This window comes from Agelaius phoeniceus, chromosome 1 (assembly GCF_051311805.1).
Source record: "Agelaius phoeniceus isolate bAgePho1 chromosome 1, bAgePho1.hap1, whole genome shotgun sequence".
NCBI lineage: Eukaryota > Metazoa > Chordata > Aves > Passeriformes > Icteridae > Agelaius > Agelaius phoeniceus.
Genome location: NC_135265.1, coordinates 16,743,028 through 16,803,975, shown reverse-complemented (window position 1 = coordinate 16,803,975; position 60,948 = coordinate 16,743,028). Strand labels below are relative to the sequence as shown.

The following is a 60,948-nucleotide window of genomic DNA, read 5'->3' as shown; positions in this document are numbered from 1 at the left end:
TCTTTTTAGGCTAATTTTCTATGACATATGTTGTTAACCTTGTTGTCAAGAAATGTGATCTCACTTGACACTTTGAAGCTTTTCTACAGCCTTCAGAAGAAATCAACTGTGGATTTATAAGGAAGACTTTAACCAGAAAGGATAAACTCATTTGGTGGGTAAGATTTTAAGACTTCAGTGGTGGACACTCACTTAGCTGATAGGCTTACAAATTTTACAGTGAATCCAGAAGCCAAAGGTAGGTGGCTGTTTCCTCCCAGTGGGATGAGGAAATGGGAGACTCAGGAGGTAGAACAATAAGAAATGCAGAGGTTAAGGAGTGGGAAGAAGCTCTACTGCCAGTAAAAAAGGAAATTACCACTCTGGGTGACATTGATCATGCCATGTTTTACAGGCTGCAGATGGGTAATTTTGTGTACCTGGAGTTAAAAAGAAGTGAATAGCAACCAGGTAAAAAGGTGCCAAGTTCAATAGCCTTGTGTTGCCTGCAGCCACTGTCCAGGAAGGGTTGGTGTGGGATGAGCCTTCAGCTGAGTAGCTGCATGAGGATGTTAAGAGGGTGCCAAGAGGTCAAGCACAATGAAGCTTGGCTCTGCAACCTAGTAGATAGGGTGCTCATTTGGGACGTGAAAATGACTAATTCTGCTTCTGAATCAAGACTAAGGGTTTTATCTGAAACAGCTACTGCCTGCACTAGCAAAATAATTCAGTGTAGATGGTTCAAAGTCTTCCTGGTGATTCTCTAGTGATTAGGTGTGTAGATGACAGACAACCTCATTATGGTGAGCAATTTATTAGCTCTGGCTAAAGGCTGAAAAATGTCTCGCCATTTTCAGTCCCCACAAAGCTAAATGAAATGAATGCCATCAGTGCTATATTTTGAAATAATCTACATGTGTTGGTTGTGCTCTGGGCCTGTTAGACCAGATTGAATTCACAGGAGTGCCTAGTGTGTCTCTGGAATCTCATAGGCTTGAATAGGATGCTTACTTTTTCAGTGCACAGAACTATTGGGTGTGAACAGGATGGCAACAACAGGAGTTTGGGGTTCTAAGTTGAAGATAGAGGCATCTTATCAGTTCACATTCTGGTCTTCGGGGTGAGCAAGTTTGGGGGTCTTTTTTTCTGGTTTGGTTTTATTTTTAATTAAATTTGTCTGTTAAGTCACAAACACTCACTGAAATCCTGAGGTAGTTCTTGAAATCTTTATTTGGATATAGTCCATATTGCCTTCCTGTTGGCAGTGGTAGATGAACATGTTTTGTAAGACGTTTTTAATCAAAGAACAAAAATAATCTTTGTTGGAGTGCAGCATGGAGTACAGAAAATAAAAGGTACTATTGCATGCTGGCATCTACACCACAGTTTCCCTTATTCAGTAATTTTTTTCTACTTCCATTACTAATGTGGTTTGGAACCTCACTTCAACTTTCCAGTTTTCACAGAACTCTATTTTAAGTTCCTGCTTGAACAGGGGAGTTGAATCACATGATCTCTGTAGGTCCCTTCTAACACAAACCATTCCATGATTCTATGAAAACTTGCATTTCCCACAACTTTTGTTGGCATGCCAATTAGTCATGCCTGCAGGGAAGCAAGCACACAGGTGGACAGAAGAGTCACCAATAGTCTTTCTCCTGGGCTGTTGTTCACCTGTTGTTCCCTATGTTGGTGATTGTCCTGTAAAAATTATTAATAAATACTGCACCTGTACTCTGAACTGCAAAAGTCTGAGGTGGATCTAAGTTTACTTTGCTAGGAGCCTACAACACATATTACATCTTAGGAATATTTTTGTTAGTGAGAAGCTCTGTTTCTTAGTCTCTCCGCTTAGTCCCAGAGGTATCTCTGCAGTGCAGTGCTTATCTGCATGACCAGGTGTATGTTGACTGCTTTTCTTCACCATCAGTATGAATGTGTTTAATTTCTGTATCTGAGATCCTGCAGGGATTTTTAAATTCCTTTGTCTTTAGCAAGGATTATTTAATTCCTTTGAATTTACTTATCTCTCTGTTGGCTAACTTTAGCCATTTGCACTTCGTGACCTGGTATATGTTTGGGAGGTGTGCAGGTCTTGTGTGTCAATGTATGCGAAGTTTATTAAAATAGTTAAATATATTATTGCTGCCTACAAGAGTGACAAAACAACCTGTACATTTGGCCAGCTAGAGGCTCCCTTCAGTAATTCCTATGTATATTTAAACAGAGTTCTATGGTTGTTTCACCACTTGCATAAGACCCTTGTGAATTGCCCAAAGATGCAATTTCTGTGAAAACTTGTTTGCTGTCTGTAATCCTGTAACAGCCTGCCAATCTGCAAAGGCTGATACATATTCTCTAGTTGAGGGCTGCTAACAGGATTATAGGGACTGGGAAGAAAAACAGCTTTTCTTAAAGGAACAGTTTTGAGTTGATTGAGCTGTTATTTGAGGCCTCAGGCTGCAATTTATCAGCTGTCAAATAGAGAGCTTCTGCCTTACTTATAATTGTTTTGGTTGCAGGCTAGATTAAAATGTACAACATTTATTTTTCCATTAAAATTCTTAATTTAATAACTGGAGAAAAGTAGAGATTATCTGCTCTTGAATATTAAGGGAAGTCAGTGAGGCATGCAGGGGTGGCAATGGTAAGGTGCATGGCTTAGACACTTTGAGCTTAGATCAAAGGGTCCAGGGCATTCCTGGTGTCAGGGACACCCAAGGCAGGGCAGGGAGCTCCTGCCTGCAGCCAGCAGCTCTCCTGAGAGAGGCTTCTGCAGTTCAGGCCTTGCCAGGAGCAACTGTGGGAGACTGAAATGGCCCTGGGGACCAAGGTGACCATGATGGGCAGATGGGGATTGAGGCGGCAAACAGGGCTTGAGAGAGTACAGCTGTTTGCACAAAGGGCATGTGAGAAGGGCTGTGCACCTTGCCTGTGGGCCCACAGCCCAGGGAAGTGCTCTAATGTGCCATGATTGTGGGCACATGCCTCAGATATAAACCCACTGATTCTACAGAGAAAGCCTCTGAGATGTTTGAGGCTTCCTTGCAGAGATGGGACTGTTAAGGAAGGAGATTTCAGTAGAAGCAGTAGGATGAAATGAGTGCCCACACTCTTCTGGAGAAAAGGGAAATATCTGCAGAAGATGTGCACAGGGTGTTGCATCAGCTGGCTGAGTTGCAGGAAACAGTTAAAAGGCTGTGCAGTACTAGAGAGGCTGAGATGGAGATAGATAAGTGGTTTCAGAACCATACACCTGTAGCAGACAACACAGAGAATGTGACATCTTTGACCCTTGTGACCCACAAAAGCCTGACCCTGCTTCATTCCCCACCCTCCAGCACAGCAACCAAAATCAGATATGAAGCTTTAACTGCTTCATGTAGACAGCCATGAACAAGGTCTGTGAGGGGAAACTATGCCAGCAGCAGGCAGTGGATGCCACAGAAGGAAATGACAAATGCTTGTAGCAGGTGACGCACTGTTAAGGGGTATTGAGGCACCCATCTGCTGGTCTGAGAACAGGATATTCTTTGATGACAGTGGCCTGTTTGGGAGGGATGGAATCGACCTCTCTGGAAGCAGAAGGGTGATCTTCAGTAGCACGCTGGACAACTTAGTGAGCTTGGCTTTAAACAGGAGGACTCTGGGGGTGGGGTCCAAAGTGGCAACACTTACGCCATTGCAACCAACTGTGGAATATGTCCGGCCAACAGAGTAGTGACAAATTTTCCTTATTTGCCTGGCCAGAAGGCAGCTACCTGACACATCAAGTGTGTGTTGATCAATGCACACTGTCTGAGGAACAAACAGCAGGAACTGGAACTTCATGCATCAGTGAGAATGTTAAAATATCACAGGAACAACTGAGCCATGGTGGGACAGCTCACATTACGCTGGATGGCAACAGACTGTTTCGTAAAGACAGGCAGGGATGAAGAGGAAAATGAGTCATGCTGTATGATAAGGAAAACCAGAATATGTAGAGGTCAACTACAGCAATTGAGATCCTAGTTGGACTGAAGATGAACATTTTTCACAACAGGAACAAGAAGTCATTGGAATAATCTCACCAGGGAAGTGGAATTCCCCAATTTTGACACTTTTAAGATTCAGCTGGAGAAGGTGGTGGCCATCTGGTGCTTTTTCTAAAAAAGATTGTAGCAGGTGATCCTTGAGGTCCCTTCTATGATACTATGAAAATGCTTGTTTGTATTTACTATAAAGGCTACACATGGCTCAATGCTAGTTCTACCCTTTTTTTTGTTTTTTTTTTTTTTGGCGGGGGGGGGTGTGTACCTATTTCTGAGCAGTTATGTTCCATCTTTTATAAAAAATAACATCTTAAACATCTAAATCTAAGCCCTGATACCAGATGCAGTTACTCAATAGTAGAATTTTCAGGGGAACTTTTTGAGAGACCTGAATGCAGTGTCATGTAGAAGAATAGAGAAAGTGGGGATTTGACAGGATGTGGTATTTCCTTCTGAGAAGCTGCAATTCTGAAAAGGAAACTGAGAGTCCTGTTAGATAATAATCTTATCTCACATCTGAGATTAAGTGTATAGAAAAAAGAATTAATGTCATCCCTGCATACACAAAAAAGGAATATTGAATAGGTATAGGGAAATTGTTCTACTGCATTTGCCAGTGAAAGTGGTTTTATATAACTTTAACTCTCTCAATTGATCTGATTTTCCCACTGCAGGTCTTTCTCTGTTGTCTTTGGAGAAGAAAGCTAGATGGTTACCATAGACTATGTGCATAACATTTGCATAGCTCAGGTTAAATGGGGGGAACCCTATCCCTTTCCCAGCAATGTTCAGAGTTTATACAAGGCATGCAGATTCCAGATTCCACTTCCAGAAAGTTAAGAGAAATCCTCTTGTGCTCCATCCTTTCCTTATCATTCAAATTTTAGGAAAATTTTACAAACATCTTCATACTGTGATGTCATGTCTTCTCTTCTACTTGTTGATTATCAGGAAAGTAGTTGCTTCCGTCCATGCTCAAACTATTAGCAATGGCACCAGACTATCCACAGCTGGTCTGAATGATGCAGGGCCTGGATATTTTTCAGGCTTTCAGCAAATGCATGCAGACAGTTTTGCATCATTTACTGTCATATAAAAAGCTTTTTTTTTGGAATCATACATTAGATTACTATTAAAGTGGGAAAAAAATGCAAGAAAAAAATGTAGAGGCCAGAAGCCGCTCTTCCTTTTACTTCTGTTCCTCCTGAGTAGCCCCATAGTGCAGAGCCAATAAAAAGAACTAGGGGTTGTCACACATATTACTCTTTGTGGTGGAGTCTTTTTTCACCCTATGGATTAGTTTAGCCCCTGGCATAGCAGAACCCTGCTGTGCTTGGTGTTATTAAAACTTCTATGACAACAACAACAACAGTGATAATAAGTGTACTGGAAAACTTCATACCTGTATAATTAAAAAGTTAAAAACTGCTCCCTTATTCAATGACACATTAATTAATTATTATTAATTATAATTATATATAAAGCTAATTTTTGAGATTTGACTGATTGGAAATTATTTTGCCCAAGAGCCAGTGCCTTTTCTTACTAGGTTTTCATGACAATGAAAAATGACATATTTGTGTCACAACCTCCTATCTTGTCAGAGCACTGCTTCAGTGAAGAAATAACATCTAGTGATTTGTGTAGTAATCCTTCTTGTGTCCTGGTGGAAACAGGGAACCCACATGTATTTTAGTCTTAATATCTACTTGGAATTAAAAAGCATTCAAAATTTTTTTTCTGTGTTGTTTTTGAAAGACATGCAGTCCCACAGATACTTCACTCATGCATGTTTTCCCACCAGAAGACAGTACAAAACTTGATTGAAATAATAAAGACTAGGAAAATAAATAGCTGTTTTCCTGTATTTGAATGTCAGCTGGATGTAATTGTTTGGGAAAATACACATTTTTTTTTTTTTCTTTTTGGAATTATCAGACATAGTTCTGGACAGAAGAAACCAAAGGTTTCATTCAGAGGTGAACACTGTAATGGCATGGGAAACAAAACAAATGTAGTGCCTCCCATTTGACAGGTCTTCGTTTCCCTTTTCAACTTTTTACTTTTAAATTTAGATGAAATACATGACAAATCAACATGCAACTTGGTGACAAACCAACATGCAATTCAGTTATAAATAGGCTGCCTACGTTAGTAACCGACTCAGTCCATTATTGCTACATTTGCTTCCATACTTAGTTCCTACTTCTCTTTCTGTCATTGCTCAAAAGGATTGGGCAAGCACTTGGGTTTATTAATATATTCCAACTATGATGAGACTAGTGCAAGTCATTAGCACTCAAGCAACATGCTGCTAAACTGTAAACAAAAATGTTCAGAACCAATGACGTGAACAGTTCTTTCTTAGTCCTTCACTGGTGTTCACATTGTTCATATTGTGTTTTGATCACTGGGGTTCAGATTGGTTTACCTTGCATTGAAATTAATGACCACAGGTGTGCAGGATTCATTTTAATATTCTACTAATTCCTAACCAATACCTCAAAATATGGCTTAGCAACAATTGCTTTCAGGTGCTGATTGTGAAACTGTAACAGAGGTTCCAGGGAATTCCTAGTTCACTTGATGAATCCACATTCTGTTCTGCCAGGGAATGTTAGTGGTACCAGCACTAACAAGAGTGCTCTTTAGAGAAGTGTAAACTATGGAGATTCTCAAGTCACTTTCAGACTAGCCATCTTGTTAATAAGCCTCATAATGACATCAAGGAAGTATGTTAATTAAGTTTAAAAATCATTAAATAACTCCCCAAAACCTCAGAATTGAGAAAGGTGAGTGACTGAGATATTCGGTTGTGAAATGGAGAGCAGAAACTTAAAACTTTTCGGAGCAGGTTATGAAGCTTCTTGGTGGCAGAATGAAACAGAATAAACTGTTTATTCTGTCTATAAACAGAATAAACTGTTTATTCACAGCTCAATGCTTTTTTTACTTTCTTTGTGGAAAGACTTGGGTCCCACCATCAAGGAAAACTTAAATCATAAGGGAAGGTAATCCTGTGTTTCCATTACAAAGTCAGAAGAGGAGAAAGATGAGTTTAGGTGGTTGGGATGAATTCAGATGAGGGAGAGTGAAAAGGGATCTAGCAGTGACTACCGGACTTGATCCCTTCAGACATTATTTCTGGATATTCCAATGTTGTTTGCCTTTTAAGCAGATGGCAGTTTTTAGAAAGAAAGTTCAATACTGCCTTTAATGTTGTGGGAGACTCAGAAATACTTTGGGACTTTTTATCTTTTGACAAGGCTTTTGGGCTTCTACATTTAAATGGTTGTGCTCAGTAAAAGAGAGCAGCTGTGGAATCAAACATGAGACTCAGGTTTTAAATTTGTAGAGAGTTTATTTTTCATTTTCACAAATGATGCCTCCAACAAAGAGATAGGGCTTTAAAACTAGTTCATATTTATTAATCTTAAGAGTAAACCAAATTGAGTTCTTACTTTAAAAACAGAGAATTTTAAATCATAGTCTTAGGATCATAGACTTTATGAACTATTTCATGGCAAGATATCTCAAATTAACTGTTTTGCTAACTGTAAAAATTTAGATAAGATAGAGGTTTTACTACTGCTTGGTGTGAAGACTTATGACATCAAGAATTTACTACTTCAGGGAATTACTTTTGAACTTTAGTCGGGTTTACTGAGTAATCACATGACTCATTTTCATTTTTCCTTTGAAAGGCGTGAACATTTTCGCATGGCTGTTTAAAAGAGAAACCACACAGAATCCTATATAAACGGCTTCCACAGTTTCAGGCTATTGCTCCACCCCACTGGGATGATATAAGGTAAGAGTTACATAGCTCTAAAGATGCTAAAGATATGTTTTATGTTATGATTGGAAGGTTCTTAATTTTATATTACTTGCTATTTAAGTAATAATTTAGAAAAAAATACTTAAAGGTACTTTTGTGATAAAATATTTTATTGGAATTTGCAGCTTTAGTTTAGCAGTTACCTTAAAATATGAAATCATAGAATCATAGAATTCATAGACAATTTGGAAACAATGTAAAGGAAACAATGCTTGTGTCAATTTTGAATTTACATTATTAGTAAAAAAGAATTTACTCCTAGAAAGCCAGATTCTCATATCCATATTTTTGCTAGGTGGCTTTTTAACTTTTTCTGCCTTTTCCATTCTTAATGGAACCTAGAAGTAAATTTTTCAAAGTAGGAATCTGAGCAGTTATTCCTAATTTCACCTTTCAAAGCAAACCCCCAAGAAATATTAACTCTGAGTGATGTGTGGGGCTGTGAAACAGCCACATCTCTGCTTCACTGCTGTCAGTCAGTGACTGAGAAAGGCTCTTTGGGACCTGCTGTGCTATCCCTGGGATGGAAAGCTCTCCCCACTGCCAAGAATCTCCCACAAAACCTTTCCAGAGGAGTCTTCTCCTCTTTGTGGGTGGAAGGAAGTCCAAGAGGACTGTAGGGCTTAGAGCTGGGCTTCCTAGTGAGTTCTAATTAGTTCAGTTGAATTAATTCTCACCTGACAAGTTCCTTTCTCAGAATCAAGGAAAAAGAAATCATCAGTCAGTTCTATCCTGGGGTATTTAATTTTACCCAAAAGAGCATTCTTGTCTATGCCATCTAATTTGTTGAAAAGATTCACCTTTTGTTAGCAGAGGTTAAACAGTAAAGAGGAAGTGTGTGTGCATGAGAGAGTTTGGGGAATTAAGTGGGGAATTCCCTCTGGAAGTAGAGACAAGAGGAAGAAGGTAGTACAGAGCTCTTGTGGGCAGTGTCATTTGTCATCACAACCAGCAGTAGATCATTCCAGATTAAGTAAGTTTTGACCAAGTTTGTGTGTTTGTGGGAAGTTCGCATTTTAACCCAATATTTATTCAATGGTAAATGCATAATTGTTGGACTGGACTGACAATGCTTCTGTCTTGTGCAGCCCAGGAGATGGAGATCGAGACTGCAGATGAAGTTGCTATTGTTGGAATAGGATGCAACTTTCCTGGAGGTAACTTTGGGGTAAAAGCAAAGCAGGCTGTGAGTGAACATTGAAAAGCAGAGACTTTTATTAATGTTGGAATGGAGGAAACCAACAGTTGCTGGTTTGTCCCTTGGTTGAATTTTTGCTCTGCTGCTTGTGTGATCTTTTTGAAAGGTGGTGCTGTGGCGGAAACGGATTAGTTTAAATTTGTCTGCTGACAGACAGACAAACAGAAAGACAAAAGAAGCTGCAGTGCTGGCTGTGGGCAGGGCATTGAGCTGCATATGAAACTCATACAAATGAGCAGGATGGGTCAGGGATGATTTGAACTTTCTTTGTGTTCACTGGCTGGGTGGCTGTGCATTGTTACAGGACTCTGCATCCATAGGAACAGGGCAGATGAAGGGCTGGACATTCTTATCAGCCATGCCTGTAATAGGAACAGATTGGGTTTTCATAAAAGAATGCTTCTTGCTTTATTACAGTAGATGGTAGGGAATGGGGAGAGAAGGTGGTTAAGGATTTTGTGGGGTTCCTTTGCTTTTAGACAAGCAGTGAGGGGATCAGTCATACTTTTTCATTTTCCTCTCACCAAAGAATGATCACTTCTTTCTGTGGCAAGTCAGCTTGAGCAGCCTAGATTTACAGGTGGGAGGTCCTTGTTCCTAATTGTGCATTTCTGAGTCTGCATGGGGAGGGGGAGCACATCATTTAATCTGTTTTAAAAACTTTGTACAACAGGAGATGGAATTGACAATTTCTGGAAAGTCCTGGTGGAAGGCAAAAACTGCACCGTAGAAATCCCCCCCGAGAGGTTTAACACCAAGGAGTGGTATGATGCAGATGGTAACAAGCCAGGAAAAATATGTACAACACGAGCTGCTCTTCTGGATGAGTGAGTCTGTTAGCCTGCTGCACCACTGACTTTTGTTGTACTTAGACTATGGGTACAGCTGCTCAGGGGCTGTGATAGGGTGAAGAATAGCAAATTACAGTAAGGTCAAAGTAAGTGTCTTTTATTTGGATTGCACATTCACCTAAAATCCTCAGGGTGTAGAGCTTCATTCAAAGGAGAAGTTGACATGCACAGAAGAAATCTTATTGTCTCCTGAAATTTCTACTTGGCAGGGTTGAACCATAAGACCCAGAATTACTTTAGCGCTTAGTCCCATGTTAGATATGGAATCCTGCTCTGAAATCAAGAAATGATAGAAGGCCATTTAGATCTGATCTTGGGATACAAGATTATTATTAGATTTGGTCTTTTGTAAGCATGGGCCTATTTTGAAGATGCTTTCAAATATAAATATACACAAAGTATTTATGAATGTATTGTTAGAGAAGCATGGGTATCTGTTGAAAACAGATCTGAGCTGATCCTCTACTTTTTGGTTTTAAATTTAGAGCATTGGTCTGTATTTGCTGATAATGATCTGAAATAAAACCCAAGAAAACAAACCTAGAAAACCAGGTTTTGTGGGGGATTCTTTGCAGTGAGGAGAGATTCTCATTTTGTTTATAACTTGTTGAAGCTATGACCACATTACTGCAGAGGGAGTCTCATTCTGCACATTTCATCGTTTGAGGAATCCAGTTGGTAGTAGTGCAATAACCATGAGAATAAAAATGGGTAGGAGTGGGCTCTTAACTCTGAAATGCAGAAGCATTGATAAAATGACATATACATGAAACATCTTTGGCTTATAAACATTTTCTTCTGAATTTCATAAATGGGAGCTGTGGCCTAAACACCAGTTACTGCTCAGCTTTTCATGAAGTTGCAAAAGATGTTTACTGTGAGTGTAGAAGTAAATGGACCTTATATACATCTGTCATAGTTTATTCTGGTCTGTGTATTTCAGATTTAATTCATTTGACAACCACCTGTTTGGGATTAATAATATGGAGGCAGAACGCATGGATCCGCAACAGAAATTACTGATGGAGTGCACATACAAAGCCCTGGAGGATGCAGGAGTCCCTGTGGAATCTATCAGTGGCTCCAAAACAGGTGTTTTTATTGGTAAGATGAAAATTTCATGTCAAAGAAAGTGTGTTTGAAGCTCCCAAAGATTGGAGCAATCCTTCATAACCTTTCAGTATGTTATCTAGCACTGGATCTAGACTGGAGATCTAAGGCTACTGTGCTATGGCACTAGTGGTTACTTTTGGTAAGAATTACCAGGCTACTCTAGAAGTTCATGGTACAATTCCTGTATCTCTTTTTGCTGCTCTGCTCCCTGTGATCAGGCACTGAAGGGAAGCAGGAAACTGCATCTGCAACCCAAGCCTTCTTAGGAAAGATACTCCCAAGCCAGGCTGTGATGTTCCACCCTTAAGGGGAACACCCTAGATGTGTAATTGCTTGGGTCTGCAAAAAATCACAAAGTTTTCTTAGTAAATTACACACTTGGCATAAAAATTGGAATGTTAGTCCCTGACCTGCTACATCAGCACATGGCAGTGGGATGTGGATAAAGAGGTGGGGTGGAAGGAAAAGACAAAGGAAGAGATGAGTTAAAGAAGAGGAGAGAGAAAGAGGGAAAGAAAGAGAGAAAAAGAGAGAATGAAAGCGGGGAAAAGACAGAAAAAGAGGAAAAAGAGAGAGAAAAAGAGAGAGAAAGAGAGAAAAAGAGAGAGAGAAAAAGAGAGAGAAAGAGAGAAAAAGAGAGAGAAAAAAAGAGATCACCAGTCCTTCTTCCAGTGTTGGTCTGGCAAATGAGATGTCCAGGGTCTTGGAGGACCCCCCAGATTTGTTCAGGGTACCTTTTTATAGATATGCTTCTGTGCACTGAAGGCAGGTTTCTCTCTTTCTATGCAAATTCTCATGTCCAGTTCCTTCTTTCAGACCTTTTTGGAAATGCATCAGAGGCTTTGGGATTCTTGGGTGGTCTCAATGCCCCCCCCCCCCCCCCCCCCTCCCCAGATTGACCTTGGGTCAATATTTCATTCCTGTTTCTGTGCTGGTGCTGCCCATTGTTTGTTGATGGGGGTAGAGTGGTAGGAAAGTGCCCAGCAGAAAAGGACCTGGTGGTGCTGGTGGTCAGCAGCTGAACATGAGCCAGTGCCCGGGTGGCCAAGAAAGGCCAGTGGCATCCTGACCTGTGTCAGCAATAGTGTCACCACAGGAGCAGGGCAGTGATTCTTCCAACTGTGTATGGCACTGGTGAGGCCACATGGTCAAGTTCTGTGTCCACTTTGGGGCCCCTCAATTCAGGAAGGAGATTGAGGTGCTGGAGTGAGTCCAGAGAAAGGCATCAGAGCTGGGGAAGGGTGTGGAGCACAAGTGCTGTGAGGAACAGCTGAGGGAGCTGGGGGTGTATAGCCTGAGAAGAGAAGGCTCAGGGGTGATTTTACTCCCCCCTACAACTGCCTGAAAGGAGGGTGAAGTGATGTGGGGATGAACCTCTTTCACAGGCAGCTGGAGACAGGATGAAGGGACGTGGATTCAGGCTGTGCCAGGGGATTTACAGGCTGTACATTAGGGAGAAATTCTTCACAGAAAGGGGTGATTTGATATGGGAATCCCTTGCCCAGAGAGCGGATGGAGTTACCATCCCTGGAAGTGTTTGAGGAAAGACTGGATGTGGCACTTCATGCCATTGTCTAGTCAACAATGTGTTATTTGGGCACAGGGTGGACTCAATGATGTCAGTGGTCTTTCCCAATCCAGCTGATTCTGTGATTCTGTGATTGTGTCTCTGTGGAGCAGAACAAGGATGTTTATCCCAGAGAAGTGCTGCCCTACCTCCCCATGGTCCTGTCTCATTTAGGTTTTTTTAATAATTCTTGATTATTGCTGACAATCCTTGGTTGGCTCCCTGGCTATCTGGCAATCGGTGTTTGACGTGTACACATTAGCTCCTTATCTTCTGAGCTTCTACACAGGCCTACACTTTCCCCCCAGTATGATGTTTTCCAGTATAATTTTGGTTGAGGTGTTCTGGGGATTAATATCCTTTTAAAGCAGCAGAAATCCTCCTGTGGACATTAGAATGGTACCAAGGTGCACTTGTCCAACTGCCTTTGTCAGTACCCAAAAAGTTACGGACAAGATGATACCAGATGCTGTTGAAAGATATTTAAAGGACCATAGTAGAGTACCAGCACATTATTGCTGGTGTAATCTGTGTCTCTTTAAAAAGGAGTTTTCTGGGCGAGTTTGCTTGATGCACCTATAGGGGAAATGTTTTAGATTACTTTAGTCTGAGAGATGCTCTTCTTCCATTGAGGGCACTATTCCTTACTCTCTAAATAGAGCTACTGCACTTTCCACATGTGCTCATGGACTTGGGGATCCACCATATTTCAAACGTTGCATTCCCAGAAAGAGGACACAACTGGTCTCACAGGCCCTGCTCTTCTTTACTATTTCCTACTGCTTGCAAGTGTGGAAAAAAAGATAAATACAAAGTATTGGATGTAGTTTGTGCTGTGACCTTTAACTTGGTACATGTGAGGAAATGAAGCGAATGTCTTGTACATTTATGTCTGAACTATCCTCTTTTTAACTTGTTGATAAATATTCTCATAGCTAAACTAAAACAACCTGAGTCTCAAAAGTGTATCTCAGTCTCAAAGTGAGCTACAGACATCTAAACAGACTCCAGAGAACTTAGCTGCATCATACAGTGAGCTGAGCCATCAGAAAGGGCATTTCCTGGGCAGGTAGGAATTTCCAGTGTAAGCTATGTTTGTGTATGCTGAGTCTAGGGGAAATTGCTGTGACTTCCCCCTTTGACTTGTGTTGGAGCAAAGCTTCATGACAGGAGCCCTGATGCCATATGGTTTCATCTTAACACTTACCACTTAACCACACCACCAGCTTTTGAGCTGTACATGCCTATTGTTGGCTTGGGTTAACTTGACATGTATCTGATGTTTTCCAGGTCTCATGAATCGAGACTATGAAATCATAACCAGCAGAGCTGTGAGTGAAATAAATCATTATGATGGTACTGGAACAGCAATGAGCATTGCTGCCAACAGGGTCTCTTTCACATTTAATCTGACTGGACCGTCTCTGACTGTCGACACTGCGTGTTCATCTTTTCTTTTTGCTCTGCACTATGCCTTGCAAGCCATTAAATCAGGTAATGGGACTGAAGAGGTGCTGGATGATGAAATCAGACTTCCTACTGTTTCTGTCTATCACCAGGGCCGTCTCAACATAAATGTGTTTCTGTTTGACTCCAGGAGACTGTGAGGCAGCAATCTGTGGTGGGGTGAACTGCATCATCGACCCCCGCACCTTTGTATCTCTCACTAAAGCCAAAATGATCTCTCCAGAGGGCATAAGCAAACCCTTCTCCAAAAAAGCAGATGGCTATGGAAGGGGAGAAGGCTGTGGTGTTGTTTTCCTCAAACCACTGAAAAAGGTAAGATTGCTTGTGAAGCAGTCTGAATAAAGACTGCTTGCTTGCCTGAATTTTGTGTCTTCAGCTCTAATAATGACTATTCCAGAGAAGTTTTTCCAATCTAAGTTTAAGATTAACTTTCCCTAACATAGGGAAAGGAACTCACATTTAAAAGTTAGCATAATATTCTGGTTGTTCTTGGCTTTGTTGTGTTATTTTGTTCTCTTCTCTAGAGAAAAAGCATGAGTTTATTAAAGACAATTTAACTTTTTCATGGAACAGGCAAAGGAAGACTACAGCAAAATCTGGGGTGTGATAAACATCAGTGCAGTCAATCAGAATGGCAGGTCCATAACTCCAATCACGAGGCCGTCTCAAATAGAGCAAGAGAAGTTACTGCGCAGCATTTATGGAAGTCGTGTTGACCCCTCAGTTGTGCAGTACATTGAAGCCCATGGCACAGGAACTGCTGCTGGAGATCCTACAGAAGCTGAGAGCCTTGGTAATGTCATTGGCAAAACCAGGTCTTCCCGAGTTTCCATTCTGAAAATCGGTTCAGTGAAAGGAAATATTGGACACACTGAATCAGCTGCTGGAGCAGCCGGGTTAATCAAAGTGCTCCTGATGATGCATCATGGAAAGATTGTTCCATCTTTGCATTACTCAAAGGAGATGAGCAGCATCGATACAGAGAAATTAAACCTTGCTGTTGCCACAGCTGTAGAGCCCTGGGAAGAATCCAGTGAGTATGGAAGAGTAGCTGGCATCAACTGCTTTGGATTTGGAGGAACCAATGCTCATGTTGTAGTCAGGCAGGTGAAGCAGCCAGAGCCTCTTCCTGCCTTTAAGAAGCCCCTGGAATTAGTTCTGCTGTCAGCAGCATCCCCTAAGTCCCTTCAGATGACAATGGCCGACACAGCTGAGCAGCTGAGCGCAAGGAACTCCGTAACTCTCCCAAGCCTGGCCTATACCTCTGCCTGCAGAAGAAGCCACGCCAGCTACAGGTACCGAAAAGCATTTGTCACAAATTCCCTCCAACACTTGCAGCAAGAGCTGAGGTTGGCAGCGAGCACGGAACCTGCCATATCCAAAGCGGAACCACAGCTGGTGTTTGTGTTCTGCGGCAACGGCGTAACGCTGAAGGAGTTCAGTGAGGCACTGCTGAGCTCAGAGCCGGTGTTCAGAGACAAGTGTAAGGAAATAGAAGACCTTTTTCAGCAGCACGCTGCCATCAGCCTCCTGCCAGCAAGAAACCATAGCCCAAAGGACTTGTTGAATCCAGAGTTTTCTCAGCCCTTGCTGTTTGCCCTGCAGGTTGCTGTAGCTTCCCTCCTGAAGCACTGGGGTATTAAGCCCGTTGCTGTTGTTGGCCACTCAGTGGGGGAAGTTGCTGCTGCACACATTGCTGGGTACCTGTCCCTGGCAGATGCTGTCAAAGTGATTTATCACCGGAGCAGGCTGCAGGCAAAGACTCCCAGCGGCAGAATGCTGGTGGTTGGAAACGTCCCTGTTGAAGAGATTGCTGAACGCCTGCATCCCTACTCAGGAAAGGTGTGCATTGCTGCTTTCAACAGCCCCATTTCCTGCACCTTGTCTGGGAGCGTAGAGGCGGTGGAAGCTGTCCAGAGAGAGTTAGCTGAAGCTTTCAGACAGAGAAACATCTTTCTTCATGTTTTAAATGTTCCAGCTGCGTACCACAGCCCCAGCATGGATATGATACTCAGCGAGCTGGAGGAGCAGATAGAGCCTTTAGAAAAGCAGAAGGGGGAAATGGAAGTGATTTCGACACTGACTGGCATGGCTGCATCTGAAAATGACTTTTCTCAGGGCAAATTCTGGGCGCAGCATACTCGTGAGCCTGTTGCTTTCACACAAGCCATCCAAACTGCAGCCAGAGGCAGGGAAAACGTGGTGTTTGTGGAAATAAGTCCTCACCGAGCACTGCAGCGAAGCATAAAAGAAACGCTAGGGAAAGGCACAAAGGTGTTCTCCTCTTTGCAAACAGATGCAGAATATCAGACGCTCGTCACCCTGGTAGGAAATCTGTTTGAACTGGGATTTAATCCCAACTGGCAGCACTTTTTTAACGGGTATCAAAGTGCTCCTGTGGCCATTCCACGATATCAATTTGATCGCCAAAAACTTATGAACTGTCTGGGTATCCATCAACAAGCAAACAAAAGAGGTGTCAGCGCCAGTCATTCTTTGATTTACGGTATAAACAGTAACAGCTTGGAGTTTGGCTGCCTGGTGTCCCAGGAAACGACACCGTACTTATATGAGCACAAGAACAATGGGGTGGCCTTAGTCCCTGGTGCTTTCTATGTGGAGCTTGGTCTGGCCTCTGTGATGAGCAGCTCAGAACCCAAAGTGCCTCTGAGCACTTGCCAGCTGAGTATCAGTTTTTCTGCACCATGTGTTCTTACACAGAATTCCCAGGTGCTGAGTATCAAGCTGAGTCCACAAAAAGCCATGACAACCTTTGAGGTTCTCTCTTCCTCCAACGCAGTTTATGCTGCTGGCCAAGTGGCCAAGGGGCTTGAAGGTGTGGTGGAAGAAAGCAGCATCTCCTGCCAAGCCATCTATCAAAGATGCAAGTCAGTGATTAGCAGAGAGGAGCTTTATGAAGCACTGTCTCAGGTTGGCTTTCAGTATGGCTCCGTATTCAGGCAGCTCAGTGATGTGCATTACTGCCAGGAGCTAAAGGAAGCTATAACAAGCATCAAGGTGAATGAGGAGACCGCCAGAGACATGTACAGCTACTGTATCCACCCAGTGCTGCTCGACTGCTTTCTGCAGATGACCGCTGTCCTGACCTCAAGGACACTCCACTCCAGAGCAGGCTTTCCCTCAGGGATAGGCAGCCTGGTGGTGCTGCGCCCGCTGCAGGAGGAAATGATGATATACATGCGAATGAGCAAATCCACTGGGAACTGCCTTGAGGTCTGTGGATGCTTTGTGGACAAACACGGCTCTGTTTTGGCTGAGCTCAAGCGCGTTGCCATCACTTTCATGAAGGAATCGTCTTCCAGAGACAATGAGTTTCTGTTTCAAAACAAATGGAAAGAAGTCTCTCTTTCACAGACAATTGGACATCTGGGGTTTAAGCCCAGAGTCCTTGTGTTTGCAGACAAATTTGGGATAGCTGAGCAGCTCAAAAAATACTTGCATCCTGCTTCGAGATATGTTATGTATGAAGGCTGGGATTGCCTCGTGGAAGGCGATGCACAGAACAAAATGAGAGCAGAGGTTAAGGATTATGATGAAATTCTCTTCCTGTGGGGAATCCAAAAGTTAAATGAAGATTCCCCAAGGAAAGCAGTAGATCAGTTGGCAAAGTGCTGCGAAGCCTATCGCCAGGTAGTGGTGGCACTAAGAGAGAAGAGGTCGCGCTGCTCCCTCAGAGTGATCACCTACAGAACAACAGAGAGATATGTGGACCACATTAACTGTGGCTTTGCATTGTATGGCATGACCAGAGCCTGTATTGTTGAATTTCCAGAAATCACATTTCAGTTGATTGACCTCAGCTCCTCCACCTCCCTGGACATCTCAGTGTTAGCAGATGTTCTTATCAAGTACAAAGGTGGGGACTATCCAGAAGTCTGCATCAGCCAGGGAAGAATTTATGTGTCCGAAATCAGACGCACACCTTTTGTAGATGCAGATTACATGCAACCCGTAAGATCACTCCAGAAATCACAATCATTCACTTTGTACACTTCTGATCCATACACAGCAAAAGACTTGTCTGGGGAATTATCCACTGGTGCTGCAACTCAGCTTGACAAACAGAGTGTTGAAATTCAAGTGGATAAAATTTGTTTGCACTCAGAAGATTATTTTCCTATTAGTGTTTCTAGCTGTAACTTTGGTAATACACTGTATTGGAAGTCCCAGGCAGGGGACAAACACAGGCTTCTGGCTCTTGATTTCAGTGGCACAGTCACTGCAACAGGCAGTGATGTGAAAAAAGTGAAAGTGGGAGATCACGTGGTTTCATGTTATCCCACTGCTGCATCTTCCAGAGTTCAGATTCCAGCAACAGTTTGTTTCCATGCAAGGAAATTCCCATTCCTCCAGAATGTCCCTTGTGTGTCATACTTCATCATTGCATGGGAAATCTTCACTCAGAGGTTACCCAAAGGCAAACATGGCAGAACATTGGGTATTATTACTACAGAGCCGTCCTCAGTTTTGTGCCACGTCCTTTCTGCAGCAGCAGAAGAGATGGGTTGGAGAACAGTCCTTGCAAAGCCCACTCCTAACGTGTTGCAGTATATCAACCTGTGCAGTGCCCTTGTTATTCTTCCTCCAATCAACAGACTGTCTCAGGAGGACCTGGCCCACATGTCCTTTCTTAAAGATGTGGTGATCGTGTGTGGCAGTCAACAGTCAGAATGCATCCAGAATGTCAGTGAAATTGATCATGAAAACGTCAGCTTTCATATCCTTGCTGTTGCCCGCCTTTTCCGGAAAGCACCTCTAAAGGAAGTGCAGAAGACTATACATGCCTGGATCAGTTCCATAGATATGAAATGGTTTAGAAATCTCTCAGGTTCTGTTTTTCAGCAGACTGAGAATTTTGAAGGGCTAAATTCTGTGATGTCCTATTTCACCTGCACTTCTGTCCCCCTTGCTGTCCTGAGAAGGCAGAAAGACATCAGTGTGCTTTCAGATATCCCATTGTACGAGCCCCAGAAGCAGCTGTTCAAGCCGAACGCTGTTTATGTAGTAGCTGGGGGGCTCACTGGCCTTGGCTTTGAAACAGTGAAATTCATAGCTGGGAACGGGGGAGGGTGTATTGCAATTCTGTCCAGGAGAATTCCCAGCAGTGAGAAGCAGGAAGAGTTAAGGGCTTTGCAGCAGCAGTACAAAGGGAGCAAAGTAGTGTCTGTGCAGTGTGATGTGACTTTGAGCAGTGATGTTGAGAAAGCTTTCCAGTCCATTGCCACCACCTTTGTGGGGAGTCCGATCAAAGGGGTGTTCCAAAGTGCCGTTGCTTTACATGACGGCCACCTTGAAGTGCTGAAGCTGGCTGACTTCCACAAAGTGCTGAGCCCAAAAGTAGCAGGGACCCTAAATCTTCACTGGGCTACCAGAGACCAGGAGCTTGACTACTTTGTGTGCTACTCCTCTGTTACTTCCTTTCTGGGCAATGCCACCCAGACAAACTATGCAGCTGCAAACTCTTTCCTGGATCTCTTCTGCCTCTACAGGAGGAACTGTGGGCTCTCAGGCCAGGCCATTAACTGGGGTGCTTTGAACCTCGGCATTCTCCTCAACCAAGACCTCATTCAGAACATTCTGGGATCCAAGGGCATAGACATTCTGCAAGTGCATGAAATTCATGACTATCTCAGGAAGACCTTACTTATAAACAACCCACAGCAAGCTGTTGCCAAATTGAACTTTCACACTTTGTATCATCATGTTTTTACTCAGATTATTTCTCTCAAGAGTCGCTTCATAACACTTATGTCAGAAGATTTCAAGAACAAGATTGAAATGTCTGAGGAAGCTGAAGTCTCAGAGACTGTCTGTCTCAAATCAGAGGATTACATCACCTCCCTGATGAGTGACCTCACAGGAGTGAATGCAGATGAACTAACCATGAATACGGCACTTTCATCTTTGGGCGTGGACTCTATGTTAGCCATGACAATTCAGAACCGTATCTTTCGGGAGAGAAAGGTGGACATACCCGTTGTGAAACTGCTTGATCCTCACACAACTCTGTCAAGTTTAGTGGTGTTGTTAGAAGAAACAAGCGATGCAGATGGAACAGTTGAAAAGAAGAATGCTGTGGTTGAAAGTGCAGAAAATGGGAGCTGGCTATAGGAATCTCCCCAAACAGGAATGGTGTAACTTTGACAATACTCAGGCCCTTTGCAGCATGTCAGAATGTGTAATTGCAGAATGTCTGGTGATGCTGAATGTACTCATCTGCACTAACTCAGAAAAACCCATAGCAGGTTCTTCTGCCATTATTCTGCTAGCTGTGTTAATTTCAGTCAGTTGTTTGACTTTTTACTTTCAATGTATTTTACCTTAATTTTCAATAGTTTTAACTGGAAATAAATAGGTAATTTTGTACACAATTTATTGCATATTGCATTTCTTAAATTGTATTCAAGTTTTGATGAAAACTGCATATTTGCGCCTCTAAACAGTAAATATACACATAAAGCTGTATAAGCTTATCAGCATTTTTGTCATATTCTATTGTTAATATATAATTATTTTTTAATATTACTAAATATTTTTAAATACAGATATCTATTTGAAAGTCTGATGTCAATTTCAAGAACCTAGTTTTGTTTGTCTTCAAAAATATTAACAATTTACCAAGTGTTACCAATTATGAAGCATACAGAAAAGCAAATGTTTTTTATTATGAATTAATAAATTTTTATGAAAGCCCAAATAAACAAGAGTAATAAAATGTTTAAAAAAACCCCTGATGTGTATTTTTATCCTTTTTTTTTGTCCCTTATGTGCTCTCCTACTTCAAATTTTTGTAACCCTTATATCTGCCCTGCTTTTGTTCCAGTGGAAAAAAGCAGTCTTCCACAAAGACACTGAAGAAAATCTTGTTTATAGAATTTTAATATGGGAATAGGGTACTGTATTATTTCTCCCTTTTCTCCCTAATTCTGATGAGTTGTCCTTTGCAGATCTGGTTGTATTCTCCAGTGTCCAGAGTATCCATGGTCTATTAAGTCCCCCTGAAATAATCTGATCTCCAGGCTGAAAAGTTCCCTTAGTCTCTCTTAGCTCTTGTGAGCTGGCCCCAAAGGTCTTGGTGGTTTATGCCAAAAGTGTTCAGGCTTGTCTGTATCTTTCTCATTGGGGGAGGGCCCAGAGCTGGACCAGGGTTCAGGATGGGGTGTAATGAGTCAAGGGTGGTGTCGTGGTGGTGCATGTTACACCAGTGTGATGCAGAGTTCCCTGCTCAGCTGGCTGTTGGCTTTCACTGCTGTCAGTGTGTGCAGTGAACTCGTGTTCAGTCCACTTCACCCAGGCTGCTCTGCAGCCAATCAGTGCCTGCACTGTAATGCTGTGGTGCTTTGCCTGTCTCATGTGCAGAACAGGTGCAGGGGGCTAAGCCATGCCAGGAGCAAGGCCTTGCATTCACTATGGTTGGAAATAATGAAGATTCTGTAAAGCTGTTTGTCCTTGTGAATAGTGGCCCTCCCTTTCAATGTGCCAAATGCTCTCACCTGACTTGATGCTGGCTAGGCTATTAATAAAGAGCCTGCAGGGTGCTGCTACTGACTCACTGCCAGATGGACTTGGCACAGCTGATACCACCCTTTAGGCCTGGCAGGCCAGTGAATACTCCACCCAGATTATAGTTGTCTTTTTCAATCTATCTAGCATCAGTTTAGCTACAAGGATGCATCGGGACACTGCTGAAAATCTTTATGGAATCAAGGTGTATAAAATCTCTCCTCAGTGTTTTCATTCTTCAAGGTAATCAGGCTAGTCAACCCCCATATCTCTGGAAAATCCACGATGGTTTTTCCTAACCACTTTTTCACTCATGTCCCTTACTACCTGAGTCTCTTACTACAGAGCTTATGGCTCTGTATGAGCAGAGTTCCTTGTGACCGTGCCCAAACATTTTGGAGGGAAACATGGTAATGAAGTGAGGAGCAGTTAACTGTACACATGTATATACATATATATATGCAGAAAGGCACAAGGAGGATTTCAAATCCAGAGTGGTTCTGGTGTGGCATAACCTGACCAACAGCCAGGCAAATAATTACAAAGCAGAGAATTTGTTCTCTGCAACACATTTGTTGTACTCATTTTCTGTGCTGTTCCCTGTGCAAAAACACAAGAACCTTGTAGCACCGATGTCAAGGTCAAAGCAGTAATCCAACAGGGCTGCTTTGCACAGCAGGAGTAGGTAAAGGTATATTAGAGAGATTTTAGTTGCATGACAGTCTCTCACAGATGTCCACATTGCACAGTTGTGACTGAATCTATTGATTTCAGCCTTTATACAGACAGGTCTCATTCTAAAAGACTGAAGCACCAACTTTGGCTGGCTGCAGCTCTTTGGTTTTCTCTCACCAAAGCCATCACTGCTCTGTCAGTACTGTGAAATCCTTCTCTTATCTCTTCTATGTGTTTTGCTTTTGACTGCTCCTGTGAATCTGCCATAAATATTCCAAAGGTGAGAATAGTTGAACAAAAACAAGATCATTGCCAGCCTCCAGAAATACAATGAGAAACCTAAGCTCAAAGAACGCTCTGGCAAAGCATTTTCAGCTGCAGTCAGGGCAATTAGAATTAGCAGTTTGTAACACAGAGTAAGGCAGCAATGTCAGAGCACTGACTACTCTTTCATTTATAAATAATAAATACATAGACCATATGACCAGAAAAATAGCCCAGGAAATCCACACAGATGACAAAATAGCTCAGAGATATGATTGATGTCCTGAAGGCAGCAACTAGCTGAAGGAGAAGGCAAAGATATCTACAAGCAACAGAATGGATTGCAAAAACAGAAACAACCTGTAGTACTGTAAGAGCAGTGAGAAAGTCCTGAGTCCTGTTCTGTCCTACCAAACATCATAAATGGAACAGATAATCAGCCCTTTGCAGCTGGCAATGCTTTTCCTAATACAGCCCAGGGTACCATGGACCTTCTTGGACCCCAGGACACACTGCTGGCTCATGGACAACTTGTTGTCCTCCAGGACCCCCAGGTCCTTCTCCACAGAGCTGCTTTCCAGCAGGTTGACCCCCAACCTGTCCTGCTGCAGGGGGTTATTCCTCCCCTGGTGCAGGACCCTGGTCTTGCCCTTGTTGAATTTCAGACAGTTCTTCTCTGTCCATCTCTCTGACCTGTCAAGGCTCCTCTGAAGGGCTGCACAGCCCTCTGGGGTATGGGCCACTCCTGCCATCTTTGTGAACTTGCTGGAACAGAAGAGGCCTCTGCCCCTTCATTCAAGCCATTAATGAATCAGTTAAACAGTACCTGGGATCAGTTAACAGGGCCTGGTATTGAACCCTGGGGGACTCCACTAGGGACAGGCCTCCACCTACACCCGGTGCCACTGATTATCACCTCTGGCATCTGGCGTTCAGCCAGTTTATTTTAAATAAATTTAGAAGGCTTTTTTTTCTTCATCAGCTGTCAAACATGATTGCAGACACTTGTACTGCCACTTCCTCCTAAAAAAAATTATGTTCTTCTCAAAACATGTATTGTATTTAGATAAATTACTTGTGGAAAAAAAAAAAATCTGTATCTGTGTTTAACAAAAGGCTTTTAGTGACAATGTTCTTTGGTGTTTGCAATTAATCTTACATAGTTAACTACATAGGGATCTTTTTAATGATTCTGAGCCCTCAGTCTCCAAACTCTCAATCCTGTCATTAGAGGAAGGATCCCATTAACAGGATGCATATTCAGTAATCAGATAAGTGTGACTCTGGGACAATACTTGAAAAGCTATTAATTTTTCCAGGCATAGCCTGAAGTGATATAACATTTGGACAAACTGCTAAAATACCTGGCTCCCCTTCTCTGAGTAAACCATAAATGCAATTAGTCAGATATGTTCTAAACAGAAGCAACATAAATACAGAATTAATGGCACAGAGCCCTAATGGTTCTTTGGAAAATGTGCTCGTGGATGGACTTTTTGCCTAGGCACTTCATCAAAGCATTCTCCTGTTGCATAACAGGACCTTGCAGGCTGAACTAATAAAAGCATAATCCTGCAAGTAAACCAGTGTCTGTTTCTGGTTTTGCCTGGATCATAAAACACCTGATAACGTCCATGTTGGCCCGGAGGCGTGTTCTGCACCTGGATCAGGGGCCACAACCAGCCTGTGGCAGGACTGACATGGCAGTGGCCAAAGCTTCTTCTGCCAGGGACAAGACCAGGGCTGGCTGTGGCCATGGCCTCCCCCCTCTGCCTCTGGGAGCCTCTTCCCCATGGTCCCAGCTGATCTGCCTTGGCCCCAGGCCCAGGCAGCCAAACCCCAGGATCTCATGAAGCCAACATGTGTTTTCTCCTTCAGATAACACTCCAGAGATGTAGGCATTGAGTTGATAAGTGGGAATGTTACTGACAATGGCTTTTTTTCAGTCATACCTTACAAGTGCATCAAACATTGATTTCCACTGTAAAGGAAAAATGCTGTATCGTAAATGGACCCATGTAAATGTTTTACTTAATGTAGTCAACAGATTGAAACATGTCTTACTCAACAGGCTGTTCCTATGGTGCTGGTGGAATGTAATCCTGACTCGGCTACTCAATGTTTGCACCTATGACCTCAGAGCCAATTATAAGAAATGGTGACATTAATAACAAAACAAGACATCAATTTTGCAAGATCCTTGGAAAGCTACAGCAAAATTACTCAGACACATGAGGCTGTTTGGATGATGAAGGGACTGGAGCGCCTCATATGTAAGGAAAGCTGAGGCAGCTAGGATTGTTCAGGAGAGAAGGAGGCTTAGGGGAATCTTATTAGTGTACATAAATTCATGAGGGGAGGGTGCAAAGGGCCAGAGCCAGGCTCCATTGGTGCCCAGTGACAAAACCAGAGGTAACAGGCACAGACTGAAACATGAGAGGTTCCCTCTGAACACCAGAAAACACTTTTTTATTGTGAGGATGACCAAGCACTGGCACAGATTGCCAGGGGGAGGTTATGGAGTCTCCATCCTTGAAGGTATTCAAAAGTCTTTTAGACATGGTCCTGGCAACAGGTTCTGTGTGTTCTGGCTTGAGCAGGGAGTTAGTCCAGATGGCTTCTGTAGATCTCTCCCAAGCTGCTGTGATTCTGTGAAATCCATTGTCGGATGGATTTGATCATCTCCATCAGTTCAAATCTTGGATAATGTATTAAATAGAGCCTAGTGGAAAAAAACCCAAATCAATTCAGAAGCCTGTGACTGATCTCCTTCTTTCCCCTTTACATCCCTTTAGACCACCCTTCATGCTCTCAGGGAAGACCAACCCCCCACTTTTGAAAGAAGTGCCCAGAGAGACAAATTTAATTATATTTATGTATTAGTAAGACAATTCCAGAAATTCCAGAGTATTTTAAAAAGTATTTTTGTTAAAAATCAGATCAGACCATCCTATTCAGTTTGACCTCTAAGACATAATTTTTTTACTTTTAAGAAAGCATTTTCTATTGCAAACTTAAAAGCAAATCCCATGCATCAGTAAAATACAGAATACAATTTCCATGCATGCTGTCACTACCTGTGACTTTATATGCTACCTGGAATTCATTAGGAGATGACAGTCTTAGCTACTGCTTCACTCAAAGACCCTCTTCAGTTAGACTCTTCAGGTCAGACCAAATCATCCTAGATTAGTCAAGAGTGAGAACAGTACTTTGAGAATAGCTGACACACCTCACAGAGCAGACAGGCTGCTTGTTTCAGCTGCAGTGTTAGTTTTGACTACTTGAACAACAGCATGTGACCCTGCAAGAAAGAAGCTGACCCATTATAGAAAAAACAGGCACCTCCAACCCAGGGAGTGATTGGCATCTGACTCCATTGATTCAGAATGCTGAACAATATAGTTTTATTAAAACTATATTGTATTACATTATAGTATATTATATTAAAGAATACTATACTACAAAGAATAAATACTATACTACTAAAGAATACTAAAGAAAAACCCGTGACTGTCTTGAGACAGCCAGGACACAGCGTTGACCAATAGGGTAATTAAATAAACAACCATCACCAGAATCTAATTAGGAACTCACTTCAGGTAAACAATCTTCCTAACACATTCTACATGTGCAAAAACAACAGGAGCAGCAAGTAGAGATAAGAATTCTTTTCTCTTCTTCTCTCTGTGCTTCTCAAGGAAAAAACCTGGGAGAGAGAAATATCTCTCTGTTCAGACAATGTGAATGCCACAGACCCACTCTCCTGTTATTTTCATGCATGGATTTAGCAGAGTGACATCTTCGATGTAAAGTTAGTCACAGACACTCCATGCACACATACACAAAGAAAAAAGAAATATTTTCTAAGATAAAACCATTCAATAGATTTTGATGAGGCCTAATGACTCCCCTCTCTAAAATACCTGCTTTACCACTGGCAGCAGGAGGAACCCAGGACAGTTGGCTCACACAGGGCTCTCTTGGGGACAGCCAAACTGATTTTGTTAATATCCACAGAAATTCAACCTGCATAAGCATGAATGGAAAATCTGTAGCCTTCTAGCCTATGTTTGGCAGAAGTCTGTGGAACTGGACAGGGGGCTGAGTATGGAGAATGTCAGACAAAATTCATTATGGTGTTACTCCAGTCTAGATGTATCAGCCCACCGCAGATGAGTGGCCTCATCCATGCTTGTGACACGGATGAGAGCTGATGGAACTGCTTGAGCCACAGTCTGGCTCAGAAAGACACACTTACATCTCTCATGTGAGAGTAAAGGAAGACCTTATTCACTTGATGTGTTTCTTTTCAATACTCAGAATAGGAAGAACACGCTTCTGTGTAGAAATGCAATTTCTTGTCATGGTACCATTTATTGCAAAACCGCTAAGAAATTCAGAGAATGCAATGTTTCATATTGACATAATGTACCTTTAGTTCCATAGGTGAACTGAAGAGAAAAAAGCTGGTTATTCTGTTTTTTAAGTAATAAAGCCACTAGGTGATGGAACTGATAATTTCTGGGAACAGAAAAAACTAATATGATGGAAATACTATTGGAAAGATTTAATATCAAAACATTGTGTACACAAAAATAAATGTGCATGGTGTGAGCTGTCTTCTTATTGAGTAGATATGTTACTGCAATCTAAAACTTCAAATCAGATTTTTAGCATGGAGAGTGTAATACTCCATGAAGTAAATAACTGTTTTTCATGAGCAGTGGAAGACTGCCCCACTGAGCATACAGACAGTCATTCCTTAGGCTTCTAGGAATTTAACCCTCATTTTGTCTTGTAAATCTTCTTGGCTTTACATCCTGAAAGTGCCATGGGAAACAGTGGTGATGACTGGATTTTGCATGTTTCCTCATCTGTTTTTACTGTAATTTCTGGATTAACAATTCTTCACCTTTCAGCTGTTATTTGAGGGCAGATGGACACAGAGCAATGTTACCTGTAACTTCACCTCCTATGGTGGCTGCTGTGGCTATGGTGACAATGTGGAATCCAATTTGTGGCCAGGATGGCACTGAGCAAACTCAGCAGAATGTATCTTCTTCTTTGGAGACTGCTTAAATCCACATATAACTTACTTGCTGATGCTGCAATATTCTTCTAAATCAAGAAACACTGTCTAAGCAGCACCACAGTTGCTGTGCTAGCATTACTTCCAGGGAAATCTGTTTGAGAAAAGAGTTTTCAAGATAGGACTCATGTGTATGTGAAATATTCTTTTGCTAAAAATTCTTGTTCCAAATTATTGCAATGAATAAGGACTTGAATTGCCTTAAATGTCATTTGGACAACAGTCTGTTTAAAGTTTGCTGCCTGAAGTTGCATTACAGCAAATATAAGCCCTTTATTAAACTGGTTAGACCCACTGAAGTGACAAGATTTTTACAGCTAATAGTGTGAGTTTATACTCCCAGGGACAGCCCCTAAGGTTTAAAAGCACAAGAGATGCTCTGTGATTAGCAAGAAGGTACCTTTTCGCAGCACATAATGGTGAATAAAATAGCCCAGGTCTTCAAACACCAGGTTATGTTTTTCAGAAGGGAATTGCTGAGGTAATGATGAGTTCCTCATAGCTGGTGTTTAGACCAGAAATAAATACACAGTGATTCCCGGGGTTCTCTGGTGGGAGGAAAATGCTGTAGAAGTTATATATTCTTCTTAGTTAGCAGAAAGATATTTGAAATTTGTGACATGGGGACAGAAGATGCAGATTCAAGTATTTTGGGGGTCTTAAAGGCAGTAGTTTCAGGGTGAGACAGTGGTGTTTGTTACAACTTGAGACATGTATCCCCTCAGGTACAGTAAGGAGCTAAAATACGTGGAAACACTAGAGTTACTGAGCACTAGATTTAACATTGTAGGAACAGCTTTGATAATTCTTGTTGACATTTATGAATTAGTATTATGACTGCATTTCATAGATTATATGCTATAAATGCTAGTGTGGTAAACCAGTACAGACAGTCCATACTCGGGCTGCAAACCTAGCTCAGTTCCAAACAAGACTCCATTTAGTCTATTTACCAAGTTGATCACTGAAAAGTTGAGGAGTCTTCAAAAGTGCTTACTCTGAAGTCTGACTTGGTTAAAAACCAACTGTGGTTAATTAAATTTTCTTCAAAGGATGTTTACACCACATCAGTGAAGAGATTGTTCAATATCTGTGATCCTTGAATGCATGCACAACAGAGTAACAAAGAAGTGAAACTCCCTGTGTTCAGCATCTTTATGGAAGCAAGAAGCAGCTGATGAGTTTGGGAGAATATGGGGCTATTGATAGGGGAGAGGTTTATGAGAAGCAGAGCCTCAAGTGTCTTATGAAAATAAAGGATGCTCTTCCCAGTAGAGGAAGCCTGGAATTATTTCTCTTTTCTCAAAATATAAAACACACCTGACTAGCTGAAAGCAAGGAATCAATTGTTCTCTCTGGACTTGGAAGTTACCTGCCCATAGAAATGTCAGGTTTGCTGGTGCTTTTCAGAAACATTTGCTTTTAGCACTGCCATGGTTTAACTCCAGCTGGCCACAAACTACCAGGTAGCCACTGGTTAAATCCCTCCTCTTCCCTCTCCTGGTGGGATAAGAAGCAGAAAAAAGAAAAACTCGTGGGTAGAGATAAGAGCAGTTTAGTGATTGAAATAAATAGTAATAATAGTAATAATAATAAAATAATATATTAATAATATAATTGTAATAGTATTATTAATATAATTGTAATAGTAATGGGGAGAGAGAGAAAGAAATAAAACCCAAGAAAAACAAGTCACATTTATTACAATTCCTCACTACCCACGGAGCCATCCCAGCCAGCCCCAAGCAGCAATTGGCAGCTCCAGGCCAACCCCCCCCCAGTTTATATATGGAGCAGGATGTACTATGGTATGGAACAATCCTTTGATTATTTCAGATTATCTCTTCTGGCCATGCCCTCTTCCCAGCTTCTTGTGCACCTGCTCACTGGCAGAGCAGAGAATATTGAAAACTCCTTGATTTAGAGTAAGAACTAGAAGCAACAAAGAAACCATCAGTTTGTTACCAACTTTGTTCTCACACTACATCCAAAACACAGCACTGTACTAGCTAGTAAGAAGAAAATGAACCATCTCAGCTGAAACCAGAACAAGCATGCAAAAGAAGAAATGTTTGTTCTTATCTTTTAGATGTCCCAGTTGTGCTTTGCAGCTTGATTACCCTGCTAGAAACCAAGGAAAAATAGTATTATACTTAAACCAACAGAAGTGGACTCAACACTGCCTGGGATTGCTGCTTCTTCAGAGGAGGCCACTGAGCAATGCACAAAAAACTTGATGCTGCCTTATTTTTAGGCAAGCAGTAGCACAGAAATAGGATAAAACCCCAAGTGTTTGTAGAAACACGTCCTCAGAGAGGTTAAGTGATATGTAGACACTTGGCACACTAACACTGGATATCACAAACCTGTTTGATCTGGGATGTACAACAGACTGGCAGCCCCTCAGTGCATCATTTGCTCTTTAGCTGAATAATTTCTCTGAGTGTCCCAGGGCCTGTTCTGCAGTACCCATTATGATCACAACAATTCCATGGCCTGTCTGTATATTTCTGCTGCTGAGATATTCTGAACCTGGAACTGTCAAAGGGTCTTTCATTTCCAGGTCTGGACTACTCAGAGGACACAGAGGCAAAAATATAAATGCTGAGTAAACCTGGCATTTTTCTGAACTTAAATTCCATTACTAAATTTGTCAAATAAAGAGAAAGGTCAGGTCCAGAACTTCTGTAATGGTTTAATCCCAGCTGGCAACTAAGACACACACAGCCACTCACTCTCTAGGGGGATGAGGGAGTGAACTGGAAGAATAAAAGTCAGAAAACTTGTGGGTTGAGATAAAGACAGTTTAACAGTTAAAGGCAAAAGCTGCATGCAGAAGCAAAGCAAAATAAGGAATGATTTCACTACTTCCCCTTGCAGGCAGGTGTTCAGCCATGTCCAGGACAGCAGGGCTCTATCACATGTGTATTAGTGACTTGGGAAGACAAACATCATCACCTTTTCCTTCCTTCCTTCTTCTTCCCCCAGCTTTGTATTGAGCATGACACCACCATATGATCTGGGATTTCCTATGGGCTGGCTACAGTTGGCTGTCCTGATTGTGTCCCCTCCCAACTCTTGTGCACCCCCAGCCTCCTTCCTGGTGGGGTGAGAAGCAGAAAAGGCCTTGACATTGTGTAAACTCTGCTCAGCCATAGCTAAAACATCCCTCACTTTTCAACAGTTTCCAGCACAAATCCAAAACATGGCCCCATACCAGCTACTGTGAAGAAATTAACTCTACCTCAGACAAAACACCACAAGCTCCAAGCATTAAAATAAAACAAATAAAATTGCTTTTATGGAACAGAGAAGAAACATGAAAATTTTGACTACTGCCACTAATTGTAGCATCACTTACATTTCTCTCTTGAAAATTTTATTTCCCTCTGCAGCTTTTACAGTGTTCACATAACATTCAGCACAGCTGAAAGCAGTGGGAGTATCACTTCCCTTTGTCAGTGCAATGAGCTGTGAGCTGTATGTTTGTATTTGGGGCATTTCTGTGGAAGGGTGGGGACAAGGAAGTGGGTTTTGCTTGCAGCAAGCTTCTCCATTCTTTTCAGTGGGGAGCTCCCAGTCCCAGAGCCATTTCTCAGCAGTGGAGCCTCCTGCCTGTGAGCACTTCCCGAGGCTGACACCCCTGTGCTGTGCAGCTGGGCAGGGCCAAGTGCAGCAGGAAGCCCTCTGCCCATCGTGCCCCATCCCCAGGGTGCCTTGTTTCCACTGACCACAGGAGATCCTGCACTACTGCAGTGGCATTGGTGCAACAGCCAGGTCTCCAGGTATGAATGAGTAAGATCACTTAGGGAATCACTGGCAAAGGTATCAGTGAACACCAGGTTTAACATTAAGCAACAGCACAACAAAGTTTGTTGCCAAGGTTTACTCTACTACTTACAGAACAGTTAAGACACACTAAGAAAAAAAAGGAACAAAATATAGTAAATCAAAACAGAAATTACCTGAGAACTATCTATGTGTGTTTGAATGTGTGTATTTAGTTGCATGTGACAAAGGATAGAAAAGAATACAACCTAAAAGATTAGCAGCACACAAAAGTAACAGTACTTAAATTTAACTTATATATTAAACGTAGCTTATAACTTAACCATAACAATTTAGCAAAGGAATAACACTTAAAAGCATTTAACTTAGTTTATACCTTAAACTTACTTGCAGGCCTAACTTACTTAGATATCTAAGGTACTAAAACATCTAAGAGAGCAGCATTTCTCCCAGATTTGCTCTAGCATGTGTGTACATGTGTATACCCACAGACATAAAGGTCAGTGCCAGGTACCTGTGAAAAATCCCCACTTTGGATGCTTTTGCACCTCCTCAATGTACAAAGGGTTGAGCCTTGAGGAGTGGGACTTTTGACCCAGGATTCATTAAAGTCATTCAGTGATCCTCCAAGTACAGCAAAGCTCAGAATTTGCAGGCTCTGAGAGGCCCCACTCAGATGGAGGCCACTGGTCACTGCCCACTGCAGCTCAAAGGACTCATTTTGGACCACTGTTTATAGGGCTGCAAGAGTGGGGCTTTGTTCATAGCAGTGTTCCAACCTGGCCACACTACAGGTCAGCAGACCTTCTCTGAAAGTGTGAGCACAGGGATATGATGCTATGGAGGCAAGGAAAATAGTTTCCAAGGCTGATCATGAACAAGCCCTGGAGCTAATTAGGCAGCAGCAGTTCCTAGGAGCAGTCAGTGTTTCTGATAAGCTCAAGAGGAGCTGAGCCCAGGTGCTGTTCATCAAGGCTGAGGCCTAATGAGCATTTCTCAGATGGCAGTGCAGCCTGAAAAAGAGAGGGGAGTGCACCACCACAGTGCTCCATTGCCTTTGTTGAGCAGACCTCCATTAACTGTTAAAGACACTCAGACACTCATCTCTCATGTAAGTAGATCCTTACACAGCCACCATTGTGAGTGGGTGAGCAGTTCTAGGTAAAGAGGCTTCAATTTAGGTGTGCAGATTTATTTGAATCTGCAGCAGACTCCCCCCTCACAGTTCACATGCCTGTCTGCCACTTCCATAGAGTCTTTTTGGAAGAATAATGTCTTCTAAAGGATATTCTACTAGTAAAACAAAAATTTGTTTGTTCAGATTCTTCTGGGTCATTCTAAGGTTACAGGATGATAAAAGCAAGAGTTTAGGGAGAGGCAAATTGCCAGGAAACTATTTCAAATCCCTTTTCTGTCTCATGCATTATTGTGAATGGGATGAGTTTAAAACAAACGCAGTAAACTGAAAAGCAACAAACTCATTCTACCTGACTTGGGAGGACTGTTGGCATGGAACACAACCTCAGCAGGCAGGTAGGCAGGCCAGCTCTGTGGAGAATGTGTTTACAGCAGTACATTGCCATTCCCATCCCAAAGTCTCCCTGAACAAGTGTAATTACCTGCCTTTCTCACTTTTGTGATTGCTCTCAGAGATAGTTCTTGTCACGCAAGAGAGCATAACCCTGGTGGGGAGTGCCCTGCTGAGGGGTAAGGGAGGTAATTCTTCCTTAGGGACACAGTGGGTCAAGTCTGTTTTGTGTTCCTCATGCTTTCATCTGGAGCAACATGATATCTGTCTGTGAATGGAATCTTCTCTGTGATTTTGGAGGTTCTAAGGGGTATTTTTGATTTTCCTTTGGTTTTTGTTGCTGTTTTTTTAGATTATGCAGATTGCGGGGTGCGGAGGTTCAGGGACATCACACCATAACCAATATGATCCAGTGAAGCCAAATTTATTATCCCTAAAAAGACTATATTTATAATAGATCTCTACTGTCCACGCGTCTCTAGCTAATCCATGATTGGTTAATCCTAGCTGTTCACCCATCTAAATTAGAATGCTGATTGGATCACCTAATTTTTCACGTGTCTTCCTGTGGTCATCTGGTCCACCCATTACTTACTTTTTTCTTAATTTCCCAAGCTTGCTGACAAACTTGCTAAGTCCTGATGACTCTTCTTCTTGTATCTCTTTCAAGCATATACCGACCCTATTTCTGAATATGTCCATTATTCATTGTTTGTGAACGTGTCCATTGTCCATTAGTACAAGCAGGCTGGATTGTGCATCGGTTGAATATGGCCATTGTCTAGCAAGAACTCCTCAATTGCAAAAAACTCTCAACAGCAGATGAGCATGCAGGTGACAAAGATTAGATTGTGATCCTGTGTAGGTTAATTTTTTATGAACTAGGTTGTAAAGAAGTACCATTTAATTCGATCTGAACTGTTTATACAGCTTTCATCATCAATCATTTATGGTTTATTGTGCTCAATATTTCAATATAATAAGGAAACATAAATCAATATGTTTTCAGGAGCTGTTTTATTTGTCTTCCTTATAAAGCCTGTGTAATTAAGGTAATAGGCAGTTACAATTTTAATATATTTTCCACTTTAACTGTATAAACATTAAATATTATGAATGTTTGTATCTTACCTTCAAAAGAGAAACTGTTTTTACATGGGGCACGCCCAGATCACCAAGGCATCATAATGTGGTTTCTTAGTGGTTTTGGAACGCAGCAGAGGCAGTCCTTGTCCTCAGTCCAGTCTCTGTCACACCCATAACTGTGCCTTGCTTGCTAACAAGCTGAGATGAGGACTGGGAGAAAACACTCTAAGGGCCAAACAGGTTAAAATTTAAAGGTATAAAGTGAATTTATTATTAACAGAGTCAGAAGAGGACAATGAGAAGTAAAATAAGCCTTTAAAACACCTCTGTTTCCCCCAGCCCCTCCCTACTTCCCACTGACAGTGCAGGGAGATTGGGTGTGGGGGGTTTTGGTCAGTTCATCACCCAAGATCTTTTTTTGTTTTCTCAGGGAAAGAGTCTTTCCTCTGCTATGCCATGGGGTCCCTCCCACAGGAGACAGTTCTCTGTGAACTTCTCCAGTGTGGCTCCAATCTCTGGAGCAGCAGTCCTGCCAAAACTGCTGCAAGGTAAGTCTTTCCCACTGGTCTTTCCAAAACTGCTGTGGCATGGGTCACTTGTCCACAGCACGGGATGGAGTCCTCTAAGGATAGGCTGCTCTAGTTTGGAAGCAAGGGTCCTCTTTCTTGATCTCTGGAAGCAGGGGCACTCTCTCTCCATTTGAGTCTCCCACTTGATCACACCTTTCTCCAGTATCCACCCACTCTGGCATTACTACTTCTGCCATGGGATCTCTGCATCCCCCACGGACCTCCTTGTGGTGTTACATTTAGTTAAATGGTTTGCTCTGTCTCACCCCTTGAAAATGTACAGTTTATTCCAAGCCATGATTCTCCCCTGAAGTATCATGTATCTGTAATCCCATTGGCCCAAGTCTTATTCCGCGCCCACTTTGAATCTCCCTGTTAAGCTGTGCGGGGGAGATTAGATGCTCTCTTGGCCCTTTGCTCCCTAGGCTCTCCCCTTCCCTTCTCCTTTTCCCCCTTCTCCCTCAGAAACCATGCTGCTCCCGGGGATGGGACCCCCAGTAAACCCTCATCTAATCAGCACCCTTAGAAGCTGTGTGGAGACTCCTCGCCTGTCTGCTGCTACCAGCGAACATACAGCTTAGGGGGCCCCCTAACGAACTGTGACACCTCATGGTCTGCAGGGGCACAGCTGCTTCACCATGGTCCTCACCATGGCCTGCAGAGGAATCTCAGCTCCAGCATTTGGAGCATCTCCTCCCCTTTTTTCCACTGATCTTGGTGCTGCCTCGTTGTTTCCCAGGTGTCCTCACCCCCTCCTCTTCTCTGACTAGAAGAAAAGCTGTTGCCTGTAGGTACCACTGCCAACAGTTTCCTCCACTTAAAAGATTCCTGCAGGATGCTGCAGTGCCAAGAGGTCGATTTTGTCTAGATTCCTTGCCAGGAGTTGCTTGCCATACTTTTGCTGCCAGCCACGTGGCCCTGCCACCACTGAGTGGTCAATGATGGCTGCTGCGGCGCTGGTGCTATTTAATGCCTCTCTTCATGTGGGGCAAGGAAGGGAAGTTGTGGCTGCCACCCCTGCCCTTCTGTCTTTGCAAGGCTCTCTAGGAGTGGCCAGGCAGGCAAAGCTTGCTGTAGGCCGCACCAAGATGGCGGCAGCTGTGGCACATCACCTCACGCTGCCAGGATGGCCCTGGTGGTGGTGCCTTGCCACCCCGGAAAAAAGCTACACATGCGCTGCTTTGATTTTCTTCTTAAATATGTCATCACAGAGGTATTACCAACCTCTCTAATTGGGCTGGCAGCATGTATATCTTCAGAGCCATCAGAGATTGGCTCTGTCAGACATGGTGGAAGCTTCTAGCAGGTTCTCACAGAAGCCACTTCTGTGGCCCTCCCCTGCTACCAAAAGACCAGGCTGTGTGAAATCAACACAAATGTCCCTTCCAACTCAAACTATTATATGACTCTACGAATGAGAAGCATCCTGCCCTGTTTACTGGGTCTCATGAAACTGGCCAGATATCCACAGGGAACAGAGGCAGTCCCTGGCTTTGCCACACTTGCTCAGACTCTCAGAAGAAACCCACCACAGCAGCAGATTTGGATTGAATGATTTAATAAGCACTACACCAATTTTTCCAGAATTACAAACACTGGTTACCATCACTTATTTTATTTCCAATGGGTCTATCATGATATTGACAACAAATTATGAATTGATTTTCGCCTACTGCCTTGTCCCCATAGGTTAGAAGATCACCTCATATATTCTTAGCTACTACTCAGTGAAAGCTCCTCTGCTCTATTGATGCATCACAGGATGGGCTGTCACTGATGAACATAATTGAATTTATGGGTTTACAGTTTTTGGACTGATCTGCATAAACATGGGTTTCTTTTTCACTTTGTCCCAAATCAGGCTGTGATTGTCTCTAGTGAATCCCTGCCCTGTCATATCATGGAACAACATCTCCCAACTGGTTACTCAGGAGGTCCACAAAAGTTCAATAAACCTTGCATACTGCAGCCAACAGAAGCTACAGACAAACTTCTTAAGGGTACCAGATGTTCAGCCTTAGCTAGAAAAATGGACACCAAGAAAAGGCTTTGAATAGAAAATGGGAGTCAGCTTGGGGTGAGTCTTCCCCAAGGGTTTTTCGTGCTGCATGAGAAACCTAAGCACATTTTGTCTCCTGAAGGCTTATGAATTACTGCAGTCTGAGACAGTTCTGACCTCTTATAATTTTGCTGTAAACCAGCAAGATTTGAGCCTCTTGGGCAAAAAATTGTCTTCCAGCTCAGTGCTGGGATGAGTTACAGCATCAAGGCAAACAAGGAGGAAATCCAGTCCAATGAGAGTTACTCTTTCCTGCTATGACTGTGTCCTGCAAAAATGTAACATATTCCATTCACCTGATGAAGTGGTCAGTGTTTGCAATAATTTTAATACATTCAGTTAAAAAGTCACACAAAAAATGATAATTGTCACCCTGTTTCAAGTTTTTCTAAGCCTTCTGATGTTTACATTCTTGTAACCAACTTACTCATGCACTTTACGTAAATAACTTATTGTTTTGCATTCTTTTATGGAGGAGGAGAAATTTGATGGACTGTTGGTTTGTCCAGTGTCATTGGAAAGGTGGCAGTGTCACCCTCCAATCCACTGTCTCTTTTGGAAATCTATAGATGTTGGAGTCAGAAATTAAAGTGCTCTTTTTTACCTTGGAAAGCTGCGTGTCCACATCATTTTATTTCGTGTCCTATGGTGACAGATAATTGGCAATACTAAGGTGGTAATTGAACATACACAAAGGTAAAAACTGCAAATCCATTCTGTGCGGTTTGTTGCTATTTTTCTTACCTGGCATTTCTGAAGCCTTTGTTGATCTCATGTATTTATTCTTATACTTTTTATGTCTTATATTTCCTGACAGTCACTGCATTTGAGCCCCCACACAGTAAATATATAAAATCTTATATTTAAATAATTCATGGACAGTCTTTATCATTTCTAAATCTATGCTCTAACCCTTTAGACATGGTACTGTGAGGTGAACTGACAAAGTTTCCAAAAAATGTTAAAAACACTGGAATAAAAACAAGACCATGAAGAGCCCCAAACAAAATAACAAGGAACATGATCTTGAAGAACGTCCTAAAGATGTAGGTGCTCGCTGCAGCCAGAACAACTACACCCAGTATTGTAGAAACTGCACCTTGTAGAACTGGGTAACCCAGCACGGACAGAGCTTCAATTGCCCTTTTATTAGCCGATGACTCTCCACTGGTAACAAAGGCATAGGAAATGTGAGCAGAAAAATCTACTGAAAACCCAATGCAAATGACCAGGTTGATCATGGATATGGAATCGAGGTTGATGTTCCAGAACGTCATGAAACCAGCAACACCAACTATAACAGAGGCTATAGCAAAGGTCACCCACAAGCAGCACAGCGGGTTGGGAATGAGCAGGAGGGAGACAACGAGCATGGCCCCGGCAGCAACCACAACGTTCTGAACAGTGTTCTGCACTATTACCAGGTACTGGTCGTAGTAGATGAAGGCTGGGTGATACACCTTCAGTGGAATGCTGCACTGCTTGGCTGCCTCTCTTAACTCATTGAGGAGATTCTTCTCATCCACGGCTGATGTCACGTTCACTGTCTGGATGAAGAAGCGTGAAGCCTCTATTTCATCCTGAGTCTTGTTTATGTCCCACTCAAAACTGTGATGAACTCTAAACAGTACATTTAAGTTATTTAAGAAGTCAGTCTTACTGTTTATATTTATCACACCCCTTTTGTCAAGTTCTGTGTATACTCTCAGCCATGACTCTGAGAGGTTCTTATCTACATAGGAAATGTTCTCTAAATTCTGTGCACAGCTCTCAATGCCAAGACGCACCGACTCGTTCCAATAATCTACACTCTCAGTAATGACAACCATGACCCTGGGCCCATATGTGGAGAAGTATTTGTCATCATCATCATAGTATGGAATAACGTAGGAGGCATCATTTGCCAGATTTCGGAGATCGATGCCTTCCCTGACCTGAGTACACCCATAAATGCTGCCACCCAAATATGCTCCGTAGAGCAACACCATGAGCACCTTGATCCATTTATTTGTAACAAAAGGGCCGTAATACTTTTTAAAGAATACGCTCATTGGATGCTCACCTTCTGGCTGAGATGGCTGCCCAGAACAGCTGCCGATACAGCAAGCATTGTACAAGCAGGAGTTCTCAGCCTGATCTTTACCTACATCCACACGCATACAAGTCAGCCAGTGTCGGTTCCCTTGCTCCCTTTTGTGATTTAATACCAGAACTGCCCCAAAGAAGGTCATGGTATATACATAGCAGAAGACAAAAGCTGTCCCTGTATAGAGGCAGAAAGACCTCACGGATGGAAAAGCAGTCCAGGTGCCAATGAAGAAGGCCAAAACATCCGTCAGAGTGGTGATGGTCACAGAAAGTGCTGCCTCTGCATAAGTCTCGGCCAGCAGAGATTTAACACTGGATTTCTCGTTTTTCCTTAAACTTTGCTCCCAGGAAGCAATCATGATGAACATGTCATCAACGCCAACCCCTGCAAAAGGAGAGACTGTTAATGCTGCGCTGCAAATGGCAGCTTCCACCAACACCCAACAAAACTACAACATTAATCACATTTCATTCTGCATAAAATCTGGAGAAGGAAGTTGGGCGACTAACACTGCTCAAGCACTGATGCAAGTTACAAGAGAATCTGGAAAACAGATCCTTTGTGTGTAGCTGAATGTATTACCTTTCAGCACCTCCTGGTGACCTGATGGGCTGTTGATCCCTCAGCGACTCTGCTGAAGGACTGAGCACACCTACTGCATCTCTGACAAGTGTCTTGTAGCTGATGTCCATGATGCAGATGTCAGATTTCAAAGCATCACATATTCTGATCCTCAACTATTCTTACCACTGGAAGCATCCCCCATTATCTCTGGAATCTCTTCTTCAGCACTGCAGCAACTTAGAGCAATAATGTCTTGTTCTGCCTTCAGAAGGCAGGAAGAGCAGTTGCTACCACCTGGGAGAAGAATGATTCCAGTTTTCCAGTGGCTTACTTTTTTTATGCTCTTTGCCCTCCACTTCTCTCCAGTTTATTTTCCAGCACTTTTTCACAATTTATTACTCATTTTTGTTCACCTCTATACTGATGTGCTCACAAATATTACCTGACAGATCCCTGGGATAACCTGCCAGGAAGACTGGATCCTGGGTTTGAGTTTTTGCTAAGATGCCAGAGTAAGTGAGCTGAAGTTCAAAGATGAAGAGCCAATGGGCTTCTCTCACCTCTGCTAACTCTCAAGATTATTACCTCACACCTTTCAATATTTTGCCATGTTGCCAAGGGCTCTTCTATTCACTGAAAATTAATCACACAGTGCAAATAGCGGAGTGAGATTTAGCCAAGCACAGAAGAAGAGATGAAATCATTACCTGCTACCTGAACAGGCAATTGCCAGTAAACATGCAATGATGAATTAAGGAGCACATCAAAAGGTACTACTGGGTGGCAGGGAGCCAGACTGCTTCAGAAAGCAAGCAGCCCTCAAAGCAAATCCTCTGATGTACTGAGAATTTGTTTGCTTTAACGCAAGGAAGACAAAAGTCTGCATGTTATATCTGAAGATCTGAAGAGACTGACTTAAGCCCTTTCCCAGGTATACAAAAGGGGCTTTTTGATAATCAGAGCCACTGCAATTGATGAGCAAGCAAAAGTAGATGAAAAAATGCATTAGAATTATGCAAGAAACAAAGAAACAATGCCTGCCCAAAGGAGCATTTGCATTGGACATCTTAGGATGATGCACAGCCTCCGTCAACCTGGGAACTCCATGTGTTTCCCTCAGCATGAGACATAGCTGAGGGAAAAACATCAGATGAATGTATGATACAGGAGACCAGTAAAGATTTTAAAAGCAGTAATTTGTTTGCAGCAACATTATGTGGTTGGAAACATTATCTAATTGCAGCAACACTTTCAGTACTTGGAAAGTTCAGCACTGGCTGTTAAGCAGTCTGTGTAACAAGGATGCAATGATACCAACTTCCTTGGGTTTTTGGGGGGAGCTGCTTGCACAAATGGTGCATCACTTCAGTTGTGCAGCCAACTGAGACTTGTTTGTACATAGATGTTATACTGCAGAGGATTAATCATCCTGGCTACACTTCCAGGGACACTACAACAATGCCAGAAGTGCTAACCTTACCACTCTCCCATTTACAGTTTGCCTGCTGTAGCAGTGGATCTAGATCAGGCCTTGTCTTCTGGGGAAAGCTGCCCTTGCACCAGAACCCATCTCCAGTCCCACTGTGGCACACGGAGCTGAGCTGAGGGGCTTGCCCACCTCTGTAGGTGCTCTGGGGGGGCTGCACCTCTGGGTATCTCCTACACTCACTTCAGGAGAAACTGTTGTATTCTCTGACATTCACATCATAAAAGACTGACACCATTAGGTTGCTTTAACTTCGCTCTGGTCTTTGTATCTGAATACAACTCACTTTTTCTACTTACCCAGAATGAGGAATGGTGCATTTGCTACAGTGACCACAAATGGCACTCCACAGAAGAGCATCAATCCAAAGCTGCTTAATACAGCTAAGCCAGAAGAAAGCACTCCACAGCTTGCAAGCCAGATATTATTTCTTATACAGCTCAGTCTGAAATTATTTCAAGGAATATCTTAGTTATATTTCATATATTTCCCAGACAATACCCTGTCTGAATAGAACACCTGATGAATGATGCTTTGAGAGATCCTAGGGTGTCAGCAGTGGACAAGTTTAATTTCTCTAGGGGGTGAGCATTCAAGTTGGTCATGTCCACACAGAATACTTGTTCAGGTATTTATCTGGTATTTACTGTAATCCCCATCTAAGCAGTTAGGAAATATGCACAGATAGACAAGAAAAAGCAAATAAATACCTTTTGCCTACTATTAAATGTCATATTATTAAATGTCATTGTTATATTGTTAAATAGTGTTAAATCTTATATTATTAAATGTCACTTGAAGCCTGCAGTTTCAAGAACGCCTTCATTCGGCAAGAGCAGAAACCAGCTGGAGGAAGGTAAAGAAGAGCAGAGATCACGACTCATTGAGCCATAGCTTAGAGACATTTTACCTTAGGCAAGAGACGATTGCAAAGGTTATTGTCAGGAAATATGTTATGGAGAAGAGCGGGATCACACTTTTGGTATTTCCTTCAAACTCCTGTTGTCTAGACAGTGAGGTAAAATAAGTCACCTGCCGTTAAAACAACAAGAAACGATAAAGTACTTTCCCTCTTCTTGTTCTATGTACAAACGCACAGGTAAGGCCAAACATCACGTTAGCAGAGGAGCATTGCCGTGGCCCTCGCAACCCGTTCGCCTTCTTCTGCCACCGTCCCTTTCCATTCCGCGCCGGGGCTGCCCGGACGTTTTGGGCTCGGCGGCTCCGCACGGCCGTAGCCGGCCCCTGCGTTACCTGAATAGAGCGGAGGCGCAACTCCTCCACTTTGGACGAGATGTTCTGCACGAAGCTCTCCAGCCACTGCCGGCTGTCCTGCGCCTCGGGGCCGTCCTCCCGCAGGTAATACAGCAGCTTCAGGGCCCGCGCCCTGAGCACCCGCCCGCCGTCCGTCTCCACGCCGCCCAGCGCGGCCCCCAGGAAGACGCCGTCGTTGATGGGGAAGCGGAGGCTCCCCGGCTCGGGCGGACCCGCATCGCCCCGCCGCGACAGCAGCTCGTTGGGGCTGGCACAGCGGCCGGCGGTGCGGGCGCAGAGCCGCTCGTACTCGGCGTCGTGCACGGTCGCGTTCAGCCGCAGCACCTCTGCCCACGGTGCCGCGTCCAGGACCGAGGTCCCGTTCGTCGCCACGGCGATGAGGGCGGCGTAGGCGCCCTCGGTGGGCAGCCGCGCGGCGGAGAAGCGCTCCGAGTCGTTGGTGGGGAAGTGCCGCCGCACGAAGTCGCGCTCGGCCTTGGCGGGGCCCCACGTGGGCGTGAACTGCCCCTCGATGTCGTTCGCCTGCCGCTGCGGTAGGAAGACGAAGCCGGCGCCCAGCCCGCCCGACAGCAGCAGCGGCACCAGCACGAAGGGCCAGGGGCAGGCGGCCACGCCGCCCGCCAGCCCTTCGAAGAGCCGGCGCAGCGGCCGCTCCACGCAGTTGGTGTTGCGGCAGGAGCAGCGCTCCGCGGGGTCCCGCGGCCCCGCCATGGGCCAGGCGGGCACGGGCGGCCGGCCGCAGCTCCTCGCCGCGGGCGCGTCCCACTCCGGGGCCCGACGGTGCGGTCTGTGCGGGCGGCGGAGCAGCGGAGAGAGAGAGGGGAGAGAAAGAGGGAGAGGAGTTCAGAGCCGCACTCTGCCCGTTGGGGCCGTGGAAATAACGCGGAGCTTTCGAAGGTGGGCGCGGCCAGGGCCCTCCCTCGCCGCGACTCACGGGCTCCCCGGGCCGGGCAGACCCGGCTCCTCCTTCTGCGCTCCCCCGCGTCTTGCCCCTGTGCCGTGTGCTCCCGTTTCCTTGCCCCTCGTTTACCGTAGCCCGCAAAAAAAGGACTTTTTATGTGTATAGTGAGCTGAACAAATTCACTGGGGAGTCATATGAGTGCTGGGCCTGTTACAAGGAGGAGGGTACAGGAGATGGGGAGGAGTCAGTTACAGCAGGAGGAAAGAGCACCTGGAATAAAGACTGTGTCATGCACAGTTGTCTCATGAAAGCTCACATGTCGTGGACAGCAGAGATTTCATGTAAATTTGTGGCTGCCTCTTGGTATCTAGTGCCTTGAGCTCCCTGTAGTAGACAGGGTTTAATGTGATCCTTGTGTATATGAACGGAGAACAAGCTGAGGGAAGGGACTTCCACAATATCTAACAGAATCAATAAAGCCAGTGTTATAATATTAAGAACAGAACTAGCTTCCATGTTGTAAGAAGAAGAGAGCAGAATTAAAAGGTGAGAGGTGAGGTGTGGTGATCCTAAGCAGGAGACCATTGCCTTTTGAAGAATTAAGATGATCACAAGGCAGTGAGCCTGTGCTGTATGCCCAGCATGGCCCTTGCACCAGTCTGTGCCTGCAGGACAGCCTCAGCCAGCCCATGGTACCAGAGGAGCCTGCAAAGCATCTCCCACTTGGTACCAGTGATCAGCTAGACTTCTGTTTCTTTTATCCAAATCTGCTGCTGCTGTCACTTCGCCACTAAAGATTATTCTCCTATCTGGGAGCAAAACACAGACAGTGGCTGGCGATATGCATCTTGCAGTGTTTGCTTGGAACAACATTTGCTCATTCAGTGTACAGGTTTACAAAACAGGGGAGTGACAGCAGAAGAAATAACAGACTTTGAAACAAGGGTTAGCTATTCCAGTTGGCAAGTCACAAGAATATCACTAGTGTGATATGCCACAGCTTTATGCAGTAGCAATCAAAACCTAGTAGTCCAAAACCTACCCTGCAGCCTGGTGTTCTTGACACTGGTGACAGTGATTTGAGTGACTTCTGGCTGAGAAGAACATTAAGCTCAGATATGGAAGTGTGTCATATCAGGTGTCCAGATAATTAGCTAATACCTAACAGGCATGCACTTCTTCTCCTTGCCTTTGAAAGAAGCAACTCTCTTCTCTACTCTCCTACCAGTACTTGTAGAAAAGTTGTAGGTATTTCTTCTCTCCTATCTAGAGAAGATAGGCTTGGCACCTGTGAGTATAGAAGAGCCAGCGAGGCTCTGAGCAAGGTTATATATCTCCTGTTGCACTCAGGGCAGGTTGGATCCTGGTGATTTCTTTTTCCATGCACAGGTGTTCTGAGACAGGTATGTCAGCTCTGAATTTCTCTCTGGGAGACAGACACTTTGAAGCTATTTCCTGTAGCTCCTAACTTGTTGAAATCTAAGTGTTAATTAGCATGACTCCAGTGATAGCTTCTCCCATGTTCAGTTCTCAATTTCCTTGAATGGATTGACACTATGATAGAGTAAGAGCTGTTTACATAGAAGGAATTTGTCAACAGAAAAAGGGGTAGCTACTTGCTGTCATGTAGACATTTAGGTCTTAGTGTTAATTAAAGAGTTACCTAGCTAAAAAATATAGCCTTTCTTACATAGAGATAACTAGGAAGAATAGACATCTGGGTGGGAATAAATCACAAAGACACACCTATCCATAGTCAGACATCAAGAAGATTTCTAGGAAAATCTGGCCTTAGACCATGTTGTGGAGGATTCACTCACATTGAAACAGACATGAAGAGATGGTGTCTAGCTGTAAGAAACAGCCATGAAGTGTTAGTGATGTTTTTAAGCTCAACAAGGCAGAAAATAAAATTTAACCACTTGTTGTAGCCAGTTTCTTTCTGGCTCCTCAGGAGTTTGGGACAAACTCTGGTAATGGTCAAGAGGCAGGAACTGGCCTAGTGGCAGGAGCTATCCAGTCAGGGTACCCAGTACACCCAGGTGGTGCCCTTAGTTTAGCTCTAAGACTTGGGAATCTCACCTATGGTGTGGGAAGATTGCTCCACCAACTCTCAATTCAGAATGTACTTGAAGAAAGAAGTATATGCCAGTCTTCTCCCAGAACCTGGATTCTTGTCCTTGTTCCCTACCTATTCATGCTCTGGTATTAATTTCTAATAGGATAAAATCTGAAATGCTTCTTGGGGCAGAGCTAGGAGCTGATTACAGGACTTCCACCAGCCAGCTTTCTGGTATTTTTTGGATGAAGGCACAAGCTCTCCTGATTGTTGTGTTGCATTTGCTGAAATTTTCAAAGTGAAATCACAGTGAATTGCTGTTTAGATGTATTGCCCCACAGGTAGATACTGGCAGCAAAATTTCTTTGTGTTTCCCAATGCTAAAGAAATGGTAAAAAGGAAAGCTGATATCTATCTATCTATCTATCTATCTATCTATCTATCTATCTATCTATCTATCTATATCTGACATGCCTAGAAGATGGCTGAGATGGATAACTGGTGCCTCACATTTAAGCAGATTGTACTCACATCTTTGCAAGGTTTGTGGGGACTCAGCAATACAATCAACTAATTTCTAATATCCCTCAAAGCCCTGTGTCCAAAGGGAGCCGTTTCATTGTCAAACTGGGGGCTGCCAGTGAGAGATGTTCACCAGCCAGCGTGCCAGAAAGGATCACATTTTCCTTGGCCTTCAGGAAAATGCCCACAAAGGAATGATGGGGGTGGCTGGATGATGGGGCAGCAGAATGGGAGGTGAATTCCTGGTTTCCTCTAGGGTGGCTCTGGAATAGAAGATTGCAAAGAAACCCCAGAAGTTCTTCTGGCACCAGGACCAGAACTAACAGATGTTTATTCGTGTTGAGGAGCTGCTTTTCCTTTGCTTTGGGAGCACACAGTGACACTGTGAAGTTGCCGTGTGCTGGGTGCTGGGAGGATGAGTGGCTCCTCTGCTGCATGATGAGATTGCATTAATTTGATTTTTCATTTTTGTTTTGGGAAGAGTGAAGGTGCCTAAGTGTTTTAACTCTCTGGGTGATACTGTGGATAGAAACTGTCAGTTTCAATTGAACATTATCACGATGAACAGAATTTCAGCTTATCAGTGTAGGATACCAGAAAGGCAAGGTATGATGCCATATTTTATTACTTTAATTCTGAGGAATATTTCTTTCCAAGCTGAGTTAAAGAAAATTTCCTGATTCCACAATGATTTCATAATCATGAGATTTCCCAAGAAGACTGCACAAAACCCTGGGAGGTGATGATATGATGTAATGTGACACTAGACACTACCAAAGAACCTAATCAACTTTTGTACTTGTACATGCTTATAAAGGGTCTATAACATTTCACTTTCTTTAATGTACATTAATGATTTCCCAACTTACGTCCATGAGAACTGCAAATTTTTTGCCTCTTTGACCAGTTGTTTTTACTAGGGAGTATGTTATCTTTGTAGTCTGCATTTATTTGCATATATGTTTGCATATATGTTCATAAAATGGTCAGTCAGGTCTCAGAGATCTTCAGGAACTGTAAGCACAATATTTATGGAGAAAAACCACAGAGTAAAACTACAGTGCCTCTCTTTTACTCCTGCTTTGATCAGGCAATGTCTACTTGAAATTTTTTAGTGGCTTTTATTTTAAACACTACTGTATTATTTTGAACATGTAAATCAGAGAATACTGATACTGAACATGAACTGAACTTTGATTTATTAGAGCTCAGAGACGCTGTTACAGGTTTGGGAGGATGCCCATGCACAAAAAGCTCATGACACACTCAGAATTGCAAAGGAAATTAATTTTATTAGTCATGTTAGCAATTAATACATACCAACCCCTGGATTCTGGAAAAGCCACTGAGCCACAGAAGGAGCTGGAGCATGGCTTCTGAGAGGGAGGGCTTGGAAGGCAGCACACTTTCAGGGCATCCCCTAGATGACAATGGTGTGCATCATGTCATCCTCTCCCTTCCACCCCAGGACCACACTTTGCATCTCCTCCTCAGGAGTAACCATTTTCAACATCATCTCACGTGGGGCCAGCACATGAGATGAGGTCATAACTGCTTGTGATAACACTTCCATGCCAAGAATGGCTTTATTGTGTATTATTTCCCTTTCACAGGATGAATTGCACCAGGTGTCCAATACATAGTTTAATTTCTGAAGGTTAGAGTCCTACTAGATAACAATAAACAGTTCTTCTATGTTATGTTATCTTGTCGACGTGCACAGCAGTGCACCAAATGTGGCAGGCTTTAGACACATCTTCAGTCCCTGACACAGACACAATAAAGATATCTCAGGGGCTAATGTGAGTATCCTGTTATCTGAGGAGGGGATGAGCTTTCAAATTCCTGGCCATTTCATTTACTGGAAGCAAATTTTATACTTCCTTGTCAGGGAAATTTTCTGGCAAACATACAACTTAGGTAACATTGATCTGCTCCACAGCGTTTCTGTGCCAACAGGATATTAGAGAAGTTATCTCCATGTCAAGTTAATCCAGTCTTTCCTGGCATATGTTGACTTATTATGGGTGTACATGTCAGGGTAATATCTTCTTTGGTTGCTGGTGCAAACCAGCATGGAAGTCTGCGTGTCTGGCTCTATCTGTGCCTGTATATTTTTATCAGAGTGTCCTTTTTTGTGAGCTAGAATGTTTGCAGAGGTGTCGCTACCTGGGTAACTTGCTTTACATACAGTATAGCAGAACCTTCTAAGGAATTTCTGCCTTTCCTAAAATGCTGACATGTCAGATGGAGATTCCATGTCCTTAGAAAAAGATCTTTCTGATCCCTGAGTTTTGACAGCCACAGTCAATATTACTTCGCAAAAATGAACCAGAGTTCATCCTGATCCTACCTTGGTCTTTCCCTGGTACCTTCACTTTTCTTCACCCTTTACTTTATCCTTGCTAGTCACCTGGAATATGGTCCAGGGAAATCACTCCTGTTCCATTAGCAATGCTCTCAGATTACTAATTGTAAAACATAAATGTAATGCCAGTGACCTTCCTTTCCATTTACCTATCTTGGGTAACAATTATCCTCTAAGAGTGGCTTTCCTTCCTTCCTTTCCCAGGACATTCCTCAAACACTCTTTGTGTCCACTTGGAGTGGGGCTGCAGTGTCCACCTGCATTGGTCCAACATCCAGCTCTCTTCACTGCTTGTTCCAAATGAGAGTTTGAGATCACTTGAAAAACCACTGGCAAGAGTATCAGTAAAAGCCAGATTTATTAATAAGCAACAGCACAACAAAGTTCATTGTTCAAGGCTCACTCTACTACTTACAAGACAGTTAAGGCACACTGAGGAAAAAAAAACCCCAACAAAATACAGTCAATCAAAACAGAAGTGAAGTGAGAAATATGTGTATATGTATGTGCTTATATGTGTGTGACAAAGGATAGAAAGGGCAATGATAAAAAGAAATACAACCTAAAAGCTTAACAGCAGTCAAACTTAATAGTTCTTAATTTATAACTTAACCGTAACAATTTAGCAGGGAATAACGCGAAACAGCATTAAATGTAGCTTATACCTTAAACTTACTTGCAGGCCTAACTTACTTAGATATCTAAGGTACTAAAACATCTAAGAGAGCAGCATTTCTCCCAGATTTGCTCTAGCATGTGTGTATGTGTGTATGCCCACAGACATAAAGGTCAGTGCCAGGTACCTGTGAAAAATCCCCACTTTGGATGCTTTTGCACCTCCTCAATGTACGAAGGGTTGAGCCTTGAGGAGTGGGACTTTTGGCCCAGGATTCATTAAAGTCATTCAGTGATCCTCCAAGTACAGCAAAGCTCAGAGTTTGCAGGCTCTGAGAGGCCCCACTCAGATGGAGGCCACTGGTCACTGCCCACTGCAGCTCAAAGGACTCATTTTGGACCACTGTTTATAGGGCTGCAAGAGTGGGGCTTTGTTCATAGCAGTGTTCCAACCTGGCCACACTACAGGTCAGCAGACCTTCTCTGAAAGTGTGAGCACAGGGATATGATGCTATGGAGGCAAGGAAAATAGTTTCCAAGGCTGATCATGAACAAGCCCTGGAGCTAATTAGGCAGCAGCAGTTCCTAGGAGCAGTCAGTGTTTCTGATAAGCTCAAGAGGAGCTGAGCCCAGGTGCTGTTCATCAAGGCTGAGGCCTAATGAGCATTTCTCAGATGGCAGTGCAGCCTGAAAAAGAGAGGGGAGTGCACCACCACAGTGCTCCATTGCCTTTGTTGAGCAGACCTCCATTAACTGTTAAAGACACTCAGACACTCATCTCTCATGTAAGTAGATCCTTACACAGCCACCATTGTGAGTGGGTGAGCAGTTCTAGGTAAAGAGGCTTCAATTTAGGTGTGCAGATTTATTTGAATCTGCAGCAGACTCCCCCCTCACAGTTCACATGCCTGTCTGCCACTTCCATAGAGTCTTTTTGGAAGAATAATGTCTTCTAAAGGATATTCTACTAGTAAAACAAAAATTTGTTTGTTCATATTCTTCTGGGTCATTCTAAGGTTACAGGATGAAAAAGCAAGAGTTTAGGGAGAGGCAAATTGCCAGGAAACTATTTCAAATCCCTTTTCTGTCTCATGCATTATTGTGAATGGGATGAGTTTAAAACAAACGCAGTAAACTGAAAAGCAACAAACTCATTCTACCTGACTTGGGAGGACTGTTGGCATGGAACACAACCTCAGCAGGCAGGTAGGCAGGCCAGCTCTGTGGAGAATGTGTTTACAGCAGTACATTGCCATTCCCATCCCAAAGTCTCCCTGAACAAGTGTAATTACCTGCCTTTCTCACTTTTGTGATTGCTCTCAGAGATAGTTCTTGTCACGCAAGAGAGCATAACCCTGGTGGGGAGTGCCCTGCTGAGGGGTAAGGGAGGTAATTCTCCCTTAGGGACACAGTGGGTCAAGTCTGTTTTGTGTTCCTCATGCTTTCATCTGGAGCAACATGATATCTGTCTGTGAATGGAATCTTCTCTGTGATTTTGGAGGTTCTAAGGGGTATTTTTGATTTTCCTTTGGTTTTTGTTGCTGTTTTTTTAGATTATGCAGATAAGTATGCATCTGGCAAAAATTAGATTGTGATCCTGTGTACGTTAATTTTTTATGAACTAAGTTGTAAAGAAGTACCATTTAATTTGACTCTGAACTGTTTATACAGCTTTCATCATCAATCAGTAATGGTTTACGAGTTTAATATTTCAATATAATAAGGAAACATAAGTCAATATGTTTTCAGGAGCTGTTTTATTTATATCTGCCTTATAAAGCCTATGTAAGTAAGGTAATAGGCAGTTATAAGTTTAATATATTTTCCACTTTAACTATATAACCCCTAAACGTTATGAATGTTTGTATCTTTCCTTCAAAAGAGAGACTGTTTTTACATGGGGCACACCCAGATCACCAAGGCATCATAAAGTGGTTTTTTAGTGGTTTTGGAACACAGCAGAGGCAGTCCTTGTCCTCAGTCCAGTCTCTCTCATGCCCATAACCTTGCCTTTCTTCCGAAGCAGCCCCCCCACCACAGACTGGGAGGGAAAATAGCCATTGAACTTCTGTCACTGTGGGAAGCCACAGGCTCTTTTCTTTTATGCAGTGTACTATATAGAAAAATACTGGTATCAGATGAGGTCTGAGCCATAAGAAGATTGATGTTTACAAGCAGTGCCAAAAGTCAGACTTGCAGAACTGCTGCATCTCTTGCCTGAGACCCCTTGCCCACCCCACTCAGGGTGACTTCTGAGCTGCACATACCAACAGGGGGGCACCAAGACCTTCCCCTTGGCTATTTCTCCCAAAGCTGTACACAGCCTTTTACTTACCCCTCTTGCTTCTGTCCAGAAGTCCTAACACTCTATGGCAGATCTCCATGCTGTGCTGGTGCATGTCACTCTCAGGCTGTAGTGGACTTGTGACCATCTGGGGTTGGTCATTGCTGAGCTATGCTTGCAGAAAGTCAAGCCTTTGTGTTTCTCACTCTCCTCTTCAGGGTCATTTGGGGGTGGGCAAGAGGCAGGGAGGGGACACAGCTGAGACACGTTGCTGGACCTTGTACTAACAAACCATGAGGGATGGGTTGAAGATGTGAAGTTTGGGGGCAGCCTTGGCTGTAGTAACCATGAGATGGTGGAACTCAGGATCCTACATGGAGGAAGCAAAGCATTAGGAAGGACTAGTCCCTAAACAATTGGAGAGCTAACTGTGGCCTCTTGAAAGACCTACTTGGAGGAATGCCGGGGGTTAGGGCTTTAGAAGAGAAGGGCTTCTTCAAGTACAGCAGCATTAAAAGGGAGACTGGGGAGAATGTTGGCTTGCTGCTGAATTAGAAGGATGTTCTGGTAATGGAAGACACAGAGAAGGCAGAATTTCTGAAAGCCTTCTTTTCCTCAGACTTTACTGCTGGGAATGGCCCTCGGGAGTCCCAGAACTGGGAGGTGAGAGAAGGCTGGAGAAAGTAAGGCTTCCCCTTGGCCTTAGAGGGTGTTGAGATTCAGTTATTAAAATTATTAGCAATGCCTCTGCCCAAATTAAGATGCTAACGAGACTGTGAGGTGAGGGCCTGTAGTGACACAGGGTCCCCAGGCAGGTGCAAAGGAGAGCCCTTTATTCCAAAAACCCGGCCTTTTTAAGCAGTTAGCTGGTCATCAGCTACATAGTTTTTAATCATATCAAACGTAATTCAATTAACCACCATACACCACGATGTGAACAAGCAATGGGTACATAACTTGTGTTTCTACCTCTATCTAATTCAGCTGTGTCACTTTCCCACAGCCCTTTTCTGCTTAGCCAAAGTAACACACCTGAGCCATGATTTTACAAGGCCTTCCCTTTGTAAGGTTTTACCTATATGCAACATGAGACCATATGCTAAAGTCAGTAGTAAAGGGTTTTATTTGATAGTAAATGTGAGAGAGAAAGAGAAAGAAAGAAATAGAAAAGAGGGAGGGGTAAGAAAGAGAGTGATAGAGACAGAATAAAGAAGATATCACTATCCATGTTCACAACAATGTTCCATTGATCCTCTCCAGCTGGTCTTCTTGGTGATGAAGGTGCCCCAAAAAAGCATAGAATCCACTGGGTTCGTATTTATTGATATTAAGAGCAAATAAAATTGAATTGTTACTTTAAAGACAGAGTATTTTAAATCATATTCTGAAGATCATAAAAATTTACTGGGCTATTTCATGATGATCAGAGGGTTGGAGCACCTCACCTATGAATAAAGACTCAGAGAGCTGGGGTTATTTAGCCTGTAGAAAGAAGGCCCTAGGAAGATCATATAGCAGCCTGCCAGTACCTATAGACCCCTATAAGAAAGACGGAGAGGGACTTTTTAGAAGGTCATATGGTGATAGGATAAGGAGGAATGGCTTTAAACTGAAAGAGAATAGGTGAAAATTAGGTATTAGGAAGAAATTCTTTACAGGTTGCCCAGAGAATTTGTGGATACTCCGTCCCTGGAAGTAATAAAGGTCAGGCTGTATGGGGTTTTGAGCAATCCATTCCAGTGTAATATGCACTGCCCTTGGCAGGGGGGCTGAATGTTGAGGATCTTTAAGGTCCCTTACAAAGCAAACAATTCTATGAATCTGTGGTTTGTTAAAACATAACTTCAGTTTATTATTTGCTAACTGGAAGATGATGGATAATACTCTTGTCCTTGCTGAGTATTACCCAATTCAAGAAATTTACAACTACAAGGAAGTGGCTTTGAATTTCAGTCAGGTCACTGATTAATCACATTTGCATTTTTCCCTTGATTTAGGATAAGTATTTCAATAATAAACCACACAGAATCCTACATAAATGACTTCCACAGACTCAGCTTATTTCTCCACCCCACTGGGATGATATAAGGTAAGAGTTACATAGATCACAGGATAGTTCTAGAGATTCCAAAGATATGTTCTATGTTGTGCTTGAAAGGTCCTTAATTTTCCATAACTTGCTATTTAAATGCTAACTTAGGAAAAATGCTTAAAAGTACCTTTGTGATAAAAGTATTTAATTGGGATTTGTAGCTTTAGTTTAGCAGTTACCTTAAAATATGAAATCATAGAATCATTGAATTCATAGACAATTTGGAAAGAATGTAAAGGAAACAATGCTTGTGTCAATTTTGAATTTACATTATTAGTAAAAAAGAATTTACTCATAGAAAGTCAGATTCTGATCTACTTATTTTTGCTAGGTGGTTTTTTTACTTCTTCTGTCGTAGCTAATGGAACCTAGAAGTAAATTTTTCAAAGTAGGAATCTGAGCAGTTATTCCTAATTTCATCTTTCAAAGCAAACCCCCAAGAAATATTAACTCTGAGTGATGTGTGGGGCTGTGAAACAGCCACATCTCTGCTTCACTGCTGTCAGTCAGCGACTGAGAAAGGCTCTTTGGGACCTGCTGTGCTATCCCTGGGATGGAAAGCTCTCCCCACTGCCAAGAATCTCCCACAAAACCTTTCCAGAGGAGTCTTCTCCTCTTTGTGGGTGGAAGGAGGTCCAAGAGGACTGTAGGGCTTAGAGCTGGGCTTCCTAGTGAGTTCTAATTAGTTCAGTTGAATTAATTCTCACCTGACAAGTTCCTTTCTCAGAATCAAGGAAAAAGAAATCATCAGTCAATTCTATCCTGGGGTATTTAATTTTACCCAAAAGAGAATTCTTGTCTATGCCATCTAATTTGTTGAAAAGATTTACCTTTTGTTAGCAGAGGTTAAACAGTAAAGAGGAAGTGTGTGTGCATGAGAGAGTTTGGGGAATTAAGTGGGGAATTCCCTCTGGAAGTAGAGACAAGAGGAAGAAGGTAGTACAGAGCTCTTGTGGGCAGTGTCATTTGTCATCACAACCTGCAGTAGATCATTCCAGATTAAGTAAGTTTTGACCAAGTTTGTGTGTTTGTGGGAAGTTCACATTTTAACCCAATATTTATTCAATGGTAAATGCATAATTGTTGGACTGGACTGACAGTGCTTCTGTCTTGTGCAGCCCAGGAGATGGAGATCGAGACTGCAGATGAAGTTGCTATTGTTGGAATAGGATGCAACTTTCCTGGAGGTAACTTTGGGGTAAAAGCAAAGCAGGCTGTGAGTGAACATTGAAAAGCAGAGACTTTTATTAATGTTGGAATGGAGGAAACCAACAGTTGCTGGTTTGTCCCTTGGTTGAATTTTTGCTCTGCTGCTTGTGTGATCTTTTTGAAAGGTGGTGCTGTGGTGGAAACGGATTAGTTTAAATTTGTCTGCTGACAGACAGACAGACAAAAGAAGCTGCAGTGCTGGCTGTGGGCAGGGCATTGAGCTGCATATGAAACTCATACAAATGAGCAGGATGGGTCAGGGATGATTTGAACTTTCTCTGTGTTCACTGGCTGGGTGGCTGTGCATTGTTACAGGACTCTGCATCCATAGGAACAGGGCAGATGAAGGGCTGGACATTCTTATCAGCCATGCCTGTAATAGGAACAGATTGGGTTTTCATAAAAGAAAGCTTCTTGCTTTATTACAGTAGATGGTAGAGAATGGGGAGAGAAGGTGTTTAAGGATTTTGTGGGGTTCCTTTGCTTTTAGACAAGCAGTGAGGGGATCAGTCATACTTTTTCATTTTCCTCTCACCAAAGAATGATCACTTCTTTCTGTGGCAAGTCAGCTTGAGCAGCCTAGATTTACAGGTGGGAGGTCCTTGTTCCTAATTGTGCATTTCTGAGTCTGCATGGGGAGGGGGAGCACATCATTTAATCTGTTTTAAAAACTTTGTACAACAGGAGATGGAATTGACAATTTCTGGAAAGTCCTGGTGGAAGGCAAAAACTGCACCGTAGAAATCCCCCCCGAGAGGTTTAACACCAAGGAGTGGTATGATGCAGATGGTAACAAGCCAGGAAAAATATGTACAACACGAGCTGCTCTTCTGGATGAGTGAGTCTGTTAGCCTGCTGCACTACTGACTTTTGTTGTACTTAGACTATGGGTACAGCTGCTCAGGGGCTGTGATAGGGTGAAGAATAGCAAATTACAGTAAGGTCAAAGTAAGTGTCTTTTATTTGGATTGCACATTCACCTAAAATCCTCAGGGTGTAGAGCTTCATTCAAAGGAGAAGTTGACATGCACAGAAGAAATCTTATTGTCTCCTGAAATTTATACTTGGCAGGGTTGAACCATAAGACCCAGAATTACTTTAGCTCTTAGTCCCATGTTAGATATGGAATCCTGCTCTGAAATCAAGAAATGATAGAAGGCCATATAGATCTGATCTTGGGATACAAGATTATTGTTAGATTTGGTCTTTTGTAAGCATGGGCCTATTTTGAAGATGCTTTTAGAGACAAGCATACACATGCACACACACAAAGCATTTTGAATATATTTTTAGAGAAGCATTGGTATTTCTTGACAACACCTGAGTTGATCCCCTACTTTTTGGTTTTAAACTTAGAGCATTGGTCTGTATTTGCTGAAAATAATGTAGAAAACCAGGTTTTGTGGGGGATTCTTTGCAGTGAGGAGAGATTCTCATTTTGTTTATAACTTGTTGAAGCTATGACCACATTACTGCAGAGGGAGTCTCATTCTGCACATTTCATAGTTTGAGGAATCCAGTTGGTAGGAGTGCAATAACCATGAGAGTAAAAATGGGTAGGAGTGGGCTCTTAACTCTGAAATGCAGAAGCATTGATAAAATGACATATACATGAAACATCTTTGGCTTATAAACATGTTCTTCTGAATTTCATAAATGGGAGCTGTGGCCTAAACACCAGTTACTGCTCAGCTTTTCATGAAGTTGCAAAAGATGTTTACTGTGAGTGTAGAATTAAATGGACCTTACATACATCTGTCATAGTTTATTCTGGTCTGTGTATTTCAGATTTAATTCATTTGACAACCACCTGTTTGGGATTAATAATATGGAGGCAGAACGCATGGATCCGCAACAGAAATTACTGATGGAGTGCACATACAAAGCCCTGGAGGATGCAGGAGTCCCTGTGGAATCTATCAGTGGCTCCAAAACAGGTGTTTTTATTGGTAAGATGAAAATTTCATGTCAAAGAAAGTGTGTTTGAAGCTCCCAAAGATTGGAGCAATCCTTCATAACCTTTCAGTATGTTATCTAGCACTGGATCTAGACTGGAGATCTAAGGCTACTGTGCTATGGCACTAGTGGTTACTTTTGGTAAGAATTACCGGGCTACTCTAGAAGTTCATGGTACAATTCCTGTATCTCTTTTTGCTGCTCTGCTCCCTGTGATCAGGCACTGAAGGGAAGCAGGAAACTGCATCTGCAACCCAAGCCTTCTTAGGAAAGATACTCCCAAGCCAGGCTGTGATGTTCCACCCTTAAGTGGAAGGGAACACCCAAGATGAGTAATTTCTTTCTCTGCAGGAGATGTTTTCTTAGTAAATTACACACTTGGAATGGAATTTGGAATGTTAGTCCCTGACCTGCTACATCAGCAGAGGGCAGTGGGTTGTGGATAATGGTTTAGGGTGGAAGAAAAGGGGGAAAGGAGGAGATCAGTTAAGGAAGGGAGAGAGAAAGAGAAGAAGAGAGAATGAAAGAGAGAAAAAGAGATTACTGGTCCTTGTTCAAATGTTGGTCTGGCAAATGAGACATCCAGGGTCTTGGAGGATACCCCAGATTTGTTGGGGGTACCTTTTCATAGATATGTTTCCCTGCCCTAAAGACAGGTTTGTTTCTTTCTGTGAAAATTAGTTACCATGTCCAGTTCCTTCTTTCAGACTTTTTTGGAGGTCTTGGTTCTTGGGTGGTCTTCATCCTCCCTGGACAGACCTTGGGTCAATATTTCATTCCCGTTTCTGTGCTGGTGCTGCCCATTGTTTGTTGATGGGGGTAGAGTGGTAGGAAAGTGCCCAGCAGAAAAGGACCTGGTGGTGCTGGTGGTCAGCAGCTGAACATGAGCCAGTGTGTGCCCGGGTGGCCAAGAAAGGCCAGTGGCATCCTGGCCTGTGTCAGCAATAGTGTCACCACAGGAGCAGGGCAGTGATTCTTCCAACTGTGTATGGCACTGGTGAGGCCACATGGTCAAGTTCTGTGTCCACTTTGGGGCCCCTCAATTCAGGAAGGAGATTGAGGTGCTGGAGTGAGTCCAGAGAAAGGCATCAGAGCTGGGGAAGGGTGTGGAGCACAAGTGCTGTGAGGAACAGCTGAGGGAGCTGGGGGTGTATAGCCTGAGAAGAGGAGGCTCAGGGGTGATTTTACTCCCCTCTACAACTGCCTGAAAGGAGGGTGTAGTGATGTGGGGATGAACCTCTTTCACAGGCAGCTGGAGACAGGATGAGAGGATATGGCCTCAGGCTATGTCAGGGGAGGTTTAGAGTGGACAGTATGGAGAAATTCTTTACATAAGGGGTGATTTGATATGGGAATCAGCTGCCCAGAGAGGTGGTGGAGTCATTGTCCCTGGAAGTGTTTTCGAAAAGAATGGATGTATCTTTTAGTGCCATGGTCTTGTCGGCATGGTGGTGTTTCACCATGCAGTGGACTTGATTTCAGTGGTCTTTCCCAATCCAGCTGATTCTGTGATTGTGTCTCTGTGGAGCAGAACAAGGATGTTTATCCCAGAGAAGTGCTGCCCTACCTCCCCATGGTCCTGTCTCATTTAGGTTTTTTTAATAATTCTTGATTATTGCTGACAATCCTTGGTTGGCTCCCTGGCTATCTGGCAATCGGTGTTTGACATGTACACATTAGCTCCTTATCTTCTGAGCTTCTACACAGGCCTACACTTTCCCCCCAGTATGATGTTTTCCAGTATAATTTTGGTTGAGGTGTTCTGGGGATTAATATCCTTTTAAAGCAGCAGAAATCCTCCTGTGGACATTAGAATGGTACCAAGGTGCACTTGTCCAACTGCCTTTGTCAGTACCCAAAAAGTTACGGACAAGATGATACCAGATGCTGTTGAAAGATATTTAAAGGACCATAGTAGAGTACCGGCACATTATTGCTGGTGTAATCTGTGTCTCTTTAAAAAGGAGTTTTCTGGGGGAGTTTGCTTGATGCACCTATAGGGGAAATGTTTTAGATTACTTTAGTCTGAGAGATGCTCTTCTTCCATTGAGGGCACTATTCCTTGCTCTCTAAGTAGAGGTACTGCAATTTCCACATGTGCTCATGGACTTGGGGATCCACCATATTTCAAACGTTGCATTCCCAGAAAGAGGACACAACTGGTCTCACAGGCCCTGCTCTTCTGTACTATTTCTTATTGGTTGCAAGTGTGAAAAAAAAGATAAATACAAAGTATTGGATGTAGTTTGTTCTGTGACCTTTAACTTGGTACATGTGAGGAAATGAAGCGAATGTCTTGTACATTTATGTCTGAACTATCCTCTTTTTAACTTGTTGATAAATATTCTCATAGCTAAACTAAAACAACCTGAGTCTCAAAAGTGTATCTCAGTCTCAAAGTGAGCTACAGACATCTAAACAGACTCCAGAGATCTTAGCTGCATCATTCAGTGAGCTGAGCCATCAGAAAGGGCATTTCCTGGGCAGGTAGGAATTTCCAGTGTAACTATGTTTGTGTATGCTGAGTCTAGGGGAAATTACTGTGACTTCCCCCTTTGACTTGTGTTGGAGCAAAGGTTCATGACAGGAGCCCTGATGCCATATGGTTTCATCTTAACACTTAACACTTAACCACACCACCAGCTTTTGAGCTGTACATGCCTATTGTTGGCTTGGGTTAACTTGACATGTATCTGATGTTTTCCAGGTCTCATGAATCGAGACTATGAAATCATGGCCAGCAGAGCTGTGAATGAAATAAATCATTATGATGGTACTGGAACAGCAATGAGCATTGCTGCCAACAGGGTCTCTTTCACATTTAATCTGACTGGACCATCTCTGACTGTCGACACTGCGTGTTCATCTTTTCTTTTTGCTCTGCACTATGCCTTGCAAGCCATTAAATCAGGTAATGGGACTGAAGAGGTGCTGGACGATGAAATCAGACTTCCTACTGTTTCTGTCTATCACCAGGGCCGTCTCAACATAAATATGTTTCTGTTTGACTCCAGGAGACTGTGAGGCAGCAATCTGTGGTGGGGTGAACTGCATCATCCACCCCCGCACCTTTGTATCTCTCACTAAAGCCAAAATGATCTCTCCAGAGGGCATAAGCAAACCCTTCTCCAAAAAAGCAGATGGCTATGGAAGGGGAGAAGGCTGTGGTGTTGTTTTCCTCAAACCACTGAAAAAGGTAAGATTGCTTGTGAAGCAGTTGCTTGCCTGAATTTTGTGTCTTCAGCTCTAATAATGACTATCCCAGAGAAGTTTTTCCAATCTAAGTTTAACTTTCCCTAACATAGGGAAAGGAACTCACATTTAAAAGTTAGCATAATATTCTGGTTGTTCTTGGCTTTGTTGTGTTTTTTTGTTCTCTTCTCTACAGAAAAAGCATGAGATTACCACAGAATCAGTCAGGTTGGAAGGGGCCTCAGTGAATTTTCTTGTCCAATCTCCTTGCTCAAGCTAGGTTGTCTTAGATCAAGTTGTACAGTATTGTGTCCAGATGATTCTTGACACATTCTGTCTCCAGTGAGGGAGAATCCAGTCCTTCTCTGAGCAACCTGTTCTTGTGCTTGGTCACTTGAACAGTGAAGAATTTCTTCCTCATTTTCAGATGGAACTTCCTGTGCATCAGTTTCAGCCCATTGCCTCTTGTCCTGTTGCTTGGCACCACCAAGGGCCTGGTTCCACCTTCATGACACCTTCTCTTAAGATATTGACAGATACTGATGAGGCCCCTTCTCAGTCATCTCTTCTCAAGGCTGAACAGGCCCAGCTCTCTCAGCCTTTCCTCATAAGAGAGGTGCTCCAGCTCCTTCATCATCTTCATAGCTCTCCTCTGGACCCACTCCATTAGCTCCATGTCTTTCTTGTACTGAGGAGCCCAGAACTGGACACAGCATTCCTGGTGTGGCCTCACCAGGGCTGAGTAGATGGGCAGAATCACCTCCCTCAACTGTTGGCAATGCTTTTCCTAATACAGCTGAGGATGCCATCGGCCTTCTTGGACCCCCACTGCTAGCTCATGGACAACTTGTTGTCCTCCAGGACCCCCAGGTCCTTCTCCACAGAGCTGCTTTCCAGCAGGTTGACCCCCAACCTGTCCTGCTGCAGGGGGTTATTCCTCCCCTGGTGCAGGACCCTGCACTTGCCCTTGTTGAATTTCAGACAGTTCCTCTCTGTCCATCTCTCCAACATGTTGAGGTCCCTCTGAAGGGTTGCCCAGCCCTCTGGGGTATGGGCCACTCCTGCCAGCTTTGTGTTGACAGTGAACTTGCTGAGGAGGCTCTGCCTCTTCATCCAAGCCTTGATGAGTAAACGAAACAATATGGGCCCAGGGGATACCACTAGTGACAGGTCTCCAACTGGACCCTGTACCACTGATTATCACCCTCTGGGACCTGCCATTCAGCCTGTTCTCAATCCACGTCTCTGTCCACTCATGCAGTCCACACTTCCTGAGGATACTGTGAGAGACAGAAGCCTTGATAAAGTTGAAGTAGACAATATCCACTGCTCTCCCCTCATTCATCCAGGTGATGGTTTCATCATAGAAATCAATCAGGTTGGTCAAACATGATTTACCTCCAAGGAATCCATGACCACTCCTGATCACCTTATCTTTCTTGTGGACAGAGATGGCCTCCAGAATGAGGTGCTCCATCACTTTTCCCGGGATTGAGGAGAGGCTGACTGATTGGTAGTTCGTTGGTCCTTCTTCTTGCCATTTTTGAAGATTGGGGTCCCTCTTGCCAATTTTGAAGATTGGTCCTTCCAGTCCTCAGGCATGTCTCATGATTGCCTTTCAAAGATGATTGTGAGCAGCCTTGCTATGTTGTCCTCCTGCTCTCTCAGACCTCATGGATGCATCCTGTCGGAGCCCCTGGACT

General features: G+C 43.2%; 3 protein-coding genes across 3 annotated transcripts in view; 2 read left to right on the top strand and 1 right to left on the bottom strand.

Moving 5' to 3' along the window:
• The first annotated feature begins 8,893 nt into the window (after positions 1 to 8,893).
• On the top strand, positions 8,894 to 20,302 carry LOC129129545 (mycolipanoate synthase-like). Its single transcript, XM_054647481.2, has 6 exons — positions 8,894 to 9,008; positions 9,723 to 9,876; positions 10,844 to 11,004; positions 13,871 to 14,074; positions 14,178 to 14,359; positions 14,621 to 20,302. The coding sequence occupies exons 1-6, from the start codon at positions 8,894 to 8,896 to the stop codon at positions 20,177 to 20,179; spliced, it is 6,375 nt and encodes a 2,124-aa protein (XP_054503456.2). The 3' UTR covers positions 20,180 to 20,302.
• Positions 20,303 to 36,151: 15,849 nt separating this feature from the next.
• LOC129130109 (patched domain-containing protein 3-like) lies at positions 36,152 to 42,894 on the bottom strand. Its single transcript, XM_054648354.2, has 4 exons — positions 42,027 to 42,894; positions 41,683 to 41,804; positions 41,072 to 41,217; positions 36,152 to 39,106 (listed from the first exon to the last, which is right to left on the bottom strand). The coding sequence occupies exons 1-4, from the start codon at positions 42,756 to 42,758 to the stop codon at positions 37,506 to 37,508; spliced, it is 2,601 nt and encodes an 866-aa protein (XP_054504329.2). The 5' UTR covers positions 42,759 to 42,894; the 3' UTR covers positions 36,152 to 37,505.
• Positions 42,895 to 53,960: 11,066 nt separating this feature from the next.
• Positions 53,961 to 60,948, top strand: part of LOC129129365 (mycolipanoate synthase-like) — a 14,661-nt gene continuing 7,673 nt past the window's right edge. The window contains exons 1-5 of the mRNA XM_077190651.1: positions 53,961 to 54,075; positions 54,782 to 54,935; positions 55,886 to 56,046; positions 58,761 to 58,964; positions 59,068 to 59,249. Of these exons, the coding sequence (XP_077046766.1) occupies positions 53,961 to 54,075; positions 54,782 to 54,935; positions 55,886 to 56,046; positions 58,761 to 58,964; positions 59,068 to 59,249 (816 nt within the window). The remainder of the gene's footprint in view (positions 54,076 to 54,781; positions 54,936 to 55,885; positions 56,047 to 58,760; positions 58,965 to 59,067; positions 59,250 to 60,948) is intronic.

Excerpts from the sequence above, each read along its gene's own strand:
- LOC129130109 (XM_054648354.2), bottom strand. The coding sequence starts at position 42,758 with ATGGCGGGGCCGCGGGACCCCGCGGAGCGCTGCTCCTGCCGCAACACC. Across the intron at positions 41,805-42,026 it reads TGCGCCTCCGCTCTATTCAG|GTGACTTATTTTACCTCACT; the intron begins GTAACGCAGGGG and ends TTTTAACGGCAG. Across the intron at positions 41,218-41,682 it reads GCAATCGTCTCTTGCCTAAG|ACTGAGCTGTATAAGAAATA; the intron begins GTAAAATGTCTC and ends AAATAATTTCAG.
- LOC129129545 (XM_054647481.2), top strand. The coding sequence starts at position 8,894 with ATGCATAATTGTTGGACTGGACTGACAATGCTTCTGTCTTGTGCAGCC. Across the intron at positions 9,009-9,722 it reads AGGATGCAACTTTCCTGGAG|GAGATGGAATTGACAATTTC; the intron begins GTAACTTTGGGG and ends TTTGTACAACAG. Across the intron at positions 11,005-13,870 it reads CAAAACAGGTGTTTTTATTG|GTCTCATGAATCGAGACTAT; the intron begins GTAAGATGAAAA and ends GATGTTTTCCAG.